This window comes from Molothrus ater, chromosome 3 (genome assembly GCF_012460135.2).
Source record: "Molothrus ater isolate BHLD 08-10-18 breed brown headed cowbird chromosome 3, BPBGC_Mater_1.1, whole genome shotgun sequence".
NCBI lineage: Eukaryota > Metazoa > Chordata > Aves > Passeriformes > Icteridae > Molothrus > Molothrus ater.
This window is the reverse complement of record NC_050480.2, coordinates 14,160,673-14,232,761: the sequence shown is the minus strand read 5'-3', so window position 1 is coordinate 14,232,761 and position 72,089 is coordinate 14,160,673. Positions and strand designations below refer to the sequence as shown.

The 72,089-nt window shown below is 39.7% G+C and overlaps 1 long non-coding RNA gene across 1 annotated transcript; it reads right to left on the bottom strand.

The window, feature by feature from the left end:
• Positions 1-62,417: 62,417 nt before the first annotated feature.
• Positions 62,418-69,790, bottom strand: LOC118684534 (uncharacterized). Its single transcript, XR_004979857.2, has 3 exons — positions 69,764-69,790; positions 64,139-64,195; positions 62,418-62,588 (listed from the first exon to the last, which is right to left on the bottom strand). It is a non-coding gene; the product is annotated as an uncharacterized LOC118684534 (long non-coding RNA).
• Positions 69,791-72,089: the final 2,299 nt, after the last annotated feature.

Here is a 72,089-nt window from a genome sequence, read left to right as displayed (position 1 = left end):
TACTGAGGGCACCTGGGCTGGCAGGGAGACACTCTCTGTGTGTGCCCCGAGGGTGCTGAGGGCACCTGGGCTGGCAGGGAGACACTCTCTGTGCCCCGAGGGTGCTGAGGGCACCTGGGCTGGTCGCCTTTGCAGCACAAGAGACACCAGAGACATTGGTAGAAGATAAAGGGCCGACTCTTAGCAGGGGTTAATCCAAGGTTTTATTCTAGGAGTCCCAAAGGAGCTCCTGCACCTCAGGGGGCCTCCTGCCGAGAGCCCTGGGAGATGTGCCAAGGTTACATTTAAAGGGAGGTGGAAACCAAAAGTAGATAACATTTTACCAACCAATAAGTGACTCTAAGGGATGGGTACTGGGGGATAGACATTTAGGACAGCGTATGGGGCAAGGCTTGGGGGGCTGACCCCTAGCCTCTGGCTAATCACTCGACGACTTGGACCGAAACTTCTGGATGGAGGGATGGGATGCTGAGTGATTGACAGAGAGCCAGGGTGGGGGTTTGGGGATGATCTCATCCCGGGAGAGGGATAACACAGGTAAAGGCAGGGGGATACAGTCTGGGATAAACCATTTGGGAAAAATATGGGAATACAAAACAAAACTACTTCAAAGTATTACAAAGTATAAAAACGCACTACAACAGAGCAAGATGGGGGAAAAGAGGGGTTAAAGAAAAATAAGTCCTATAAAGCATTTATTTTAGGCGACGCCAAATAGATATTTACTGTAAATTCAGAAGACCAGCTTCCCCATTTATTTCTTGCACTCCATCCCTACCAGAACTCCATCCCCACAGATAGCAGATATTGGACCCTACACACCGCCAGCAGCTGCAGCAGCCCATCACTGGCAGTCTCAGACTGCCCTCTACAGTCTACTCAGCCATCCAGCTACACAGCTGATCTTCAAGCTAAAGACCTGCCAAATCTGTCAGAACTTGTGACATATTAAAGATAGCAGAGTGTCACATATCAGGCAGATAAGCCAGTAATACTGAGCCATCCACTCAGGCAAAAGGAAGGCTCAGAGAGGGTCTCTCCACTAGGACTTCTCCAGCACAAGAGATGATCTTGCCATCATTATTCATTACCATTTCTTCCACTGGTAGATTCCTCCTTCATCCTTAGAAAAGCTGGGGAAAAGAGCATAGATCACAGTTGACCTTGGCAAAGAAAAATGCCCTGAGAAGAAATAAGTCACCTCCTCACAATTCACTCCCACACGTACACCCTCTGACATGTCTTTTCCCTATCTGCCTTGGACACAAGCACAGCTCATATTTTTCAAGCAAGTGTTTCTTCTATCCCTAATTACACACCCAGATACCTTCAGGATAAACTTGGTGTTTAAGAGATGGCAAATGTTTGCCTTGACCTTTAACACAGATGGCTTTGAAAAGATATTACCATGTCCCCTGATATTTGTTCCCCATGCTTGCTTTCTGCAGTATCAGGTTATTGCTAGGTAGCACAGAGGGATGGTGGCAGATAAGAGAGGAAAGATGCCTGACAATTTTTCATTTTTAAGAAGAAGGGGAAAAGACCACATATCTTCCAACACAAATTTTTGCAGGCAGCAAAATGTCCCCTAATTGACACTCATGGAAATTTAGTGAGGAGAAAATCCTGTAAAACCAAGCACAGATACCACAGGCCATAAGCAAAAGGAAAAAAAAAAAAAAAAAAAAACAAAAAAAGAAAACAAAAAAAAAAAACCAAAAAAAAAAAATAAACAAACCAAAAAAAGCCAACACGCATGTGTGTATTTATGTGTGTATAAATATACACACCCTGTCTTCATTAAACTCAGATAAAGTTTGTACACCTTCCCCATCGTGGTTGGCAAGGGCTCATGTCCCAGAAGAATGACTTTAATCTCATTTCAGACTCAATAATATAGTGCCAGATGTTCTTGGAAATCTATTTTGTCCCTGTACATTGTGCAATTAACCTTTCAGTTTCCCAGAGATCACATTAGAGCTGTGGAAATGCTTCCAAAGCCCTCTCTTAACGAGAGAAGCATGGGGTGTTTGAACCAACTACTGAGCCATTTTCCTAGTCCTCTGCTCCTTTGGACATGCCAGGAAGGAGGTCAGGTCAGCTAGAGATGCCATTGTTTCACTTGCAGGGGGAAAAATATAAATAGCCCAGGCAAAAAGTATTTTATCAAGTTTCTTAGGTCAGAGCTTGATAATAAGAAATGCAACTTAAAGGATTACATTTCAGTGACTACAGAAATTTCCTACAAATTATGGACATATTTTTCCAGAAATGGAAAACACAGCATTTCACCCAAAGATGCTAGTAAGCCCCTGGCCAAAAAATTGTCAACTGATCCAACAAGCAGATTTCTCTGTCTGCACAAATCTCTGCTGATACCATGCCACAGACACATGACAGTGTGGGACTGGTCCTAAGACCTGGGTGCCTAAGTTGAGACAAGTCATTTATCACATCTATGGGCCCATCCTGTGGGCAGAGATGCAGCTTCTTGCCTGTCCAGTTATCTCAGTATCTATTCAGAGTCTGAGTGGACTTTGGGCTAGCTGAATTTTTGATTCAGCTTTGATTGAAGCTTTGATTTCTGATTTACCCAAGCCTTTTTCAACTCTAGAGTCACTTAGGTGCTTTTGCATCCTTTCTGAGCATGAAATTACAAGGAAGATGCCAGAAATCATAAATGTAAATGGGTTCAAAATTAAGTAAAACAATTTTTCCTACAGTGCCCAGAAGCAACATTGAACCTGAAATAGGAGATATTTAAAAGACCCCTAACAAGTATTTCTTAGGCAACTCAACTCATTTAATCTCTCCATCATCTCCTTAATTCCATCCTCTTGCATTTGCAGCCAGACACAGGAAAAGCTAGAAAGCAAACAGAAAAGTAGCAGTGGCTCAAGAGCACATAAAAGGTTGTTAGGTCTCAGGGTTTTATTTACTCACAGGTACTGGCAGGATGTTATCCCTGTATCTTGAGACAAGGAAAAGTGTTTGTTTTAGCAAATAGCTGTTGGTACTGAAATAGTGACATAGCAGAACCTGTTTAAATTAAAAACTTTCACTGTAGGACACATCAGTAGAATATGATCTGTGCACTAAGCATAAAGAGAGAACTTTAAATTTAGCTCAAACACAAACTGAATTAGATAAAAGAGTTTGAGTAGGAGAAAACTTTAACTTTTCAATTACAAGATGACTTTCAGGCATGTGTGCTCCTGTTTATTTATAAAGCTGCTACTATTGTTTTAATGTAAACAGGATTCAAAGTCCACTGGCGGCTAGAAGGGACCAGTTTAAATTATTTGAAAGAAAGCTCCTTAGAAAAGTGCTGTTCTATTCATGGAAGCAGTTCCTGCAATATGACTGAAGTGCCATTGAAAAAATAAACAAATGTTTTTATTACGAGATGATAAAAGGGTTTGAATAGAAAAGCTGGCCAGATATGAAAACAAACTTTCACATATAAGGGCTTTTGATACACATGGTTTACTCTGATGACAACAGGCCACGCTGAAAAGTGCCAAAAGCTTATTAATATTATACAAAAGACTTTTGTTTATCCTTTGCTGGCCTGCATGGGAGTTGCAACAAGCAAGCAGCAACATTGCTGGTGTCCTGTCTTTATAGAGCTGCCTAGTGAGGCAAGATTTAGAAAATACTGCTGGACTGAACCATTGAAATAAATCTCTCTTTCAAAGTCAAAGGAATAATGCTGCTAATGATACAAACACAGCTCAGAGATTTGACGCTTTGAAGGTTCAGCTCATCAGCATCCAAGAGAGTCAATTTTCATTTCAACCCCAGAGAAAACATTGTATTTCCCAGTTCAGAGCCCAGCTGAATTGATTTACTGCCTAATACACCTTTTCTCCCCCTCATGTGCCTGTGGCAGAATTTAGTATCATTTGAGAACTCTGAGAGTTCAGTTTTAACGGAATGAGAATGGAGCCACTGCAGGGAAGACATAACACGAGCTTCTCGTGTCCAAACTGGAAACAGGATGTGTGTGCCTGCCCCACATATATCCCAACCTGATGATGTCATGGGCTAAAATCCCAAGTGGGCACAAGAAAGAATGGTGCTTTGGTGGATGCCCTCCTAGCTCTGGCTTCAGGCTTGTGTTCATCCATTTTCTAGAAATACAATTTGCAGGAAGAGATAACAGTTATGTTTTCATTTGGTCAAAAATAAACACCACAACAATAATTTCTAGAATCAAGTTTGCATTTTGATTACTGAAAAATACAATTAATCAATCATACTCTACAGTTTAGTTCCTATGGGAGAATGATACCAGCTTAGACAGTGCAGTGCTAACTGCAAAACTCAAAGCCGCTTGAAATTAATCTCCTTTTATATTTGATAAAGGACTCAATAGGAATAGAAAGCCTTCTGTCAGCAGAAGGCTGACATTCTAGAGCATTGGTGACAAAGTACAGCTTTATTTCCCTGCACCTTTCCCATATGGAGAGTATTTAAGAAAGCATTGGAAATCTTCAGACTGGTACCCACACTGCTTATGGTCAGATAAGTAGGAAGGATCTTTGCTGCCCCTCTTTTTTGTCTGTTAAAGAGGATCCCCAGTTTAGGGCTTTTAGAGCACTTTCATGAGCTGAAGGTCTCACAATGTTTAGTCACAGAGTATTAGTCACAGCAACAATTTAGTGACAAATTATTTCTTTTCCAGACAGATAAAGATGTGTGCAAGGCTTTAAAGGGAGGGGGAAAAATTCCAGCAAGTAAAAACGATCGTCAAAAAGTCACTGTTTTCACTGAAAGCTTTGTGTTCCATTTTTTTCAGCAAATCTTCAAAAAGTATGCCTAATACAAAACAATCAGTTCTCTTGGCCAGACTTCTGGCAGGTTTGTCACCTAATTCTACCACAGGCATCAGCAGGATCACCAGCTGAAGCCAGTCCATAAAACACCTCCCAGATAAAGCACTGGTACCCTGGGTAGGCACCTGTCTGAGGCCACACTATCAGCCAGTACCATCCAAGCCACCATTCAGGTGCTTGGATCCACATCTGAGGAGCAGCCAAGACATCTACAGTGTGAAAACTAAGCAGTTCTTGTTCAAATAAGAGCTGAGACATGGCAAAACACAAGCAGACTCTCACAAAGCGTTTCTGTTCACAGCCCATGAAATTATGCTGATATGTGACTAATGGGAGATTCTTTTGCTAAATGTGATAAATATGTCAACTTTTAAGAATATTACAACCATTTCAAAAGGAGAGAAAGGTAACAAGTTTTGAAAAATAAGGAAAATGGCCATATTCTGTGCAAGATTTTAAATAATGCTGTGTCTCTGGCCACTGCTACATCCTCTCATGCAAGAGGCCAAAGAGGCTCATGAAGGGGTCTCCTATCCAAAACTACCCTGTCAAGGAAGCCACGTGTCTGTGTGTCTTCCATCTGGCACAGACATCGTAATAAGGGGAGAAGGACATATTTAGACCCTGCCATGAAGGTGGTGGGGCTAATTAACTGAAGATACAGAGCTATGAATAACATGGGAATGATTATTCAGAAATGCCATGACACTAAGATTGGGTAGATTGCTCAGGAGAGCTGAGATACTTTCAATAAGGGTTGGACCCAAAATTTGCTGCTATTTAACAGGAAGATTCCTACTACTTCTGGTGAACACCAGGTCAGCTAAAGGAAAGTGTTCATTAGTAAATAAAATGGCAAGTTTAATTACAAGATTTCCCTATCTGCTTGAGAAAAACATATTTGTACAAGGATCCAAGACACCTGACTGACTCCTCCTACACTAGGATTGTCTCAGCATATTATGGTGGTTATCAAAGCTATTAAAAAAATTGAACAAATACTGTCAAGTTGATAGACTCCGTGAACTAAGAAATGAGTTCTTTTGAGAAATCCCAGCCTGAACAGGTCAGATCTAGCACAGGCAGTGTATACAATGGAGCTAATATTTGCAGATACATTCACAGTACAACAGGAGAGCCCCATGATCTTTCTCCTTACACAGGAAATTATTAAAATGTGAAACAAATTAGTTTTATGTAAATTATGTATAACCTTAAAGAATATTCTAGAAGGGAAAAAAAGGAGGAAAAAGAACACACATTTGCACATGCTTCTGTCCTGGGGTCACTGAAGTAACATTAAGTTTTATCCCTTTGAAAGCGATGGGGCCATTCAGTGCCACAGATAGTGTTGGTAGAAAAGGTTTAATGCACTGCTGCTAAATTTACAAAGATCAAACTTCTAGACCTATAATCTTAGAGCTGCTATCTGTCCTTAATTAACAATTAAGAATTGTAGTTAACAATTTCACTCCATGAATTATGCCTCCTTTTTATCTGTCCACAGATGGATTTCACATTGAGGCATCACTCAACATTGCAATTATTTATATCCTGGTTATTCAAACACCAGGAATACAATTATTTATATCCTGGTAATTCAAACAGTTTCCATCAAGATCTCTGACTGCAGCTGATTAGCAGTACATCTCTGTAAGTGTTTGACATTGGAAGTCTGACCACTTTTGACTGGATGCAAATACTGAGATTAAAGATCTGAAGTTTTCTCCCCTTTGAACAACTTTTGATATTCCTTTAGATTTATTCATTCTGGAACTATTTGGCCAAATTAATCTCCTGGTAGGAACAATCATCTGAATGATTATAAAAGGGACACAAACTAATGTAATTTGAAAATTCAGATAAGAATTTGTAGATTTTTTTTATCTGAGTTTATGATATTCCTAAGAATGTTAGTATTTGTCTTTGTTTGACTAGGGAGTTCTGACACCTCAGAGCAAACGGAAATAGGGAACAAAATAATATTTCCATCAACTACATTCAATAAACTAGCAGACTCAACTGGTATTTTATCAACTTTCTGATGACATTTTTGTCTTTGTTCTTTGCAATGTCATCTGAAAATAAATTGTAACTTCATAAACAATAAAGAAAAGTACAGTCCGCTCTTGGTTGTCTACAGATGAAGTCTCCAGGGAGGGGTCATGAGAGTAGAGATGCTGTAGGTTGTTCCTCAGGAGCTGAAATCAGTCTGGAAGTGCTTTTTGTGCTCACTTACAGCCAGGCTATGTAAATTTACCAGCTCAGGCCAATCATACAGGCCCCTCTGCATTTTGCCTTGATAACACTCAATGTAACTCACAGTTATATTGTTGCCTTAAGTAAGTGTTGATAGTCAAAGCCGCAGATGTATATTGCACTGGGCAGTTTTTCTCTATGTAGGTTATGTCAGCTCTTTCCTGCCCACTGCTCCCACTAACCAGGAGTTGAGCACACCTTGCTGAAAATTTCATACACTGCTTGAATTTACAAACAAAGAAACTAACTATAAATATTTAAGCCATGCTTAAATCATCCAAAAGCATCCTAGACCAGAGCCCTGAGGACAGACCCAAAAGAAGACCATGATGCTGTTCTTGTTAATCATGGTTGGAAAATCCTGCCTAGGCTCCAGTTGCACAAGCAAGCCCAGTCTCTTCACACATGACCTGAGTGCAGTTTAAGGCCCAGAAGAAAAACAGGCTCAAACAGGAGCACAGTTGAGGTCAGCTGAGTTTTGTCTGCCATAAAAGTCATGAATCTGACCTTTCAATATTATCTGTGCTCAAAATATAAGTCTCAAAGCCTATCCTTTTACAACTTTTACTCATTTCCAAAGAACATCTTGAATGTTTGTTACTCTTCCTTTGTATTTGTCCTGGGATGTCAGTTTACCAAATTCTCATCCATTTCCTGAATAAGAGCATTCACTTCTTAATTAAGAAAAATACAGTTTCTTATTCTCGGCAAAACATAAACAGCCACATTCAGGACAACACGGTATTTTTTTTTTTCTTTAAGCATAAACCAGATTTTTTCTGACCTGAAACAGCACTACTCTTCCCATTGTTTCTACTTCAGCTCAATATTCACAGAAAGAAACCAGAGCCCAGATACTCACTCAGTGTAAATTTGTATAATTGCCTCAATACTGCACAAGCATTGTCAATTGCAACAATACTGCATGAGCATTGTCAATTTATGGTGACAAGAGACAGCCCAGTATTTCCCAGCTACTTAACTGGAAGTAGAAGAGCAACACAGCCCTTTAGAGCTGGGAGGAGGAGTCAAAGCTTTGGATGATTCTTGATGCCTTCATCAAGGCAACACTACAGCACAGCTGACTAGCTTTCAGAAACTACTATGGTGCTTCATGGCACATCTCTCTCTGGCACAGTGAGCTGCACCAACAAGGCTCCTCTCGAACATCAGGCACTTCTGGGACTCAACAGAGAATTTGGCAAAGCTTTGCACATGCTTGGCCTATCCCCATGCCATCGACAAACACAGTACAAAGCCTCCACCTAAGCCCACTTAAAACTGGTGCCTGAAAAGTGGCCTTATGCCCAAAACATTTTGACAGTTCTGACTCAACAGAAAGTTTATGTAGAACTATGTATTCATCAAGAATTCTCAGCTCTATTAGAAAATACATAACACAAAGAGATTTGTGTTACTGCCAAATTAAAATAGTAACAGCCATTTAACAATTAAATCTTCTTTCACTGTAAGATTATATAAATCAAAAGCAATGCCCAGCCTTCCCATCAAGACCCAATGTTACTATCAGCTCATGCTTCAAGTAATGACTGCAGAACAGGAATCTCCTTTAACTTAAAAACACACAAAGTGTTGAGGACTGTTTGAAAGCTGAGGTATAGTCATTGCTGAAAACATAGGCCATTATATTTAACAAAATGTTAGGAAAGTTCCTTATCAAAAAGGACATAATCTTATCTGTGCCTTGACAGTGGTGTAACCTTTACTTGACATTTTAACCTGGCAGTAGCCAAGTGGAACACATGAGCTTTAAGAAGCTCCATTTTTCAGAGCTTGAACAACAGACTGGACTTCTTTTAAGACTTCAGCTGCAAAGCGTTAATGATACCATCTTTGCATATACCATTATTGGGACTGCAAAATACTCAATTAGTTCTTTTTTCCCCTTTTCTTTAATGGCATTACAGTATGATTAGTAATACAGACATCCCCACTGGCTGCATAGGTTCCACTTATGCCACACAAAAATCAGAACATTTGTAATAAAAAATCTGGAATTTTGCCAGATTTCTACAGGGCATTAGTAACAAACTGGTGAAGCTCATTTAAAAAAAAAAAGAAAGAAACCTATAACCATTAAAAGACCATTAAGCAGCATGTCATTTTGTAAAGCTAAATAGCCCACAGTAATCAAAAGCATATGAACCCCAGCTGGGTTACCCAGCAAATTGTTTCAATTTAAGGGAGAGAATTCATCAAGAAAGATTGTTCTAGCATTGGGTTGATTTTTCTCCTTCAGTTGTTGGCTCCCTGTCCCATTATAAATTACGGTGATTGATGCACCTTGCAGATAAAAGTGAAGAGTGACCAGAATAGCTAGAACATCTGCTCAATGCAAGTCAGTGCTTATAGAGAACCTCTGCAGAAAGTTGTCACTTATGGTTATCCCACTACTACAAGCTAGCTACACCACAAGCAACTTCTTTGCCATTTTCTTCATCACCTAAGTTGCACAAGGGCTATGAATTCGCTTTTTCCATCCCTGCTGGCTGAGCAAAATGAGAGAAGTCAATTTCATCCTAGTTTGTTATGAAGAAATCATTCACTAATGAGCTGTCAACCAAGGAAAACAAAACCACGCTAAACAAAACAGAGGATGAGTCTCTAGTGGTTTTAACTAGAGACTGCACCTCCTCTTCCAGTGCAGGGATAGAGCCATATTTTCCCTGAATATTTGAGCAATACCTGTAACTTTCTGCTTGGAGCAAGACAGCAGAGAAAGCAATGGAATACCATGACCTAGAATTCCATGTTTGTCTACTCTGTACCTGATTTGCTTTGGTGCCTATGTATGTTTCAAAATCTGGTCCCGGGGTCTCAATTCAGCAAGGCATAGAAGCAGGCACCTAGACACAAGCCTATTCCAGTGAGATTGCTTATGTTTTTAATGCAATATCATCTAATAGATTGCTGAAGTGGGAGGTCTTTCTGCTTCAAACTATATATCCTTGCAACATCTTTTAAATCTCAAACTGCCCAAACCAAATGAGAAGACAGACATCTATAAAATGACATAGTTCTGAGACATCTTCCATTTTCACAGGAGCAATGTGAAAAAAACCTCAAGTTTTTCTCAGCATTTTTAACACAGATGATTTTCCAAAGCCATCTCATTCTACATTGTTGTGGGATACAGGGTGATTAAAAGCTTAACTGAATTGAAAACTCCAGTTGACCTGGCTGAGTGCAAAAGAATCACACATGACATCTTTATATGCAAGGTCTTTCAGAGAAATGGGAATCAGACCTTTGATCTATCCCAGGAACTCACATTTCTAACTGTCCTGGAAGGGGCAGCACTTTGGAAATTGTTCCTTTATAGAAAGTCGTCTGTCTTGGGGCTGACTCATAATATTGTACGGCATATTCAGCAGTGCCCTAAAAATTGGTTTTGGATCTTTAAAGTCCTGTAGCCAGGGACCTTGGGGGGTGGGGTTGCTTTGCACAGGCATTTTAAAAAGCACCACACCCAGATTTTTTCACAGCTTTTTGCAGCACAGTATTTGTGTCAGTGGCTGCTTGGCCTTTTTTCTTTCCTTTTTGGCTTTCTTTTGTGGGTTTTTGGGTTTTTTTCCCTTGGCTCAGAAAAGCTGTGCCTTGCCATGGGGAAGCTCTTCATCTGCTGCTGGAACTGCTCCATGAGGCTCCTGCCTTCCCAGACAGATCTGACACCACCTTGTCACCTCATCAAGCCCAAAGCCATCCCTACAGGCCCCTATCAGAACGGGTATTTCAGGTGTGTCTTTTGTCTCAGTGGGGTGGTGAGGTCTAGTTCAATATCCAGCAGTTATTTATTTTTTCTTTTCCCCTGTCTGTGGGCATTCTTGTTCTTAATAAGCTGTTAGTTTTTTCACTTTCATCTATTAGCATTTGTTTCTTATTGGTGGAACCCTTAGAGGAGATGACTCATTCCAGAATGTCCTTTAAATTGTCCCAATCCAAGACATCCACAGAAAGCTTAAAGCCAAAACTCCAACCTCTCTATTTCAGAGAGTCATGGTGACCTTGCAAATGTTTACAAGAGATTTTTTAGGGCACTCAAAGGGCCTGCAGTCATCCAATTACTGAAATGCATCATCTCCATCTAAAGATGAAGCTGAGGATTTGCAAACCTGTTGCCTCTTGTTAAAGAAGCATATGCAGCCCTTTGTTTAAAGTGTGTTTAATTCCAGTAGACATCTCCATCAGACTGGACAAGTGGAAGCCTATTGCTGAAGAAGACCTTTAGATGGTACACAGCTTAACAGACAATACTAAAGCATAGCACTAAATCATCGAAGTGCTTAAAATTTTCCAGTGCACTTCCAATTGCAAGTAACAGAACACAAATGGAAAAATCAGATAACATCCTCAGATGTAGAGACTTGAAGAACATCTGTTTCAACTGCTGGATGTGAACGTTTTAAAGCATACAGAGATAATGTTCCTCAAACGTGCTCATATGCAGAAATCCGTGGCTCTCTGGGCTTTATATAAGTCTGATCCGGCTAGCTCGAACCCTTAGCCCACACGGACTGCATAGATGAAGTAGGAGACGAGAAGCGCTCTTTCCCACGTGGGGACGAGTGTCCAGTTTATTGGCTTGGGACAGGACACTGCTGACACAGCGACCACCCAGGCAGAAAAGAGAGTGTGGCACCCTTGCAGTGGAGTTTTATACCCAAGGGAAAGGAGGCAGGGAAAGAGGACCGTGGCCAATGGGATGAAATTGGGGAGGGGTGAGGGGAGGGGCCACCCATGGGACAGACCACCAGGGGATACAGAAACAGGGGAAAGACCATGTGAAAGGGAGGGGGAATAAACCATCCACGTGACCTGACATATCCAGTAAAATTTTCCCATCACCCAGTGCAAACAACAACTAAATAAACTATTTAGTGCAATACAACACTCATATTAACATTGGCTTGTGTTTTAGAATTGACCAGATATGTCACACAAGAGTTTATTCTTTGTGGTCTGATAAAGTATAAAGACCTTACAGAACTGAAGTTTTTACTATGGAAAAAAAAAAAAACCACCACAGTTTAGAGGTGGTCATTTTTGATTAGATGTTTCTAGCTGCCTATTAGAGTGGGTACATGAGTGCCTACATCTGCTTTGTAAAGATGGCACAACACTCTCTCACCAATGCCTTGAAACATCTGTTCAATGCTTGAACAAAAACCAGTTTTAGAAACAACCCTGGCTTTGATTTTTGTTTTGCAAAATCAACCTCTGACAAAACAAATGGCCCCTTCAGCATCACTGCTGCTTTGTCTCCTGTGGATGACAGCCCTGCACCCCAGGTCCCTCGCTGCCAAAATAGCCCCCATTTCAACTCCCCAGTAACATCTGTGGCTCCTTGGAGGCATGCTGCCTGCCAGGCAGGGAGAACACAGTGCATGCCATGTGGCTGCTGCTGCTTTTACCTTTGCCAAGAGGGTTTCCCCTCCCTCCATCCACTCAAGCTTTCACCAAAATCCTGAAAGCCTCAATCCCACTAAAGCTTTGCCCCTGTGTCAAGTTAGCGCAGTAACATGTTCAAAAGTTATTTGTGAGGGACTTGGATGCCGACAGGACTGCTCAATTGCAAATCCTATTTCTTAATAAAACAGAACAGAAGTATCCTCTATTTTGGCCTACAGAATGTGAAGCTTTACAGTCTGTTTTATTAGCTATTGAGAAAGACAGTAACTAAGATGTAAAATCTGCAGTGAATGACACTGAACTGCTTAAAAGATTGTTATAGGAAGCACACACATTATGCATGCATACTTGAATAACCCAGATTTTTTGCATCTGCCAAGCTGCAATGGAAATTTCATGACTATGGGTCCCCTTATAGTAATTTGACGTGATATACTGACAAGACAAAAAAAAAAAAAAGGAAATTTAATAGGACGGGCGTAAGTTAAGTAGGAATAACTACCTGCAAAAATAAAGAGTGGTGGCCAACTGTTGGATAGTACATCTTCAGAGAGGCACTACAGGACATGCTAATGCTCCCAGGAAAAAAAGGAATACTTTATATTGGCATTAAGTACACAGGAATATATATTTTAAGATACCTGAAACAATCTTTCCATATCCATAGAGATCTTATACCTATAGGTAGATCTTAGCTGCATACTGGGTGTAGTTTTGAACCCTGAATCTAAAGGAAGTTGTCATTCAGCTGGAGAGATGGGCACACATTTTGGGATTCTTTATTCTAAAGTGCATTAAACTCAATGGAGATGGGAAAACATTTTAAGTCCATGGCAGGTTACTGTAAAGAAGAAGGAATATTTTTTGATTGTATCTTTGGAGGCAGGAAACAACCTTATACTGCAGGAAGAAAATTCCAGGCTGGTATTGACAGTAATAATTATAGCAAAGTGCAAGGGCAGATGTAGAGAGCTTTTTGGATAATTGGCTAGCTGAGAAGGGCCACTTCGATGTGATACCGTTGGATAAGGATAGGGGAAACAAACTGGGGATTATGCAACCAGTGTCCAATCACTGACAAAGGTCATAGTGACCTTCACTGGAACGGGAAGATGGGGGAGAAAATCGCTTGCCAGAAAATGAAGATAGCCTAGGTAGAGAAGCTAGAAGAATGCAAACATAGAAACAAAATAATCATTAGAGCATAGAAGTAGGTGTGGTTGATCTAAGTGTGCTTTAGCCAATAATGAGCTCAGCTTTTGCAATATGTATAAGCTTCATTAACACCGATATAAATATGTGTGAGCTTTCAATAAACTTTGGGATTTGCAATTCACGCATATTGTGTGAGGCATTTCTTCTGCCGTTCACAACAGGCAGAAAACCCCAGAAGCTGCAGGGCAGCTGCTCCTGGAGATCTTTCAAGAAGAGGTCAGGTAGACATGCCAGATGTCACAGAGGTTTTGGCAACCCTGCTCTGAGGTAGAGACACAAAAAATTTCCTGAACTGCTGCCCACCACTCCTTAACAGTTTAGTCTGCAATCATTCACAGAAAATGAACACAGAAAATTCTTTTGAAATATTCTTTCCTCCTTCCCAACGATATATCACATGAAGTGGCTTTTAACTTTAATCTAAGTGTTGACCAGAATTTAATATTTTATTTGAACTGAACTAACTCTCATCCTTCTTCCACAGGATGAAGCCAAAATAGTTTGCATCATAAAACAAATGCTACAGCCAAATTAGGCCTTCAGCACATTCTAGATCTGCAAATGTGATGCAAGTCTATGCATAAATCATTCTGTTGGACTTGCAGAAAGGCATTGGTATCTTTGCAACACTGGGGACATGATTTCTGCTTCCTCTAACAGCACAGACATGGGTTCCCCAAGCTCATTTGAATTCTGCACATAATCAGGATGTAGCCCACAGTTCCATTGATTTGTTAGTTTTATGTACCATAGCTGAATTTGTCCCTAGGGGTTTGTCACCTAATTCATTGAACAAGCAGAGATTTTAAGATAAATCTGGGAAAAAATACAGAAGAAAATAAAACTGCTATCTTAATGAATAAGGAGAAAATTCTAGTAGTGGAAAATTGAACAATCAAAGATAACAGACCAAAAAGATATAATATTCTCAAAAAAAATATTAAAAGGAATAATCGGACAGAAATTTTATATGGGTATCTTAATACAAACAGGGCTGATGTTAAGGGATTATTTAAACAAGTCAAAAGAAGTTATCACCAGTTATCACCAGATGAGTTTGTTAGCTTACAGGCTGTTAACACTCAAACAAACTGGTCATTAAATGTGGTTACTATTTATTTTAATGGAAATTTACTAGAACCTTTATTTAAAGCTTCAAGAGGAGGGAGAGTCAAACCATGCACATGTGGAGTCCCACAAATCCAACCAGATTTGCCTGGATTTGAAACAAAAAAGAGAAATAAACATTTCACAGCATCAATGCCTACCTCTCCTCTAGCAATGGGATATTAGGCACAAGTGGATTCTCTGAAAGAACTTCATATCTAATAAGAACCACTTGAATCTTCATTACTTGGTAGTGTCATTATGGTAAGTGGTTCTGATCTGTGTCCTTTAGAAGCCCATTGCAAATCTCATTATTATTACACAGAAGTTTGATAAAGCTCTTAAAGTCATCTCTCATGCACCTTCATCCCCTTGGAGTTTAGTGGAATAAAAAAAAAAAAGAGGAAAAAATAAAAAGAGAAATAGCAATATATTAAAAGGGAAATAGAAGTAATAAAACTCCAGATTTTTTGCCTCATTATGATGATAGCTAAAATACAGCACGTTGCTCAGAGAAAAAAAAAATTGAATTGATCCCTACTGTAAGACTAGCCTCTAGTACACACTGTCAATAAGGTATGTAGTCATAAGAACAGAAAGCACAGTCCACTGTGGGGGGGGGGGGGGGGGGGAAGAAAAGCACCCTGTAGTAGATCTGGAGGGACAATTATGTTCCTAACTCTGAGTAACTGTGGTCAGTAACTGATTGACCACAAATTAATTCATCCTCTGCAGCATCCTCCCCTGTCATTTTGCCTATTTAATTAGTCTTTCCCTACATAGAGGCTAGTACTGATGTGCTGAAATTCTTCACACAGCTTCCTCTGTTCTCCCAGTTGCAGAGAAAACAGATCAGAGTAGAAGTAATCTCTCTGCAAACTGCAGAGAGACCAGAAAAAGATACAAAGAGGGTTTGGAAGCTGTAAAAATTATCCGAAAAATCTGTTCCACTAAATACCCCTAAAAGTCAACAAATCAGCCTTTGGAAGAACATCCCTCCCCACTAGTCAGCAGGACCCACAGATTTGCCTTCAATGAGAAGCCTGAAATCAAAAGAGGTTTCAACATCCGCTATATGCTTCCTCAGTGAGTAAAAACACAGGACCTTCAAAAGCTCAGAGAAGTTTCTAAGCAGATTATATGATGACTGTCCACCTCCTTAACACAGCTTTTTCAGCTATATAACTTACAATTTCTGCAGTATCTCTTAGGGTTAACAGGAAAGAAGATAGAAGGGGAGGAATCTTATAAGTGGGTCTGAAAGGCAAATATTTCCAATGTAGTCATACATTTATTGAGTTGGATCTGGCTTTCAGCAGAGCTGAGCATCCACAGCTCTAATTAAAGTCCCTATTAACTCTGGACACTCATGACTGACAAAAGCTGAGGCTCTCAGGGAGGCCAGGATCTGATTACTGCTCATGCTCAACCCCTGTGCAGCTCTTCAGAAATCTCGGGCTGGAGCTGAGAAGTGACCTGGTGTCAGAACTGAGAACTAGCCCCAGGAGCCTTCACCACTTAGCCTGAAAAAATTTATTTTTCTTAACTTCCCATTTCTATGATTTGCTCTTTGTCTTTCAAATATTTCTCACTTTCAACCTCCCGGGATCTGACAGCCTCCTGTCTAAACGCTCACATGTGCCAGACCCATTGTTAATATTATTTCACAAGATATTAGGATTTCAGATACATCTCCCTTGCCTTGTTTGCAAGAGCTTTTCAACAAAAGACTATGGACATGTCTAAACTCCTAATATTTGCTGTGATAATACCATTTAAAGGCAAGCAGGTTGGGAATGGCAGAGAATAACTGATATTTTCATTTAGCTGCTGGTGTGACTGGGATTTAGAGAACAATCTGATTGATGTCTCAGCTTTATTTAAAATAAAATAATTAGGCTACTAAAATCAGGAAAGTATATTTTCATTTTAACTGGTCTGTGTGCTTAGCCCAGGCTCCAAGAAAGGACATGGAACGTTACAGGAATGGAAATGAGGGATTGGAGTATGAGAAATTATATACTGTAAATTAGAGGCAGACGAGGAAAGAATATGAAAAAGGGTCTGGCAGAATTAAAATAATCAGAAACTAAGAGGAAAAACCAAGAGTTCAAAAAAAGATGTCAAGTATTCCATTAATCATCATTGTGGGAGGTAACAGAGGGTGGACAACAATACGAGAAGAGGACCGAAGAATCACAACTAAGAGACAGAAAGCTGTAGATATGAGTAAAACCAGCATAAAATTCTTTTTTTTTGTTCCTGTTTCTAATAGCTCTCTGGTCACTGCCTAGTAGGAGCAATGAAAGATTGAATGAGGGAAGAGAAGGCTCCCAAGCTGCATGAAAAAGTTGTAAGATCAGACCTATTGATATATGCATGACTTAAGCATCTTAAACCCCCAAATAAATGCACTTTTTAAGATATTTTGATCCTTTGCATCACTCTATCACAGGACAAAGGCAGTTTAAACACTGGACATAAAAAACAGCCCAAGGAATTTTGAATTTGATCTCTTAATTTTGTTAAAATTCAGGCATATATATCAGCTGTGTAAGAATTCGGAAATAGAATCACATACACCAGCTGGACAATCCTAATTATACAAATACAGAGACCCTGACAGCAAGAAGTGCAACACAATGCACTCTTTTGAGACAAAAAAAAAAAAAGCCTTTAGTTTATGTGAAGCCAAGACACAGTACTTTCCATCTGCACACACACAGACCACGAGAGCACAGCTAAAAAGTTAATCACAGAGATCAAGCCAGACATGGAGTGAGACTGTTATAATACCGACTCCAGTGGCCAACAGCATCGAAACATAATGTAAAGCTTCCAGAAGCAAGCAATCTCAGGCAATGAACTGAAAACAACTTGAAACAAAATCAAGCAATATCTCCACTGGATCTTTACAATCCCTCCCACAGTGTGAAAACCTCCTCTGACTATGACAAGAAAGGGACTAAACACTCCTTCTCCCCTGTAGTGATCACTCCATATAACTCAGATTCATGGTTATGTGGTCTTTCACACCTACATTCCTCTGGAAGCCAGTCACCCATAAAATATAGTATATGAGCTGCACTATATTAGATGGAGAAAAATGAAGCTCTCAAAATCTGAGAGAAAGCTGGAAGAAATTTAGTCTAAGTGAATATTGCATACCCAAGGGACAGAGGTACTTTGAAGAAAAACCTGTTAAAAACAGATTGTTTTCCCCCTCTTCAGCATCTTAACTTTTCTTTTCCTTTCTTTGGGTTTTCTTTTCCTTTCTTTTTTCCTCTAATTTAAAATAAGTTTGTCATCCCCCAGCCACCTCTTTCTCAGCACAGAGAGGTTATTTTTGGAACATATTGACTTGTATAACAGCTTTTCTTTTCTCACCATAAGTGAAAGATATATTTGGGGGTACCTGGGTCTGGGTGCTATTCTACAAGAAAGGTGAAGACCAACCAGGGAAAAAAAAAAACAAAACAAAAGAGTAGATTTAAAAAAAAAAAAAAAGCCAACCAGCAGAATTCAAAAGAATAATCCTAGATATAAACCCAGAAAACATATGCCAAAAATATAGGTAACAATTGTTGGCCTTGTAGTTCGATCTTGTCATAGCTACCTTCTTCTGGATGCTAGCAAAGCAAGCATTTCCAAAGGACAGGAAATCTGTGCACCTTATAGTCTGCTTTAGTTTGTTACCAACACATCTACCCTGTCCAACCTTAAAACTGCACTACACACAGAATAAGAATCTAAGTTTTTTTCACTAAGGTCTCCAAATTTCTTCACTAATTAACCTTTTTGTGGTCTCTGCCACTAATAAAACTAGATTCATTAGCTGAAAGAATTGTAAGTAAAACAGGGATTATGACAATGCTTCACCTTTTGTTCCTACCTGATGCCCAAACCATTAATCAATTATTGGTGTTCATGGATGTATCTCATACAACACAAATGAAAATCCACTTCCTCTCAGGCCTAATGTATTTTGACTTTTCACACTATTTACTGAAAACCAACTCTTGATAGTTAAGAAAATTGTACAGGAGGTACATAAGAAAAATTCACAATAAAAGTAAATACCCCCCTTTTCACATTAAAGACACAGACTTTTGCCCCTATTGGCTAACCATTAATGGTGCATAAAAAATATGTGATAAGGACCTTGCAAGCTGGCATGGCTCAAATACTGTATATTGATGAACCACGTTGGAATGGAAATCAGATGAAAAGTATTCTTGTAGTAGCACTTTAACCTAACTGTTGACAGATGGAGAAAGGAAGCAACATAAATGCTCTCTTTTTGTGTCAGCACTATAAAAATGTCTGACTAGCCCATGAAAGATGGAGATGAAAGCTTAGGCAGCCATTAGAAACTGTGCCTCACCTCAAGCAATAACTCATTCCCATGGTATTATGAAAATGGTTTTATTGCAGAGGGTTATTTCTCCCCCTTCTGCAAAAATTGCTGCTTATCAGCAGTGCAGAAATAAAGCCAGAAACTCCCAGTCTTTTAAATTCTCCTATGCAATCTCTTTCCCAATGGTCAGGAATTTCATAAAATATAACATTTGATTAAACCAGTTTGCATGCCTTTCTGAAACTGACACCATTATCTGAAATACAGCACTTTCAAGTGTCCTGCCATTAGTTCATGGCAGCTTAGTTGCCTGTTGCATTTATTTGAGTATTAATGCTCTTCCAAACTGCCTTGAAGGGAATCCAGATCTTTTGGCAGACCAGGACTGGAAATCAAATGCAGCTAATAAGGGCAGGAAGAAATTCAAAAGCAGTGTCCAGTAGAGGGGTTGAGATTGGGATTGGTTTTGTTGGATTTTGGGTGGTATTTTTTGGAGGTGTCTTTTTATGCACAATGCATGTTGGTTACAACTTGTTTCAAAGCAGTCGAGCTTCATTAGAGAGCAAAACAGAGCCAGGTGTATTTTAAAGTCAAACACTCACAAAATCCAAAGTATGCATGATGTCCATCATCAACACAACTGGAAGTTACATCAATACATACTAAAGGGACTGCAGGCTCCCCAAGGCACAGGAATTTAGCCTGGGAAGTGAATGTTTAGAGTCAGCGCAAGGCAGCAGAAGGTGTCCATATTGGACCCTGCAGTCTCCTCATCATACCAGTGCCCTGCAGAATGTGCAGCTGACACACCACAGCAGCTTTATCCAGATCTTTCTTGACACTCCAAAGCCAGTTTTTTGGCAGCCAGTTTCAGGAATCCCTCTATAAAGCTATCCTGATGGACTGGCCAAACCTCATGGGATGGCTGCAATGAAAGAATGCAGCCTCACTTGGTTAAGATACATTTTAGCTTTACTTTCTTCAATGTTTTAGGACTCTGCACAGCCAAAAAAAAAAAAAAAAAAAAAAAAAGAAAAAGAAAAATCTAGGCAAGTTTGACTTCAAATGGTGCCGACAGCATGTTGTCTAGGCCAGTAAGGCTATTCCCTACACTTTTTTCATCAGTCATATACATGTGTGCTCATAAAAAAGAAGGGGAAACAGAATTCTTAAGTGGCAGAAATAGGGTGGTACATCTCTGCCAACCAACACTAAATCACAAAATAAATAAAAAACAAACTTGGAACAGGCCTGACAGACAGAAAGCATATTTTCTCAGACTCAAAGGAAACCCTAAATGACAATTTTACAACTGTAGTAACTTTTCAAGTGACATGCTACAAATGAGTATTATGGGCTCCCACAAAGCATTTAATACAAAAGGAAGAGAATGGCTGGAATAGCTCCTCAGCCTCTGGTGGAACTCAGCCCTTTGCTGCTCAGACACTGATGTGAATATCTGCAAGAAAATGTTTACCCTGCACCTTAGGAGGATATTTCTGAAAAGCAAATTCACTTTTCCTTCAAGATATCTCTAGTATCACACTGAGATTTTCCAGAAAGAGGGTCTCATTCCCCAGATCAGTCATGTTAGACAAGCCATCTGTTCCAATGGCTATTGGGAGATACTTGCACAGCAGCTTATGTTATTTTTTTCTTAACCACTGATGTATTTACCCAGAAGAGTAGCAGTAGTTGCACTTAATGTTTGGGAGGCCTCATTCTCATCACATGCTCAGAGATAGGACCCATTCACCCTTTTTAACTTTGATTATACAGTTCTGAGCTAGATTTTCCTCAAGCTGTATTTTGGCCAGCCAGGTAGCGTTTGAGTGCTCTGCATAGAGAAAGGGTGTTCATAATCCTGTAGTATCTGTACTCAGGCCTATTTACAAAAGAGCTTAGACAACACCATGCTATTACTCCGTGTCTTAGTGAGGAAACTGAGCACCTGCCTTGGAGCACAGTCATTTGCTCCAAAACTATATAGCTAGCTGAGCTAATCACTCAGCTGTGTATTTACTCTGAGTATGTAGAACTACATACTCAGAGACCATTTACAGAAAAATGTCATTTGCCACCATTAGAAATGCTCAAATCTCCCAGCATTTCCTTGTTAAACCACACACTATCCGCCTTTTCATCCAAGCCTTACCAATCTCAACATCCAAAGGCTGTTCTAAGGGACAAAGTTCTTCAGAAAGAGGAGAAAATATATTTTCATTTTCTATTCATCCTAGGGCAGCAGTTGGTTTGAGTTCAGCAAGGTAACATTAGTAAAGTCATATATACTGAAACATTTGTTTAAATCAGGAGGGACTTATACATTCAGTATTTGCTGAGTCTGGTCTTTATTAGAGAGCTTTGCAGAAATATTAGTCATGCATACAGATTGTGCATTTTAAATTTAAAATGACAGACTGTGTCTGATGTTGAAAACTTTGCTACCTTGCTTGTACAGTAGTGTTTGTACAAAAGTTTTTTTTAAATGCACTTGATTTGCATAACACCATTATGAGTTACACTGCTGCAGACTCCTTTAATAACAATGGGTTGCTATGGATTGACATGATCACTTATTATAGCTTCAAATAATATGTAAATAACATTTAAATGGCTTCTCCCAGGGTCATTACTGTCAGTCAAATTAATACCTATATTTTGGCTTCTCATTTTAATGTCCGTAACTAACATTAAGAAATAAAAAAAGCAACTTACATACAAAACCTGTAACAACCAGCTCTTTTGCTAACAACCTGGTTTAAACTGCCAGGAAAACAACAGAACTCAGTTGCAATGCCACAGCTATAATTTTGGTTGCCCTGTTGCCCTCAATGCCATAAACGTTAGGATAAATTTTGTGTCAGGACAACCACTATTTATGGACATCAGCCTAAAAGGGATGATATAGAGAATTTTATCATCAAGAGAGGAATCCCACAGTATTCTCAATAATGCCTATCCCGCAAATTTTATGCACATTTTCATCACCAGATCTCAAGGTGATTTATAAAACTGAATGATGGACCACCAGAAGGGGCAACAACACTAGGATACAGACACCAAAGGGTTCTCAACACTCTTTCATTAGCATCTCATGAAGGGCTCTGCACAATATTGTGGCAGAGGGAAATGCTCTCCCTGCATACTCCATGCCCACCTGCAATGCCTTTCATAGCCAAAATTACCTGGACACTGATCACCCCCATGCTGAAGGTGGGGTAAGTCATGTGCACAAAGCAGAGGGACTCCAAAGAGGTACAAGAGTCCCAAACACAGCCAAGTCTCCTGCAGGTACACCTACTGTGTGCACGGAATCTGTACTTGTGTGAAATACAGCAATGCAAAGTCTCGGTTGTCTGTCTCAGCCCCTGTCACAGCATACATCACAGTTGAGATGGCCACAATACAGAGTATCACCATACAACTTCAGAAAGCTTTAAGCATTTGCCCACACAGAGTAACCACATCAGAAGGCTTCTACTATCTGCCCATACACAGAAACATCATACTACTTCAGAAGCCTTCAAGCAGCTGCCCTTCTCGCTCTTTAGCCCAGCCTTTTATTCCCCTCATGTTGATGCATTGCACCTGTGTGCCCCCTGTTCCCTTTGGTGGTTGGTCAGTGCCCCTCAGCACTCCATGTCTCATTGCTTTCAATGCTGGTCTCCTGCTTTTCTCCTCTCACAGCTGCAGCCCATTAGGAACGAGGCTCAGCCACAGCCCTACTCCCAATTACCACAAACCGTGTACCTACAAGTCCCAGTCCTGTTTCATGTAAAATTGTCTTTTTGCAGCTGTGTCCCTTTCCCTGTGCCCATGCACAGATATATATGCAGAAGGGGACCCAGCAGCACTCAGCACATTGTGCTGCTTTCTTCCTTCTGGCAGAAAACTGTCCTTTGCAGTACAGTTATGAAGCTACAAATAGCCAATAAAGTACCAGCACCACATAGCAGAGCCTGGGCTTCACCCAGCTTGCAGGAAAACTGTTCAGTGTAGGCAGATATGTCCAGTCGTGGATGTCTCCAAGAGGGAGAGATTATTTTTGAGGGCTAGATTTTAAATTAACACCACAATAAAAATATTCTTACGTCAATCATCTTTACTCTGCAATATATTCATAAGCAACATTCAACCTAAAACCTGTAGCTAATACCACTACAAAAAAAACAACCAAACAAAAAAAAGACTTCACCTCTTACTGAAGAGGAAAAAAATAATAAAAAGTAAAAAGTCCATGTCTCAGTCAGATATTTGCCATAGAGAGCCTGTTTTTTGGTTTCTCTATTTTGGGAGGAGGCACTACTTTTTCTGCTTGTGAAGTTCAATCACAGCTACAGTTTCTCAGATAGAAATTTGTCTTCTACCCTCAGAAAAGATAGTTTTACTGACAAGCCTGTTGGCATATTTCCAGTCAGGAGGGAAAAGTGGGAGTGATGGGCTCTTAACTGGCACCTGAGAGCTGCTCAATGCCTTCTCTGCCTTAGGGTTTTTATTACTAACCCCAAGCAAACCACTTGACACTTTGTGTAGTTCAATTCTCCACCAGCAGGGTTGTCTCCTCCATGCAGTAAAAAGGCTGTGAGGTTGCAACACTGACCTTGAGGTGCTCAACTACCATTTCATGAGTGGCCTTATCAGTAACCAAGCTAAATAGCAACAATTAATGATGGCTAAAGCTGTCATTTGTCCTTTGCTATCCATCCCCAAAATGCTTACTGAGGCAATGCCAACTAGGCTGACTTGTCCTTTTCAGCAGAATTAGACCTATGTACAGGGATGAGCAGGACTAGAATGAAACAATTAGAAAATGCAGCACACCTCACATATGTCCTTATGTAGGATAGCTAGAAATATTAGCATAATCACAGTGTGCTTTTTTAGCATTAGGAGAGAGGAGGCAGAGGGAGCCCGTTGTTAGTGCAGACAATTCAGCCAGACAACAGTTGGCCTTAGTAATTAGCAAAACAGTGCCACTTTAAGAGCTCTCTTTGGGTAATCCTCAGGGAATTTCAGAAATCAAGGCAGCTAATATGCTTTCCAGAAAAGCTGGCAAGAGCTAAAACCTGCACAGCCAAATACCTATGTGCAAGGAATCACTATCATGAGCAAGTTCCATGCTGAGAAAAGCCTGGATTCATTCACTCATTCATTCATAAAAAATACTGCCAGCCTGCAAGTTCCACTGCAGGTCTCCTAAGAGTTGTGTTTTGTTTTGTTCTGCACTCTCCTTTCAAGCTCTTGAAAGCGGATGATTATCAGAAAATAACATTTTTAGTGTGCATTTTTTGCCCTGTTAAGGAAGAAAACTCAGAAGTGAACTTCTTAAGCCCAAACATGAGAATAGAATTAAATAAACCTTTATTCCTCTTGAGGATCTTCAGAGAATTTTGGAAAGAAAGAATGTGAGATATTTTAAAAGCCTGGAACTGGGCTTAAAAATTTATCTTGCTGGCTATCAAAACTGCATCATTTAAGTAAATCTAACCCCTTGTTTCCATGCTTATTCAAAGGATGTCTCTGTTCTCCCACGCAGCAGCCTGGAGCCAGCCCCCACCGCAGCATGGGGTAGCTGTGTACTGTTCATGGCAAGTTAGCATGCAAGCCAGGCTTCCAGTAGGTCCCCAGCTCTACGTACTAAGCTGGAGATAAAAGAAACAATTCTTCTGGGAAAAGCTGTGTACTTCATACTGCATTACGCTTACTTCAGCCCATATTAGGGTATTTAAGGCACTGCTGATTATTTAGCATAATGATTCAACTAAGGGCATTCATTATAAGGCTGTCTTAGAAGACATAAAGATCAGTTCTCCTGTACAGGGTATTTTGGCTCTATAAAGCATATGATGGCTGCAGAGAAAGATATGCCCAAAGTATAGCATACAAAAATAATAACCCTAACTGTTGAAAGCATATTAATATTTCATATGGGGAACCAGAGAAGCTGGAAAACACTAGGGGCCCTATCACATGATAATTATTTGATAGGACACTACATCCAGCCACAGGGATAATTCTCAGGGTTTACAACTACTCTATTTTCATTGGCAGGCCTGGCAGGCAGCACTGGACACACTAACAGCAGGAATTTGGTTGTGGGAGCAACTCCTGAATAATTAATCTGGGTCAGGGCAGGATCTGGTTTCAGAGAAGTCAGGCTCTGTACTGGCTCTACTCTCTAAGCTTTGTATCCAGCCCAGTTGTCCCATTTCTTCTGTTCATGTAAGTCAAAGGATTGCTGCCTGCTACAGAACATAGTGGATTGAAGTAATTTTTTCTGAATTCGGCTGCCACAACATTTTGGTTTTGTCCAGCCCACTCACAGATGAATTGTCAAATGCTAAAAATGTCCTGAGATGTAGGATAGGTGTTTGGATTTAAACACCCAAACTGACCAGTCTAACAAGCCACCAGGTCACTCAGAGGGCTGAGTTCAAGCTTCAAGCATGAGGCTTGTACAGCAGCTTAGTGGAAAAAAAGGTAAAATCCAGTGGTTTGAATCACAGACAATAAATCCTCAAAAGATCCTGGACTATGATTCATGCACACATCAACCCATCTCCCAGTAACAGTACTAAAAGGTTCCCAAAAAGCCTCAGAAGGTGATGCTAGAAGACATAAAATAGCAGGAAAGATACCACAAAAGCCTAATGTTGGGAAAAAAACCTGATGTTTCAGTCCTCTAACCCACAGTTAAGGAGACAGATTATAACATTAGAAGTGAGAAAATTCAGAAACTGAAAAATTCAAACCTGAAAAAGAGCAAATTGTTCTGAGGAACCTAGAATTGTACTAAAATCTTATTGTCATGGGACTTTTAAAAGGCCAAGACCATGACAAGAATGAAAGCAGGGTAAGGAATTTACATGGTAAAAGAGAACCTCTGCTATTGCTGTAAATGCTACTGCTAACTTACCTTTTGAAAGGGAGAGACTATACAGAGTGCTTTGGCATTTCACCCAAACTTAAATATTTAACACATTATCTTCATCTCCATTCCAGGTGCTTACACCATGCATGTTGTGTGATATTTAAGTGTCTCAATAACAGTATTTTCCTTAGTTTCTGGAGGTCCCTAGGTGAGGCTAGGCTTGACCCAAAACTGAAGTTAAGACAGGCTGATCTTATTTCACTACTCATCTTCTACAGTCCTGAGCATGGCATTGAACCTGTCCTTTCCACTTCTGAGCAGAGTAGCACATGTAAGCTTTGATACTATTTTAATGGGTTTTAATTTCTGGAGCAGAAATGACCACTCACAATGTTCTTCCTCTTAGTATTTCCATACTTATTCAACTTTTAAATGAATTAAACTGTTTAACTAGCAGCCTGGAGGTTTTTCATTGTTTCTCTCAGGTATTTGTTGCATATCTCTGTTGTATTTGTTGGAACACACATAAAAGCACAGAAGTATATGCACCATATTTTATTACATCAAAACATTGCCTTTCCTAAGAAACTCAGACTCAGCAGTTTTTTTTTTTAATATATATATATGTACATGCAAATAAAGATAAAACTGCCTGTGAACAGCTTTCAGGCATCAAAATAACTGTGGTCAAGTGTCATCAAACTTGCATCACCACAAAAGAGCCTTTTTCTCCTCTCTTCCCCACACTACCAAAATACATTCTTTAAAATTGTGTTTCCTTCTCCAGTGTGAGCTCATGCCCTCATGCCACATTCTGACCTTCAGAAAATAGGCTGCTTCTCTGCCCCAACAGCATGCTACATAAAGCCCAGATCTCCATAAAACTGTTTTCTAATTGCTCATCTGTCGCAGACAACTTTTATGAAAAATCCTTTCCTTAGGATTTTTCCTCCTGAGAAGCTGAGAGGCCTCAGGAACAAAATGTAAACAATGGTTATCTGCTGCTGTGGAATGCAACAGGTGGATCTGTGATTGGTCCATGCTGGATGTTTGTAATTAATGGCCAATCACAGCCCAGCTGGCTCAGACAGAGAGCTGAGCCACAAGCCTTTGTTATCATTCCTTGCTATTCTATTCTTAGCTAGCCTTCTGATGAAATCCTTTCTTCTATTCTTTTAGTATGGTTTTAATGTAATATATATAGTAAAATAATAAATCAAGCCTTCTGAAACATGGAGTCAGAGCCTCGTCTCTTACCTCATCCAAGACCCCCTGTGAACACCATCACACTCATCAATGACCACATTTATCTCTCAGGCAGGCCAGGCTGCAGTGGTTAATAAAATAAATGGTGTCTAGCAGAACAAGGATGGAGGCTCTGTTTATTTCATAGATATCGGGATGGAAGTCTACATAAGCCTCAGTAACCTGAAGACATTTTCACACCAGTTTTTAAGCCTGTTAACAAAATTCATTAGAACTTTGAGGCTTTGGAATAACAACCCATTGAAACAAAGCAATAAAGAGGATAGTCATTGCTGTCAAAGGAACTTTACATATGGTTAAAGCAATTACATAATTCTAATTATGATCTTAGAAGGTCAGCCTTCCTGCATTTTGGCATTTAGAAAACTGTTAAAATAAATTGTCTACGTGCACTGGAAACATAATACAAAGAATGATCTAAAAAGGCAGGAGCAGGAGGCCAATATGAGCAAAAGCTCTTATGTAATGTCTGACAAAGCCCAGTGCAAGTGCAGAACTAGAGCTCACATTTTCCTGGGGACCATTCTTTTTTCAAATGAAACATGAACCTAAGTCCGTAAATAGACTTTTCATGTTGGAAGAGTGAATGGAGGACTTGAAACAGATGGATTAAGTGAAGATCATGAAAGAAATTTATCAATGTCATGGGTAATTAATTATAACTCCCCATCTACAGATGGAGGTGGCTGTGTTTATCAGCCAGGATTCCCAGAATGCCAGGTGGCTGACAAAGAGCCAAGCAACTTCTCTGCCTGTTCACCTACCTATTTGCGACTTATCTATGTTACAAACATGTGGCTTTAACTTATTCCCTCTGGGTTAAAGAAAGTAATTGCTGTGTTTATTATTACAGAACTTGTGATATCTGCTGTTATTTTGTAAACTCCAGTCTTGGAGGTTTTGTGATTACACCTAAAATTAAGGAAGGTCAAATGACTTCTAATCTTAAATATTTCAGAGAATAAAGTGAAAATGATTAACCAAAACATAGATGTAATATTTGTAAATATCAAATTAAAGCTTTTTGTATTTTGGGGTGTCATGGTTGGAAGGACAGGTGTCTGCTAAGAAATGCAGGAGCCTCCCTTGGAATGGAAAATATAACCCCCTTCCCTCCAAATTACTATAACTTTGAAATTAAGAAAACTTCTTTTGTCTCTCCTAAGTACCTGGCCACTATTGTCTCTCAGCAACAAAAAATTGGAGAAAATTCTCTAGGAGAAAGAAACCAAAGGAGAACTCCTAAACCCCAACATGGAGATATGGGGAATAAGTGTGCAAAATTTTCATATGAATCTTACCAAATGTACAACACTCTGTTTGCAGACCACCTGTAGCTTTGAATGTACAAATTTAGAAAAAATTCTAATCTTTTAGTATCTTTGTTATCATGCACAACATGAAATATTGAATGACATGCACAGATATACTCCCTAAAAATATTATCTAAGAAAAATTATTCACTTTTAAGGTGTATTAAAAAAAATCCCTCGCAACAGGAGAGGGCATTTTTCATTATGTGAATATCTGGTTCTCTTAGCATGTAAAACATTGGTGTCTGCTGCTGGGAACCACGACATTGGCATTTTACCTTATGTGATACAGAGTTTCTCTCACTCCTCTAAGTGCTACCTGTGTGCAAAAAAAAATAAAAAAAACCAATAAGTAAAATGTTTGCTGAACTCCATGTGGGCACCTACTTGAACTAAGCAAAGGGATACACATTGGTAAGATCAAGGTTCTACTAAACTGATTGCCATTAGGAAACTAGAATAACTTGAAATATAATCCATCAAGTGGAAGCATAATGATAACTGGAGTACTACCCTGGTCATTCAAGTCTCAATTTAATTAGTAGATAAGGTCATTCACTGACAGTACTTTATATCTGAAGTGGATTAAAGGAAAGGAAAAAGAAAACTCTGCTCAAGAGCTTCATGTTAGAAGAGTCCTCTCTTTCTAAGAGAGGATATAACAATACACTTTAATTTCAGGTGCCAATAACTTCCAAAAATGTTTAGGTCCTTCAACTAATCTGTTAAAAATGTAATCAGCATAAGACAGGTGCCTTAGAGCAAAAGGAACTCAACCAAGTGTAGTGCCTCAATGATAAGAATTCACGTGGAAAGATTTCAGAAACAAGATTTTGCAACTCTATTGAAAACCTAGCAGCATCTTTCCACTCAGACTCTCCTGTTTGTTACATCTTTGGTGTATCTCAGCTGGTCAGTTCTGATCTGAGAAGTGGTCTGACATCCAAAGAGCTCTGATCATCTTACAGCTAATGTCCAGTGCTTACTGATAAGCATTTTGAAATTCTACCCCAATTTCAAGCTCACCTGCCCATGCTGCTGATAAATTGTGGTCCCTTGGCAGACTAGAGGAATGGGATGATGGGGGCACCCGAGGAGCTTCAACAAATTTGCAGATCTAAGCCCAGGCCACCTGGGTAGTTGGCTCAGCAGAACTGTTCCAGAAGCACGAAAGTCAGCCCAGGCTCTCATCTATCGGGTTTACTGGTGGAAGAACACCAAACCTGCCCTACTTAAGGAATGAAGAATGTGCCTGGGATGGTTTGAGTCTGACCCCGAGGCCAGGCTCAAAGGCACTTCTTCATGGCAGTATAAAGCTAACTGCTAACACTATAAAGCTAACTGCGAACACCAAAATTAAGCATACAGTATGGAATAAGATACTAAGGAGACCAACACAGGCTGTGTAGGACCATTCTAATTTTTCAGGCAAGGTAAAAAGTATCAAAACTTGTTGCTGCAACCTGCTGAACCTCACATTGCACAAGTCTGAGTCCCAGATGAGTGGCAGGGAAGCGTAAATCTGGCATGGATTGCCCTGTTAAAGAGATGCAGAATGGTTGAGGCTGATCCATTCTGTCCACCAAAAAAAAAATGAAAAAGCATAGAAGGCTTTGTCTGTGCCTGATAACTCACTGAATGAATAGCACCTTGACAGCTGAATCCCTCCAAAATGACTTTCAAGTCTCAAGGGTGGCCCTGGCACCCTATGGGGGCCCCTGTCCATCCTCCAACTTCCCAAAACCAGCAGGTTCCCAAACACTTTCCCATCATAACAGATAAGAGAGACCAGACTTTAACGTGAACGGACATTGAAGGAACAAATATGACAGCAAAAAAACATTTGCCTACTCACCAGGGTTTTTTAAAATAAATAAGTTAGAGGGTACTTGGGAGTGACAGCAGAGTCAATTCTTGTGTCAAAAAAAGCTGTGGGTGTTACAGATTCTGTCCTGCTTCCTCCTCCAAATCCTTCCTACCTCAAGACCTGATCTGCACCAGTGGAAATAACTACAAGTGCTGTAAGTGTACAAGTGCAGCCCTGCCTTTAACTAACAAGGCAGTTCTAGAGAACTCTATGTCCCTCAGCTTCAGACAGTAATTTGTATATTACTGTGTAAAGGGGTCAACTTTAGGCAAGTATTAGATTATTTATAACTTCAAATAAGTTACTTTGCAAGCTCATTTGCCAGACTTCCATATGAGGCAGCATTTGATAGAAATAGGGAATATGGCCTGAACTTTAAATGACAAACAGATGAGAAGGTCTAATAAAAATCAAACACTTTTGAAGGCCATGTGTTTTCACAGGAAATATAAATGGGATATTTAATTGATACTGACTTCAGCTCATGGTAATATTTTGGGTGATCTCAATTAGTGGGGTTACGAAAAACAGTAAAGAAAGGAATTTGATTATGGCTAGCCCTGGAAAAAGGGATCTGGCATTCCCTACTTTTTTAAAATCAGGGAGTAATCTCTTTTGTAATATAACTATCCAGTTGACATATTTTTGCAGTCACTGGGCATAGTAGGACCTTCTTAATGCCAAAGATGCTAAGTACTGTCCTATTATCTTTTAATCAGTTTAGGGTTTTGATCTCTAGTGATTTGGACAGGTTTGAGTGCAGAGGTAGCTCAGGGCTCTGAAGAAACAGGTTTAGCTGGCATTTCCCATAGAGACTTGTTACTCAACTGTGTATTACTTGGCTTTTCTGAAATGTAATCCTCAACTGCACAAGTGGGGATTTATCCTTTCAGAGGGGTGAGGTGAGGATAAATATAGTGAAGGACGGAAGGTACTCATGTAGTATGTTAGGCACTAAGACTACCTAGAAGTTATTAATTTCCCAGCTGGCATCTGCCCACGTAGGAGTAACCAAAGTTCACTGCTTCTCATTCAGAGCTTCACTCAGATCATCAAATTGTTTTAAACTGCGAGTTTAAAGCATTTCCACCAACAAAAATTACATATGATTTTCTGGCTCAAGATGGATGGGCATGATTTTTTTATTGCAGTTACAAAATCCTTTGGGCAGAAACAGTTTCTAAATAAAAAACATCTTATTCAAACAGCTTACACACAAATGCAATACCAAAATATTTTTTTACCTGTGTCAGGAAAGCCTTTTGTATCAGATTTAACATATTTACCAGATCTGCATTAAGAAGCACTTTTTCTTGGTTCACAATTAACAAGAAAATTTTATATTATTGGTCAATTTTAATACCATCATTTTCTAAGAAAGCTGTAGTACCTGCACAGAGAATCTGATAGGTTTACAGAAAAAAAGTCAAGTCTGAGCTTCTTCTGTCTACTATTCATGAATGTGTGAATATTTATCATGTCTGAAATAGTATTTTTCATATCAAGGCACTGAAACCCAACAGAATCTACGACAGACTAAAACTGGTTTAGTTGGCTAAAAAAGCTAACAAAACAACAACAAAAATCACCCAAAAATAGCAAAAAGAAACACTGGCCTCTTTTGAGGGAAGGAAAGTTCTTACAGTCAGCTTGAACATGAATGGACTAATTTTTCCTCATCATTGTTCAACTGTCCTCTTCCCAAGAGAGGCATCATTTAGTGCTTGTCTTGGGCATAAGGATTAAAAACCAATGAGGAACAGTGAGATAAAGCACCTCCACTCTGAACAGGAGCAAGGCTTTCACGCTTTTTAACTTGCCAAAGCAACCTCCTGCTGATGCCACAGAAAGACCCAGCTTAATATATCATTCTAGTCCTACACTCTGTCTTCCCAAGCAACTGACAGAACAGGTTTATCCTTGATGCTGTAATGTTGGTGGTGGTGTCCTTGCATTTGCTCCTGTGGCTGTACCTTTACACTTGAGGCTCCTCCCCAGTCTCACGTAAGAAGGCTGTTGCTCATTTGCAGCCATCAGATGGTAGCCACCTACCATTTGGGAACTCAACTGGCACAAGTTCAAATGTAGAAAGGCACAGAGATACGCTGCCATCTTCATTTCCAGATAGGTTGGAGATTTAGGGAAGGGTGGAAATAGCAATTTTCCAAGTCACACACAGATTGTCTCCCTTTTCTACCCTTAAGTCACTCCTTACATCATAGCTATGGCAAGGTTCAAAAGAATATGGGGTATATTCACTGTTGTGCAAATCCAGCACTTATTCACAACTCAAAAAAAAAAATGTTCCTTTCTCCTAATTCTTCCACAGACATAGCAGTCAAAAAGAATTGGAGAACCTTAAAAAATAACTCCAAAAAGGCCCCGAAACAACATTCTTTCTCCTCTCGCAAACAGAGTGGAGTATTTACCACCTACAGAAAGTGTACAAAGAACTGATGAGAAATCCAGAAGCAATAGAAGTGCCCTTGTTAAATACAGTGTCTATTGGGAATACAGGAGTTAGACTTGCTATTCATGCAGCTAATGCTTCATCACAGCAGATCCTTTTCTTTTTTTGTTTGAATTTGAAAGCTTGGAGGTAGAATATCAGAACACCATGCGTTGGTGTTTTGAACTTATTTTTCTCATTAGGTTGTATGCTCTAGGATATAGTTAGATCCCCTAGAGATTTATCGTCTTTTGTACAGCAATCAAAGGCCTTGAAAGGTGTATAAGTATTAGTTTTGAAAACACATATGGGTTAGAACAGAGAGAAACAAGCTGATCAAACAGCAGGGGCAATGTACAAGAGTTAATAATACAAAATAATTCTGAGCAGCAGCCAGTTTTCACAAAGCAAACATCTCAATGTGAATGCCATATTGTCAATCAGATTCAGTCATTTTCAGATGTAATGGGAAGTGGAATACAATATCTACATCTGATACATGAACACAACTGTGAAGAATCAATACCAGCTGGCTGCAAAGCATTTGGTCATTTAGCTAGCAAAACCAGGACATTCAGACAATAAAAAACAGTCCAGACAATATGGGAACCTCAGATTTTTCAACATATCATTTGTAGGGCAATTTTTAAAAGAGGAGACAATGTTTCAGCAATGCTTTATCAATAAATCTGAATGTAGGCAATAACCTCAATAAGGACCAGGGGTCGAGGTGGAATCTGTGTTCCTTCAGGAAAGGTTTATGCCTTCATATGTGTTACATTAGAGTCCAAATTCAGAGCTGCATATGAGCTGTCTAGTACCAGGTCTGGGTTTGGCCCTGCATTTTCTCATTATGCTTGTCACAAGATATCAGAAATAATCACGCCACACAGCACTATGAATGCTAATAAAATAAACCAGTAATTGATGAAGAACTTTATCCTGAAGCATTAGCTGTCTTTACTTCTGTTTCATAGATACAGCAGCATTAATTGTTTCCATACTTAAATCTGTTTTGCCAAAAATTAGCATCACTGCTATCTACTGAAGTTTTATTTCCATGCCAAAGCTTGTTTCCATACTTAACTCTGTTTTGCCAGAAACTAGTATCACTGCTATTTACTGAAATTTTATTTCCATGCCAAAGCTTTCTTTTCCCTTCTTTTTCTTCTTTCTCCTGAAGTCCTGGTCACATTATTTACCTTCACTCGTGTGTTGGTTTAATACAAAATTTTTTTTTTAGTGGGGGGGGCCACAGGGGTAGCTTCTGTGAGAAGCTGCTGGAAGCACACCATGTCCAACAGAGCCAATCCCTGATGGCTCTGAAGATGGACATGCAGCTGACCCAATTATAGAGGTTGATAATGCCTCTGTGATGACATATTTAAGCAGGAAATCAAAACAGTGTGCATGCAGTATTTTTCCCAGGAGTGTCAAAGCACTACTGCTGCCAGGGGCCATCCCCGGCATGACGTGCCACAATGCACAGCCACAGCCACCACCATCTCAGTGCGGCCCACAGCGAGCCTTGCCTGCCTGGCCACCCCTAGCCAACTGCACTGTGGGTGAAAAGGGCAGGAGTGGTGGATTCCCCTTCCCAGCACCCCGCATGAGGAGAGGCATTAAATAGCACCAGCACCATGGCGGCCGCCACTGCCCTTGCGGTGGTGGTGGAGCCGCCTGACTGGCAGGGGAAGCATGACAAGCAATCCCCGACAAGGAACCTAGATGAGATCAACTTCTCGGCGGTGCAGGATCTTGCAAGAATCTTTGAAATAGTGGAACTTGTTGAAGATGGCTTGTACAAGCAGCAGGTTTTTCTGGTCAGAGAAGAGGAGGAAGTGAGGACATGTGAGGGAAAACAACATGGCTGCATCGAGGTTGGTGGAACAGAAAGAGAGGGAGGAGGTGCTTCAAGCGTTGGAGCCAAGATTCCTCTGCAAGCCGTGGTGAGGACTATGCTGAAACAAACCGAACCCTTGTGTATGCAAGTCCACGGCAGATGCAAAAATCCATTCACACCCATGGAAAAAGTGTTCTCGCCAGAGCAGGTGGATGTTAGAGAAAGCTGTGATCTAGTGGGAGACCTGAATGGAAGGAGAGGACTCCTGCTTCCAGAGATAGACAGGGCCCTTCTTCCCAACTAGAGCAGCCTATCTTTAGAGGACTGCACCCTGTAGACAAGTGACCCATATGACCCATACCACAACAGTTTTGGGTAGACTGTTTGCCCATGGGAGGGACCCCATGGCATAGCAAAGACTCCTCTCCCTGAGCAAACAGAAAAAGATCTCCAGTGGCAAACTGACCAAGACCCCCATGCCCTGTCTCCATGCACTTTCAGTGGGAAAGAGGGAGGGGCTGAGGGGAAAAAAGGTGTTTTAAAGGCTTATTTTACTTCTCATTATCCTCCTCTGACTCTGTTAATAATAAATTTACTTTATACCTTTAAATTTAAACAAGTTTTGCCCTTAGAGTGTTTTCTCCCAGTCCTTGTTTCAACTCATGAGCCCTTCATTAATTTTCTTTCCCTCTCCTTTGCCCAACTGTAGCAGGAGAGGCTAAGTGAATGACATTTGTGGATACCTGGCATTTGGCTAGTATCAAACCATGACAACCTGAAAAGCTAGATAAAAGAAATTTCGTGTCATACTGCCTTCCCCAAGCCTTCCCACTTGCAAATTAGGCAGCACTCTTGGTGGTTTGAGAGCTAACAAGCTCTTGAAAACCTGGGAGTAGGTTTGGGTTTCTAATGAAGTGTAAATCTAGGGGATGAAGGAATTGTGTCATCAAGTAGGAGAATTTTCTACAATGAGAAAGGAGCAGCCAGCACTACATTTTTCCTGCTTGGAATTTAAGCTGCCCTTAAGATCTGACATGCAACTGACACCCAAGAATACACCTGGACCTTGGCTCTCAAAAAAGTCTTTAGAGACAAAGGGCAAAAATAACCACAATGGGCAGAATGCCAACTGGCTGAATTTAGGAAGGAATGTCTGAGTAACACAGGACACGCTAATACCAAGCCAAGTACTGACTTACAGTGAACTGGTTTAGCTCTAGGAAAACTCGTTCAGAAGGCCAATTATACAAGCTGAGGATCTGACCAGCATAATTTTCTAGGCATTTTTGTTGGTTTTGTTGAGAAAATAATGCAGAAGTTTACTCATTATGTCACATTCTACTCACACGAGGTCTTAAAGGGACCTCAGGTTCCCAGAAAAATACCAAATTTAGTATTTATTTATATAATAAATATGTTTGTGGTCCAACAGCATCAAGAAAGATTGCACAGCCAGCTCTGTAGGGTGACCTCTCAAAGAGTGGAATTCTGCAAAGTGTTCTGAACTGACTGTTCCACTGACTGTTCCACAGTCAGTATCCTCTGTGAGGATGCTCACAATGTAATAAGAAAGAAGAAAACCTCAGACATGCAGCAATACCTTTGAGATAAAGGATGAACTCAAGCCTTCCAACCTTATAATGGCTCATATTTTTTATTTTGTTTGTTTGCAATTACAAGAGAAGAGATTAATGGCCATGTCTACTCTCATGGTTGCTACTGTTTTGCCTGCACTTATTACTTTGTCAGCATCACAAAATATTGAAGATTAGCCCTTCTAAGCAAAGCTTACACACCTTTATACCTCCTCATGTAAACCAGTACACACTCCAAGAAGTTTGCAGCATCTCAACTTTTCTTCAACTTTTTCTTATCATATACACTATCATATACAGACAAACTGAGAGCAAGCAGCAGTCAGACCACCTGTGTTCCCAAAAATCCTAGGGGGAAAAATTGAGTCAACTCGACTGCCTACCCCTACTTCAAACAGCCTGAATACAAGTTAAATACAGTCCCTTTTACTTGATTTTCATCATATACATGCTCAGCTGTGCCAGCTTTCCCAGTGCACTGGAGCCAATGGACAGACAAATCCTGGGCTGTATCCCACCCCATTGACTCCAATGGGCCTCCACACAATCTGTCCCCTGAAACACATCTGACTACAATTTTTATTTTTAGTCACGCCTGACAAATCCTGAACTGCTGATATCAGAATTTAAAGAAATACATGAAAAACAGTCTTTTTCCATTTAAAACACTGTTCTCCAGGGTCTCCTAGAGATAATAATTACTGCTCTGCTCAGCCAGTGCTGTCATTATATCGCTCAATAAAATGGATCATTTTAAACTCTTAAGAGCATGGGAAGTGCCGCTGCTTCCTTGTGTGAAAGTATGAATGTGTCAGTTTTGTTTAGCAAATATAATATTTCATGTCTTTGCTCTTGGCATTCGGGACTAGTACTGCACCAACAGGAAGGAGGCAAAGTAGACCCTACACATTCAGACTTCTTTTAAAATAAATTAAGCATGTAAAAAATCCCCCAGGTAAAAAGCAAACCTAAAAGAAAAGATTTCCCCAGGAACATGCAAAATACAAAAGTCATAGCCAAAACTACTTTAAACATTCTGATTCTCTGTTACACTGTCAGAAATTGTACCTCACCACTGAATTAGTGGTTCACATAATTTCCACTGCAGTTGCCAGAAGATATGGCTTTATCTGACTCTTTTTAACTTGTTAGGGTAATAGCCCACACCCCACAGGAAAGTGGGGGCAGTAAAACAGCCTCAACACCCCCTACTTCCAGCAGTACTCATTATTTACTCCCCAGTTTTAGTGGCTATACAGTATTACATGTAAAAAAGCCTTCTTAATGGCCCAGACTTAATACTTTGGTTGCTGTTTTAAACTATATAATTTGTAGTTCATGTCCTGGCAGGAAAATCTGAGTAGCTAAAAAAAAAATTCTGAACATGAAGGGAAAAAACCAATTTGAAATAATGAAATGTGGAAGCAGCCTCTATCATTCCCCTGCAAATCTTCAACTTCCTGTTCAGAGAAGAAATGTTTCCATCCTTCTGAAAAAGTCTTGGGCTCATAACTCTTCGGATTCCCTGGATCTTCATTAATATTCAGTAAGCATATGCAGAAACCTTGCTCCCCTACACTATTCCTTCTCATGCTCTCCTTTAAGTTCCCACTGAGAGCCTAGTATAACTCCACTCCTCAAGACTCAGCTGACACCCAGGCCAAGTATTTGGTTTGCCCAGAAGAGATTCAACAGAGACTCATAAGGATTCTTATGAGCCTTATGACCACAGTTCCACTTGCCCACTTGTGTGCCTTATGACCACAGTCCCACTCTTCTGAGGCTACAGAAAGAATCCTTAGGAAAATAAGGAATAAAAGTATTGAAAGAAGAGAAAACCCCCTCACTTCCTTGAGGACTCCTCTTCATCTGGTCAGACTTCAGGCATACAATTCAGTCTCAACAAAATGAAACATGGTGGGGGGGGGGGGGGGGAAACAAGAAGCAGAAAACAGAGGAGAACAATGGATACCAGATACTTTACAGATCTTTCCCTCTATTCACTCATTTTTATTCAAAACTGGTGTGCAACACCTGAATGTAATTCTTCAGCCTGAGGATGATATAAGCAGCACATTTTTATGCCTGATCCTACCCAGCTGGGCTGGCTCCCTGACAACAAGCATTTCATCTTAGTGTATAACCCTACTACATCTGCAAAGACAAAGGAGCTGCATAAAGGGGTTCCCAACCATAACAGGAGGGGAGCCGGGGGTTGAAGAAGAGAGGCAAAACAATAAAAGCAGATATGCTGTACTCATGCTTGATATGAACACATATGCACACACACAAAAAAAAAATCCATCAAGACAATGATGTGCTTCTCAGATAGGGAGTCTTGCTGCTAACATTACACAGCCTGAAGTGGTACCTGCTTAAAAGGGAGCCTAGCAACAGAGCTCAGAGGGACTGAATTTGGACTGCCTGCAAAAGCATGGATCTGGCAAGCAAGCTTGGGCTCTATGTCATGAGTCGCATTTTCAAGATTAGTGGGACCAAAAATAGGCTTGGAATCACACTACACTTCATGGAAGAGTCCTACTCATCTGCAGAGCAAAAAGGTCATACAAGTAGGCAATAGACTTTAAGTCCTAAAATGGGAAAGAGTGGGAAAAAAGGGTTCTGATACTTTTTGTTTATTCTTTTTGTTGTCAGGAAAAGTTTTTCACTCTGATGTTTGTTTTGCAACATTGAAATAAAGTGTATCCCATTTACAATGCCTGGGCAATTACCACAAAATCTGAGGCTTTGTTTTGGTAGTTTGTAAACTTCTGTCTTATTTTCAAATTATTTTCAATTTAGCACATGGCAAATAATAATTAGTGATAAGTCTCATTAATTTAATCATTAATCACAGATTTTTTTCTTTATTTAAACAAAATAAAAATTAAAAATTGCTATTGTCCCATCTTGCTTAATTTAGGCTGAGAATCCAAGTCCCAGAGGTCATCTAGTGAGCTCCTAGGAACCTGCTGGGGTACAAATGAGCAACCTGAGATATTAGAAAAGGTAAATAGGCCAATGTTTAGAAATTAACAGATGTTCTTGGACATCCAAGGCCCCCACTGACTTTGGAAGGAAAAAAGACAGTAGATGAAAGGTTGCATTAGCAGCAACTTTCCAAATCTTCATGTGTCAGGGTCTCTGGGGTTCACTGAAGTTAATGAGAGCACTGGGTACACAGAAAAAAGCAAGACACATCCCTCTGCAGCTGTGGGAGACTGTGGCCCATTCACTAGAGTTTCCTGTGTTCATTTGTTTATAGAATAGAGCTTAGGTTAGTTCAAGAGAGAGTTCCTTGTTTCCTCTTCCTCCTGCCCCTCTCCCTAAGCAGATGTGACAGTGTTATAACATTATTATCCTGTCAGCACTGCAGGGAGAAATATAAGTAAAATTCAGGGTGAAATGATAGTCAAAACCAGATCCAATGCAGTACTTCTGAGGTTCAATAGCCCATCTCAGGAAAACAGAAATCTTGACATCCGGACTGTGGTTTCATTTAAAATGGTCATGGGCAAATGATTACCAACAACTTTTTGAGGTCCTGTTGTATGCTATGGGTAATTCCTACTAGAAGCCATCGGAGGTACCTGCAGCCAAAAGATGGGGTGTAACCTTTGGGGCTGACAAATCCCATCCCAGACTGGAAGGACCAGGCTGGGTAGGTTTCACTGTGCCAGTGTCCTTCATTTTTTCAATGCCCCTGAGAAAGGCATACCCAGACTGGAGTTGCACTGTTGAAATCACTGGCTTATAGATTTTTCCTGGCAAGTTTCCCAGAAAAGACAAGCCACCTGAGCTTTCATACAGATAGGGAAACCAAGGAAGGATGCACAAAAGAGAATGAGCAAAAGAATCAGAGGAAGAGACTGCTTATATGAAACACCATTAAACATTGACAATATATAGAAGATTCCTTTTTACTGAAAGGCTCTTGCCTCAGTTTAGCATACTGGACAAGTCAGAGGTATAGCATTTATAGAGCAAAATTCAAAAGCAGGACACCTCTCCCTTTCCTGCAGCCTACTGAAGAGTTATAGCTGCAAAATAAACTACGACTCTCTCTGCTCACTACATGCTACAACCCAAAGCATGACACAGACATTATAGATCTCCTCCAATGCTACAAAGGCAATCTACAGCTTTTCCTTCAATGGGTAAACTGAAAAATACACAGTCATTGCAGGAAAGGCTATTATGTATCTGTTGACCATTTTCTTTGATTTTTTTTCTCCTCCATCCAAAGACAGGTAAATAGGAAAAGTAAAGATTTTATAATATCCATCCTGCTTTACCCTTTGCCTTTTCACCCTGGAAATTCCCCAGAGGCTGCTTCTGGCCTACTGAAGAGAAGTTTCTTCTGTCAGTCCATGGGGGACCAGGATCTGCACTCAAGTCTCTAGTAAGTATGAGAAGAGCTTTCAAAAATACTGTGTGACATACTGATGAAAAGTACAGGTTTGTTATGTGGTAAACAGCAATCTTTGAAGAGTTCCAGCCAAACATGCAGGATTTGGAGGACAGCTATCCTGCTTATGGGGTCGCCATGAGAGCAGCATTATGTTCTTGCTCATCAATGGTTTCTCCTGGCATGTAGATGGATCTGTGCTGGGGCTGGCGTGGAAGTAATTGAATTCTGAGTTCATATTCATTCAGCTCTTTGGGACTGAGCTACAGGAATAGTTTTAAGCCTGAAGGTGGTTCACATAGCACCGCGGTCCTTTCATGTGTCAGCCCTTCTAAGCCGTTGATTATCTTGACAGACCCATTAATCCTCAGCAAGTCTCACACAGGAAATCATCCTGTTTCCTCTCTATAAAATAAAATGGTCCCATTTTAAGGGAAAGAGTGTTGTTGTGCACCTCTGCGGTTAAACATGATGACATCAGCAGAAGAGCTGTGTGGACTGACTGACAGAGTGTGGTTGGAAACAAGAGAGGGATCCAGGATGGCTAGCTGGGCTACTGGTCAGCAGGAGTGAGATGATAGGGTCAGCTGACCTTCTGAAAAGGAGAAATTTGGTTGGACAATGTGAAAAAGCTGAACCCAAGAGGTCTTTGAAGCAGTTCCTATTTGAGCTAAGAACCACACTGGCATCAGTGTTCTACTCATTATAACTGGGACCAAGTTTAAGAAGTGCAAAGTTTAAAATTGGCAAGACCTAAACCAAAAATGCAGTATCTATACTGGTGATAAAATAATTGGAGAACATAAGTCATGTACATGCAGAAGGCTCAACTTTTTCATTGTAGACAACTGCATTATAGCTGCTTTGAACACAAGCCCCCCAAAATTAGCAGGAAGCTTTCAATTGATCTCAACAAGCAAGAGGACTGATTCTAGGAAAAGAGATAGCACTTAGATATTCTCTGCCCAAAAGCATATTTCTGCCAGCTGCAACATTTCTTCTCTCTTTTGTCTCAAGGAATAGGCAGTGCAGATGTCCCTCATCCTTTGTCTGGAACACAGGCAAGTTGTTGCACTTTACAGTAATGCCAAGCTGCAATTTGATCTTGTCTTCAGCAATCCCTTTTGGCTTATCTGCTTTTCAGAATTGTCCTACAATCCATGAAGCAAGCCTATTGATAAGGAGGCAGACAGAGGCATAGCTACCAACAATGGTCACTATTTTTGTGAGCAGCTGTCACAACCCAGTGATCTTGTGCAACGTAAAGTTTACGTTAGCAACAGGGGAGGAAGAAAAGTAATTTTCTCTAGTAGAAACCAGAAAAAAATAATAGAAATTAGTTTATTCCCAGAAAGAAAGTGCATTGACTTTGCAAGGTGTCTATCAACCCTGTTGGAAAAGAGTTGGTCTCTGGAACATACCCTACACAGACTTCCCTGTTGCAATCAACACAATTATTTCTCTGGTGTTAATACAGTGACATTCTGCTGTGCTGAAATGTCCCTGGCTGCCTTTCAAGCTCTTGAAAAGACAGCAAAGATTTTGTTTTGATTTAAAACTATTTTTCAGCACCTCCATGTTGGAGTGCCCTTATAAAAGTACCCACAGAGTCTTTTGACAGGGCTGTGTGACAGAGGCACTTAAAGGAAGGAACTAATATTAAAAGCTGACACTCAAGTAGAGACTTCTAGCCTTTAAAAAAGTTACTTCTTTTTAGCCCGCTGAATTTTCCTGACACTTCCAACTTACTACTTTTTATTGTATGAAAAGGCTGTCTTAACCTCAAATTTGAATTAATAGGTCACGAAGGAATCTAATACTATGGTAAAGCAATGCGAATATCATTACACAATGTAGAACTAAAAGAAGTTAAATGAATTCTTGATAGTATGTGTTCATAAAATGGTCAAGCTTGCAAGATTCCCTTAAATCAGTACAATATCACTTTTTTTAAACAAAAAAGCAAGCTGTTCTTCAGGGCCCATCATTTCAAGATTAAACAAATCCCTTCCTCCCATCTCCCTTCTATTTTAGAAGTTCTATTGAAATCAGGTATTGAAAATTTGCAGTTACACACTAAAGATATGAAATTGATGTCCCATATGGCTGACAAAAATGTAACCATGAACAGTCCATCACTCCAAAAATTTACTTCTTTTGTTTTACCAACAAATGTCAGACACCTGCATAGGATGATCCTATTCCTGCCAAATCCCACAAGGTTTCCACATAACATTATCATTGAGATTCTAGCAAACTGTTCACAATAAATAACTCAAAGTTGATGTGATCACACAGAAACTATGGCAGGTGATTGAAGTAAGCCAGATCTTTTGATGCAACAATGAATCAAATCCACTGCAAAACAATGTTGGTAAAGGCAAAGACTTTACACAGCAAAGGACACAGTAGAGCTTGCAATGCTTAATGTATTGGGAAAGGCAGGAATTGATAAAAATGAAAGTTGAAAAACTTGTGAGAAGGAACCACAGGGTGGCAGTTCAAAAGTCTAACCATCCTCCTGTACTTAAAACAAGGAAATGACTGGAGGTAACAGTTGTCTTTGCTAATGGTGTTCACAGAGGGTTTTCTGAAATTTGCTTTGCAGAAGAAACTAGTCAGAGGGACTAAGTAAAGGGCCCAAAGCCACAGGAAAACTTCACTGCCAGGACCAAGTTTATCAAAAGTCCCCGGCAGACACCTGACTTTCAGTCAGACCTTGAGGCCTCTGTAGTCTGTTAGATCTAAAATGATTTCACCTGCTACTATAAAGCAAGGAGGATTAGAGCTGTCTATTTTTTCAAAGTATGTGTTTGTTTTGAAGTATTCACATTCTTGCAGTAAGAAGGTCTGTGAAACCATCACAGAGAAGTGTTTTTTCATGCAGTCTAATGTAATTTCTCCATTTTGAAATCAGATATCTTTAAATATGCATGTATGTCTGTCGCAGACATCTTTTCATATAAAATCCTTCCCTTAGGATTTTTTCCTTCTAAGAAGCTGAGAGACCTCAGAAACAAAATGTAAAGAATGGTTATCTGCTGCTGTGGAATGCAACAAGTGGATCCATGATTGGTCTCATGTGGATGTTTGGAATTAATGGCCAATCACGGCACAGCTGGCTCTCTCTCTGTCCGAGCCACAGACCTTTGTTTTCATTCCTTTCTATTCTTAGCTCAGCTAGCCTTCTGAGATTAAACCTTTTCTTCTATTCTTTTAGTGTAGTTTTAATGTAATATATATCTTAAAATAATAAATCAAGCCTTCTGAAATATGGAGTCAGATCCACATGTCTTCCCTCATCCTAAGACCCCTGTGACCACCGTCACTTATGTCGTCTTTCAGCATCCAAGTACCTGAAAAATGGGACAGAATCAAAGTTTTGGCAGAAGAATCATGTTTTACCTTGCAGCTTAAAAATAGCTTAGAACTGCTGGTACCCTGCAAGGAGATCAAAATCTTAGACAAGCATTACACCACAGACAACAGGTTCAAGAGGTGTCACCTTACCTATCTTCTGGCTTCTCTCCAGGACCTAGCCCTTTTCTTCACCACTCCTCCACCAAAATTCTTCTCCAGACTCGTGACACAAGAAGCAAATCAAATACCAGCTTCCTTTCCAAAATAGCTGTAATGCAGCCCTTGAAGACCTGTTACGGCTCAGCTGTAACAGAGGAAAGACAACTTATGGGCTCCAAATGCTTAGGTAAAATGTAGGCCAAATTCATAGATTTCTGTTTACATAGACTCTGAAATCTAGTCACTTTCTCCACTTAGCTGAGTGGCTTTTTTATGAGGAGGGGATAAAACTTGTTATCAAAATACTGAGGACCAATGCAGTTCACTGTATTTCAATGGTTAATTTCTGTTCCATGAAGAATGGGTTTGTCTGGGTTTATAATTTATCATTTTAACACTTCCTGCTAAGAGTATCTGATTTTCTTGAGTTCTCCAGATGCAATGTGGCCTTCCAAATGCAATATGCCATTTTTTCCCAAATGGAGAACAAAGGCATTAACAGCATCAGTCTCAGGATATTAATAATAAGGTTTTGTGGTGATACAATAAAATGACACAAGTTCTTATAGAGGATTCCAGTAGACATCCTCCAAAATCAAGGTTGAAGTTTTCAACACACTGTGCCATCATATACAAGTAAGGCAGTCAAGTATCCAGTTATCTATATTGAATCATGTAAAATAACCAGTCAAAAGAAAGATTACCCAGATAGACACATTAATTTCCACCATGCAGAGCTCAATCCAGCACATTTTCTATTTATCTAAGTACAAGTATTGCATTTCCTTGACTCTAGCATAATTTTTTGCCTAACCTGGATCAAATAGACTGTGTAGTAGCTCTTTCCCTTTGTTACAATAATCTAAACTGAAATCTGGGCAGACCTGCTTAACCAATAGTCTTCTGCACATGCGATAAATCCAAAGTCTCAATGGCTGCTCTAGCTCTTCTTAACTCCTTGTTTTCTGCTCATAATGATCATTTTCTTTGCTGTAAGAGTAGTTTATATGTTCATTCCTCAGCACAAGAATGACCACACCAAGTCAGAGCAAATAACCATCTCCCACCACCTCCAGCAGTGACCAACAGAGAAATCCTACTGGAGGATATGAATGTGAGACCAGCGCATAACTAGTTCCCTACCTAATTTTCCCAGCTTCAAGAATTTTGGTTCATGGAGGACCCAGATCTTTCCTGATGCCCAGAGTTTACCAGAGTGGTAGTGATTAATGCTGTGTAATCTTCTCCCCTGCACCGCAACTGAACGTGACAGAGGAACCTGAACAGATTTTCAGCGCCAGCCTAGCTGATAGCAGCACAGCTATATTGGTCTTCCCCATGACAACTCTCTTCTCATTCCTCCTGCTACCTCTCAGCTACATCAAGGAATGTCTCTTGGATAGACTGAGGTTAGGGAAACCTGCGTTCAAACCTCTCTTCTGTCGTTGGTTTCCTGTGCAAACTTCAGCGAGGCAATTTGAGATCCTTTTTTTGGCAACATAAAGATAGAGACTCCTGCACAATTTGAACAAGAGCAGTTTGGCTCCCTGAAGAGTATGTTTTCTTCTCTGAATTACAGCTGAAATCCCCTTTGAGTCCTCAGCCTGCAAAACAGCATAAGGCACTGTGCTGACTCCCCAAAGCTGCTGAGAAGGAAAGATATTAAAAGCCTTCCAAAGTTCAGTTATGGTGGTGCAGGGGTGTAGGTACCCATTGTTGCCCTTCCAAAGGCAGATGTGTAGACTGCAAAGTTAAGCAGTGGATGGCATTTTGTCCTGTGAAAAAGCCAGGTCATTTTCATGCTGCTCCTTTGCCACATGGTGAGCAAATGGGCTCTTCCCTTGTTACTCTCAAGCCTACAAACAGGCCACTGAGCTACACCTGTACCTGACTCTGGGTGGGCTGACTCCTGCTGACTCCACACAACACAAAGCCCTGATTTTGTCACACTTCCACCTGTGCCTTTCCTCTTTCCTAGCTAGATACAATATCACAGCAGATAAGCCATTTGCCATGCTGGGCTGGGAGTAGAACAGGAGGGTGCCAAGGGAACAGGGGAGAGGGACTTGCTTTAAGCTCATTTCTCCTTGTCCCTAGCCCTGATGGAATTGTATTCTGCACACACACTGAAACATTAGCATCGGCTGATTTGGAAAGAATATTGGAAATGAAGTGATGGCAGAGTAAATGTCAATGCATTCAGTGTGACACAGTGAGCACCAGATCTTAAACAGCTTCATCATTGTGGCATTTACTGTATCCTGAAATAATATTAATCCCACTGTTGTCCTTCTTGATGGAATCATCCATGAATATGGTTTATGGGACTGGCCAAAGTGCTAATAGGTTAAAAGAACAACCTATCCAGTGTTCCACTAAATTAAGGTCGCTTCATGGGATTTAATGAAACAAGTACTGTGTGGGATTTCAAAGGACGTTCCTGTAATTCATGTCTATTTAGGGCTCCTGCTAACCAGAAACCTAATTTCTTTGAGTAAAATAAGTTTTTGTGAAGCCTGGCCATGTGAAAAAAGCTTTAAAGGGCAATAATCAGAAGACCTCATCTGTAACACTTTGTTATTTCAGATGAGTGTTTTGAAAGTTTGGGGGATGGAGTTAATAAAAAAAAAAAAGGGACAATGAAGGAAAAAAAAAGCCAGTCTGCAAATTAATGAGAGCAAATGTATTACTGCTATTTGTCTCTCAAAGATGCATGAATGGTTAAAGTGAGACCCAGACACCATTAAATTACAAATGGTGTAGACACTTAATAAGCCAGATACCATCTCACAAAATAAATAAGTAAATCGACTCCCATATGCCCAATGAGGAATTGAAGCTCAAAAATTGTGGGCAAATGGCATCACCTAAGGCCACTCCCTCAGAAACAGACCTGTATTTCCTCCCCTTTCCTGTATGTAAATGATGAATGAAATTAAGAATAGATATGCCACTAGAGACAGCAAAGGGAGTAAAGACAGGTAAGCTTTGTTTACTGAAACTAGAATTTGGTCAAAACATCAGAGGTGTTACCTTCTCCTGTAAAGTTGGGCCTCTAATGACCACCACAGACCAAAATTTTGATCACAGACAAAAATTCACAATTGTCTCAAGGAAACATGAAGTGTTTTCATTCTTTGGAATGCTACAATCAGCTCAGTATTCCCCAGAAGTCCAAAACAAGCTAAGAAATCAATAGCCACACTAAATTCCTGACTCTTAGATTCAGATCTTGTGTCATGTTTTCAAGATTCTGGAAACAGACTGACAATATCTGTACTCAAGCCATGAACATGTACTGTCAGGAAAAGAGGAGGAGGCACACTGCTTGCATTTTGTGCCTTGGTGACTCATCCCAAGGTCTTGAAAACATCTGCCGCTAGTGCAGGTTCTTTGAAGAAGCAAAATCAGCAACTTCAACTACATCAGACTTCTGCAAGCTGCAAAATAGCTATAGCTCTGCAGCCCATAAACTCAGGCCCAGCTGGACTCTGCTACAGAAGATGCTGCAGGGATAGCAGTTACTTATCAAAGAATCATGGAATGTTTTAGACTGGAAGGAACCTTAAAGGTCTTCTTGTTTCAACCCTCCCACCATGGGCAGGGATACCTTTCACTAGATCAATTTGCTATAGGGTCCATCCAACCTGACCTTGAACACTCAGGGATGGGGAATGACACTCCTCTTTCCAACCTCCCACATGCAGCAGGGAGGAGAAGGCTTCTCTTTGACTTTCCAAATATTTTATTTCCTGTTTCATGCCATCCCAACAGAAATCCTTCAGTCTTGATAAAGCAAAATTCTCACACTGCCAAGAAATTCCACCTCTGACCTGCCCGTAGAATGTAAGAGAACACTTTCAGCAACTTCCTGAAATTTAACATACATAGCTTTTAAATCGAGCAGTTCAGTGTTACCAAAAGCAAAAGGCACCTCTAATACTTCGGTAGCAGAAATCAGTGACCATATCTGGAAAAAGTCTCTAGATCAGCTACAGATACAGCATGGTCTGCCTGCCAGCCACCACTGCCTGTCCACCCACCTGCTTTGGAGATAATCTCAGTCCAAACTGGTCAGGTCTACCCAGCATGGCACATGGAGATTTCAGGCAGCTGACTGCTTCTTGCTAAAAGGAAGTTTTTAAGTTCTTCCACCTGTGCCAAAGGGACTGCCTGCATGCATATGCATTATTTGGATTTCTCACCATTGGAAGGAATAGGGTTCCCCCAGTCTGCTGCCTTCACATGGACTCAACTGTAACAACAGTCAGGCTTGAGCGTTAAGGGTTACAGAAATTAAATTCAGAGACAGGACAAATGGCAATAAAGGTTGTAACTTGAAAGAAGGTTACCAAAAAAATTTTATTCCAAATTTTACTTTGCCATAGATTATCTTCTTAGAATCTCTAGTATCTGCTAGACAGAATCCTCAAGGCACACTTTAACCTTTAGAGGCATGACCTAGACTTTGGGTTCATATCCTGTGAGGCAGAAACGGAGTGGAAATGAGACCACCATATATCATGTCTGCCTGACAGAATGAAACATACAGCCATCACAAGAAGAATAAAACCCGCTCTTGAATGTGTCTGTGCTGGAAAAGAGAGAGGGAAAAGCTTGGTTTATTTAAACGGTACTTAACTAACAATAAACACTATGAAACAAAAACAAACTAATGCTTAGCCATTAAAGCATCCACTCAATAGCCCATATGTCATATTGTTAAGACCTTTAGAAGTTGTTTAACAAAATGTTACATCAGATGACATTCAGCAGCACAAAATGCTTGACTGGCTAATCCAACAAAAAGGGGTTGGCCTGCTGGTGTTTGACATACTGCTCCGTGCTACAGGCTGAAAGCACTGGAGCACATGAGGGGGCTCCCAGGCTGTCAGTTTTTATCTCAGTGAGCAGTACCAGAAAAGCCCAGAATCACCACAAGCCAGTCTCAGCAGCATCATGCTGGACGAAGAAAATCCCAATGCAGATAGGGAAAAGAAAGAAAATAAAAAATACTATATAAGAAGAACATAGGAAGCAGAAGGAACAAATTGGCTAATGCCAGGAAAAGGGTAGAAATCCCCAAATGATCATACACTTGGTGACCCATGCATGTTCCAAATCTAGTCACTTGTGGGTTTTCTCTCAACCACCTCATAACTTCTACATTCAGAAGTAAGGCTTGATGGATGTGGTATGAAAATACTCCAGATTGGCCATGATAAACTATTTAGTAAATATCTAACAACTGTAAAGGTGGGTGTAGTCCATTCAAAGACACATGTAAGTTTGTTTGTTACTTACATGGGAACAATTTTTTCTCTTTTGAAAATAGTGACTCTCATACAATATGACTTTTTAAGAACTAATTGCATTGATGTCAGAGGCTTGTACAGCTCCAAATCTATCATCAGGCTTAAGACAATAAAACTAGGCAAGGGAGGCAGTTAGTTGGCTTCCTGCTGTCGTTGAAGAATAGATATTATTTTGCCCTGATAAAAAAGCCTCTCTCCTAAGGAAAAAAATCCTTTTTTTCAGGTGTGCAGAAGGAAGAAAAGGGATAAAATATTCAAGTTTGGACAGTTTTCACAAGGCACTACTGGACATCTCTACTGTCACAGATGATGCTCCCCAGCTCCAAATGTCACTAACAAAACCAGGAATATGTGAAAAGCAAATAGCAACATGAGAATGACTGATAAAAATAAGAGTGACATTTTCTTTTACAATTTAAATCCTTCCTCTGGGATTACAAGTATGAAGCTTTTAGGCTAGTATCAACACAAAGATACCCCTGCTAGTCACATCAGTACAGGAGCACCTTGTGAAACTCTAGAGTAGAATATCATAGCCTGGAGAGCTTACAGATGTTTTCACTGACCCTCAGTGTTAGCCCAAGACACATCAGGACGAACTATGATTAAAAGTAACCAATGTTCCCAGGTAGCTTATTGATTTAGAAAGTAGTCCCCCTGAAAATATACTTTTAATCAACTGTTATTTCATACATCAGAACTGAAAAACAGTAGAAACCAGGAATTCAGTACATGTTAGCAAGTCTAGATAAACACTGACTGACAAATGCAGAGAGTGTACCATGGCTGCTAACAGATATTAAAATCACAGCCCTGCTCCTGCTGTGATTGATAAACAGACTTCTTAGCTGCTACAAATACACAACTAAGAATAAATGTTAAAAAACCCAAAAACCACTGTTTTCCCAGCCTTAAGTATATTCTTAGAAAGAGAGGAGTAAAAAAGGAAGAAAAAACCCAACATGCTACGCAATGCTGGCTCTTGAACCAAATCATGTGCCATAAAAGTGCTACTCTCACATGAAGGCACATTAACTATGAACCAGATGCAAACAAAACTTCAGCTTAACAGCAAGATTGACAAGGGAACCACAAAACCCTTTTTCCTCTTGAATGTCCTCCCACAGCCTGTTGCTTCAGTAAGACCCATTCCAGAAGAATAAGGAAAAATGAGCAAGACCGCAACAATGTTCTGTTGATGACATGAGTAAATAACAGGGTGTATGTATATGTACATATACATGTATATATATGTATCTGTATGTGTGTATATACATATATATATATACAATTTTTTTTTACTCCTTTCTCACTGAAATTATCTTGGCTGTCAGTAAAGAATACTGATAGTAACACCCCAGAATCATTTTCCAAACTAAGAGCTCTAAAGGTCAGGCTTCAGCTATACCAAATTCAACACAACTGTGACTGTGTCACCACTTGGGAAAGGGCGAGGGGTTTTTCAGTAAAACACATGGCAACAGCAGTTTATTTTATCACATTGCTGTATTGTTTTGAAGTGAGAGAAGGCTTGTGGAGAGAGACAGTATCTTTTATTAGACCATCTATTATCATTTCTTCCCTGCCCTTTTAAAAGTAGTTTATTTTATGGGTTAAGGGTGACTACAGCAGAGCAAAGAGCTTTGCTATAGTACTCACAGACAAGAGCAGAGAAACTGAGATAAAAAGGGAAAATAAAGAAGAAATAAAGACAGCCTGATCTATTCAAAAGCTGGCATGTGAGGGTTTTATTACAAACATACTGGCAGAGTGAGAGGAAAGAAAACGAGGAGGAAAAGACTCATCCTATACAATGAGTATCTGACTGTACAGACTGACTCTAAGAGCTAATCCAAAACCCCAGCCAGGTCAACAGAAGATGCCAGTCCAGCCTCTCCTGTATGCAGTTTTCAGTTATATGAATATGTCTGTGAATGATCAAGTGAGAAAGAGGATTTTAAAGCCTATTTTAGACTTTTTAAAGTCTATTTTAGACTTTATAACCCTTCTAGTGCAAATAATGTAGAGGAATGCCAGGCAGTTGCCTGGAAAATATGCCAACTTTTGACACAAAGGAGAAAAGAGTGCTGTGTTTGCCTTTTTGGTTTTTCCTCCATTTGGGGAAATATCTTTGCACTGCCCTGACCTCCAAGATATACACAGCAACCAAAGCTTTCTAACTCCAAGCTCACTTGAGTAACACCACATAAGGTAACAGGAGAATGCCAGCATGTGGAAGCTGTTCTGCTACAGCATCAGGGAGATCCTGTCTCCTACTGCAGATTCCCTCCTTGTGTGATCATTATTTAACTTCAAAGAAGGAGCTGACAACCTTCCACAGTGGCTGAAGAAAGCTGAAAAGATCAATTACAGAAATTATTAGTATGCAAACTATACCCAGGTTCTGCAGCCAGCTATTCCTTGGAAAGGGTATCAGGAACCAAATAAAAGGATGAATAAATAATCCTAGGCACTGTTTCCAGCAGAAACAGTGCTTTCTGTTTTCAGCAGAAACAGTGCTTTCTGTTTTCAGCAGAAACAGCAGGCAAAAAGAAACCTTTAGGGATACTAATTCTATTGGAAACACACTCCTTCAAAACACATTGCACTGAAACTTAAAGGAATCTTTAAAACTTGAAAATAAGAAAACCCATCCCATAAATGGACAAAATTGCTTCCTTGGCAAATTAGTCATCCGGCTAACCTATTTCTTTGTCTTTAAAGCACTTCTGCACTCATCCAAAGTCATCATTAACTGTACCTGTGATTTCTGTTCCAGGGACAAAGTAATACATTTTGACAGTGTGTGTACCTGCACAGCATTAATATTACAGTTTTGAAGATGTTGAACAAGGTGGTATCAGCAACTTTAGTGTAAATACTATTTTCAGGGCCCTACAACATGGATGTTAAAAAAGAAAATGCAAACTTTTCTATAATGGCCAATTTCCTGAACCCCTCTCTACATGCTCAGTAGTTTATCAACAGGATTGAGCCCTTTGTAGCAATTGCTGGATCTTCACATTTAGAGACTGTCTTAGGTTACAATGTAAGATGTAACCAAAAGTATGTATTGCTGTCTAGGAAAGCTGTTAAGTGGGGCAGTGCTCTTTATCTTCTCCGTGAGGCAGCTCTGATAACTCCCTCCATAGGGCTATCTTAGCTAAGGGGCCACCAAGGTCTCCCCAGGTGACTTGCAGAACTACATCATTCTATTGTGAGATGTTCTGCCCAGGGGGAAGAACCAAACATTCCTACATGGATATAATCTGAGGCTCAGAAGAGCACAGGCAGCACCTACCACTGGATTCCCAGAGTACAAGAGCTCTCGATAACCACCACTGGACCTCCAGAGAAAGACATTTCTACAGGATCTCCGCTTTGATAGAACCACATCCATCACTCCAATGGGATTGCAGCCACATTTTAATCAGACTTCTACCATCACCCTGACCAGCCAACAGGGTGTCAGGTCATATTCTGACTCTTTCAGTTCAAGCCAGTGTTTCTGTACTATTGCCTTTATTGCAATTTTCCTATTAAATAGTAGTTCTGACTTGGAATCAAGTCAGTCAATATGACTTTGCTTAGCTCTTCTCTAAATACAAGGAGGAAATCTGGTTTATAAATGCATCAGGCAACTATATTCCTTACTAATATCAACTATTGCAGCTGCACTAATAACCATGGAGCTGCACCTTTTAATTACAGCAGAGGATCTAGGCTAAAATACCAGTAGGTATTTTAGGGGCCAGTAGGTCTCATCGGTCCTCCCTTAAGGGGAAAAAAAGAGAAAAAAAAAAAAGAAAAAAAAAGAAGAGAGATTGAAATGTTAAAAAAAAAAAAACAACCCAACTGCTATGACTGTATCATTTGGTTCATCATTCATCTCTCAGGAGACACCTATAAACCACAGGGCATTCATCTGTGAAACTATTTGATTCACAGCCATTTCAGATTTGGCAGGACACAGGCTGGCTTGGTACATAGTTTCACCCTTAAGACTTTAAACCAGATGTGCAGCAACTGATCAAGAGTGCTTTTCCCCAAGCATGTTCTTTCTTCCTGTTGAACTACTCGTTTTAGAGATAGGTCTGCTGAAAGGCTACTGAACTACACAGTTAAGGAAAATGCACAGAGAGTGGACCTGCATCTTTGTCAGAAGCAGAATCCCTGTCAGCCACAGAGAAGCTGTACTGCTGTTAAACATCTGATTAGTCTATTCTGCCAAACATCTGAGAGCATCATTAGTCACACAAATGGTTTGAATTATGATCAAATGAGCTGAGTAACCTGCTGCCATGAAACTCCATGAGTCCTGTTTTCTCAGGTCTCAACATGTGTTACTCAGTGCGAAGCTGTGTCTCCTGGCTCTATTTGATGGCTTGTGCAGGCCAGGGTTTAGAAGTGCCCTTTTCATCCTAAGGACAACCCTTCCTACTGAATTGTTTCACTTGAAGATTGCCCCAGTATATATTTCCACTAGACAAGAAGAATTAATGCAACATTTTCAGACATCTTTTGTCACTGCACTATCACGCACTCTTTTTGTTGGCAGATATAGAGATGTGTTGCTGTCTATTTTTTGAAAACAAAATTGAAACCAAATGACATTTCCCTGATGATTTGAAGCTCAGTGGTGATGAAAAGGAATTAATGAAACCAATTTGTCATTTTGCTAAGACAGGACCAGGCTATCTCTACCACAAAAGAGAGTACCAGCACACCAGCCATGAGATTTACCTCTGTCCTTTACATTTTTCTGTAACTGAACCATTTATAGCAAAGAGCCTCTGACATAGGTCAAAATACATCAGCTCAACCTAATTCCAACAGAAAAAATATTAAATGCCAGTTTTTCAGTCCTCCAGTCCTCTCTCACTTTTGAAAGCTGACACCTGCTGTGATAATTCCCAAGGGTGAGTAAATCCCTGTAGTCCAGCAGATGAGAGATTCTTGTATAAGCAAAAACATAATTTTCAACTTATATTTCCACCACTGCATGTCTAAGCTCTTTCCTCAGAAACTAAAGTACCCAGATAGATTCACACAGAAATGTTGGAATCCCCCATATGTATTTCCTTTTGTGCTGTGAAATAGTTTACTAAACAGGAGTTATTCTGTACAGAATCAACACAGTGGAAAAAATTCCTGCTGTTGTCAATTCAGTGACACTGAAATATTTTATCCTGAGATACAGAAGAATGTTTCTCTGCACAGTCTTCCCAAAATTATTGAGTAGAAATGTATCAAGAAATATACAAGCATACTGATGAAAGATTTGTAAGAATATCCACAAATCAGTGCATTCTTTCTTAGATTTACAATTTCTGAAATTAGGAGTTTTGTTCTACCCTCTGGAAATAAATTGGTTTATAAAATCTGAAGGAGAGAAATTACACAAATGCACTGCTGGGGCCAGGAAAAATTACACACATTTAGCCATGACTCAACCATCAAGAAGCTCCACACTCAACTGCCCTGTCAGCACTGCCAGACAAGAAATAAGCATCCAAGTTCATTCGAGTTAGTGACCTGTGATTTTTTCTTCATTCCTATTTTTAAACACTTCCTGCAGAGAGCACCTGAACTTGAGTATAGCTGAGCTAGATCTACAGCAAGCACCTGCTGAAATGCTACAGATGTTATTTTGTGTCATGTGATAAAATCACAACAAACACCACTAGTTTCAATAACAGTGAGGGCAAGATTAATTCATAATTGCACTCATGGGCTGGAATTTTCTAAGTGAGAAAGGTCTTCAATTGAAACAAGTAGTTTCACGAAAACCTTTTCCATTAAAAAAATTTTCATTTCCTCCTTTTAGGAGAATAAAACCAAAACTATCCATTTCCAAGGGACATATACTTATTTAAGTTCATGAACTTCTGCAGTACCTCATGAAATTCCAGTTTTCCACTGACAGATCACAAGTGTAACAGGTAGTGGCTTGGAAAATATATCAATTATTATCCTGATAACAATTAACATAATACAAAAATACCACTTTTCTTCTGCCAGGAATCCTTTTGTTCAAAAATATGTTTACAGATCATGTTTAATTATTACAGCCTGACATAATGTATTGGGGGAGGAAGTATATCACAAATAAATAGTGTATTTATAAGTTCCAACAGCTCTTACTGTGTGAATACAAGACAGAACATCAGTGGGACTAACACCTGTAGGCTCCCAGCCCACAGCAGTAAACCTGCACCCGTCAGTGAAATCAGTTGACTCATCCTCTGCCATAACATCTTTTCCTATTGTTGATGAGGAGACACTTCACAAAAAATAAAACCACTGATCTTCATATTCCAGATTACCACAGAAAAATAATGGTTTTCCCCACTGAGAGACAGGTGGAGTTACTCAGTAGCTCTCCTTCACACAAACTCACTCTCTTGGATTTCTAACACTTTCATTACCCAGCTCATACAGTTCACTGCAATTGAGATATGATTGTTTTCATTAATTAGAAAAGATTAGCAAATGCTAAAGTCCTCTCCTGACAGAAATAAAGGCACAATCAACAAAATTATGCCCGCTTAAATACAGAATTAAAGAGCAACAAATGCCTTACAAATTTGGCACTAATACGTTTTCTGCTTTTGCTGATTGTTATTATATTTATGGATTTACTATGGCTTCCAAGATGATAACTGCAACTCATGTTTTTATGAAAGGACATCTGGATCAGGCACATATCCAGAATTAGTATTCTTCTTGCAGAAGAACTCCAGCATCTGTTCCATATGCTATCATATCTTATATATTGACTAACTTCCAATAGAACTGGATTTTGCAGTTTACTACAGCGCTATGAGAGGGCTTATCAATATATTTCTCCACTTAGAATTCAAAATCCTACTCAGCATTAAGAAATACAAGCTTACAGCTTTTTACTCCCAGGAAACATCTCACTATGCAGTTCTGTACACTGTCACAGTCTTTCCATTGCTTGTGGTTACAGACAGCAGATATCAGTTTTTGTCTGAAATGGTCTTAAAGAAGGCTATGTTCCAAAGTTTCCAAATGGAGTCCTAAAATATGGGGGCATTTTACCATCAATAATCTGTAACTCCTTAAGGGCATAGTTTCCCTGCATAGCATTCTTCCCTGTTCTCTTTTTGATGCATCTGAATGATCTGGAGCAAATGGCCAGTTCTAAGCAGTCTGATGAATTAGCAGGGTCTAGATAGAGAATACAATACTGAGGAGACGTTGCCAACAGAACCTCAAAGTAAATCATTTTTATAACTTCCCTTAAGTTTTTTTCTGACCTTATACCATTGTCTCATTACATTTCCCAAACTTCATAAGTTATTTTACAAGTATATCTTTTTAATCCGGCACATAACCAGAGCATTCCTTTCTTTTTCTCTTCCATTTTCTTCAGCCTTTCTGGTTTGCCAGCATAATTTCTTTCACTTAAAAAGTTTCAAAGAGAGGAGTTGAAAGTTTTAAATCAAGAACACCTTTCAACGTGCAGTAGTTCTACAAATTAAGATTCCCTGCAGACAGCTAAAGGTACCCATGCTCTCCTTTGTACCATCTTTTCCTTCACATATTTCCTGTCTAGTAAAGTTACTCCTCAGTTTTGTTTTCTGCCTGGTATGTAAAAAAATTGATTTTGGCTTTTGGGGACTTAGGGATGTTCTAAGACTTAATGCTGTTTTCCACGCAACATCCATTATTCCACCACTTATCTACACTAATCTGACACTCACGGGTCTGTCCTAAATGTGGTCTGAAACACTTTGCTCCATGAACTGTTCATCAACAGTTCATCAAACGTCTTATCTTGATCTCGCCCTCTGTTACACAAAACTTACAAGTAAGTACTTGTGGATGTATTGAGGAATTCAAATGGATCACTGTCACACCTACATCTTGTCTCTCCTGCTTGAAGACAAATGGAAGAAAAATGTTTCATTTACTCTTTTTTTCCTTTTTTCCCCCTAGAAAGGCTTGACACTGAAGGGAATTTTTAAAGGTGTTTTCAGCTCCACCAGGGATTTTGCTGAGCAGTGAATCATAAGACAGACATCTTCTCACCCACATAGTGCAGTCAAAGTGCAGCTTGTCTTTTGATCACCAATTTCAAACTGCTCCCAAAAGATTTCTGAACTAGCTTGTTCACTGCTGCGTCACTGTCAACCAGAGCTCCCCCCCACACCTAGAACCCCGCTGTGTTGCAACTGCACACAAGGAAAATGTACCTCATTTGGGCTTTCCATCCCTTTCTCCCACATGCCACTTTTATGTATTTTTCTTCTTACCAGACCTTTGTCAAATTTATTTCCATTTGCCTCCCCCAAGTGTTTCATGCAGCCTTCTTACTGCATGCTTTAAGACTTCCTCCCCTTTTCACTGTACACTTTTCTGCCCCCTTGACAGACAGTCTGTGAGTGGAGCTTGTATCAAAACACAACCACTAATCTTTTGCTACTTTCTTTTGTCCTCAGTAAAAGACATGCACTATACATCCCATACATTGATTCCTCTTACATCAAAACCTCCTGGCAAGTGTGGGAGTATCATTACAACTCCACTTTGGGCTCTACACATAGTTAGTCTATCAGCAGCCAAAACCCCAAAATCTGTTGAAAATGTGCATTCATACACATACACTATCATAATATCTATGGAGACCAGCCAAAATTTTCAAACTAGCAAATAACTTCAGATGTCTCTATTAAGATTGCTGACATGTTGCCCTCCAGAAGCCGAAGGAAGGATGCCACTCATCTTCAAGTTTTCTCAGCCCCATCACCTCACCCAGTGAAGGGTGGGGGTACATGACAGCAATTCCCACCAGCAGTGATTGTGTTTCACTCTTACATTGTCAGAGAAAGCTGAGAGTGCATGGTGTGTTTCATCAGCTTCCCAATCACCTTCTGAATGCTGGTTTTGCTAAGGTTTGGGGCTCCATTTTTTTAAATGTCTTTTCAAACAACTTGGTCTTTTACTTGCCTGTCACCGTCATATTTTCTGAAAAAATCCCTGCACCCAGGATTCTTCTCCTGGGAAGCTAAGAAGCCTCAGAGAAAAAGGAAAACAATATTATCTCATTGCTCCTCCTGTGTTGTGCTCACATGTGGAATGTGTTTGGAGATTGTTTATCCAACAGGTGGTTGTTTCATTGGTTTCATGTGAATTGTTTTGACTTCATGACCAATCACGGGCAAGCTGTGTCAGGACTCTGGAAGGAGTAACACGTTTTCATTATTATCTTTCTAGCTTTCTGTAAGTATCCTTTCTATATTCTTTAGTACAGTTTAGTATAGTATTCTTTAATCTAATATAGTATCATAAAATAATAAATTAGCCTTCTAAGAAGATGGAGTCAGATTCATCATTCCTTCCTGCCTCGGGGCACCCTGCAAATACAAGACTTGTCATTCTAATTATTACTACAAGAGGAGTAACCTGGTTAATTGAAACCTAGATTTCTTCCACTGCCTTCCAATGCACATTCAAAAACCCAATGTTTAAATATTGCTTGTCAAGGCAAGGGATGGCTTTGTGGAGTTCACCATGTCTTTTTGACCTTTTTTTCTTTTTTTTTTTTTTTTGTTTTGCTCTGCACCTGCTGAGGTAAAAAGGCCTGCAGTGGAAGTTTTCACCTCAACAGGGTGGGTGGAAGGATTATGTAAACAATTATCTGGAAAGAGGGTCTTTGGCAGGTCCCATGCTGCCAAACAACAATTGTGACTTCTTGCATTTAGACAGTCACACTCAGATGGTTTCATCTAAAACCCTGTAGGTAATAGTAGCCTTTTGAGGTTATGATATCTCTGGATAGAATTCAATAAAAGAAATTCACTTTCAATTGAAGCCCTGGAACACTGGCAGAAAGCCCCAACAATGAGATGCCTCTCCAAAGAAAATTGGACTGATCACCCCCCCATTTTTTCTCCTCCCCTTTCCATTTCTCTCTTCATCTTTATTTGTGCTTTTAACCTTGTTTGTGAGTTCCTTTTTTTGATCTATTTCCTCTCCCGATAAGTTTGGGATCCTGAAGCTTTAAAAATAAAAAAACAAAACACTTGGAACTGAAAGAGTAGAAGCCAGTAATAGAGAGACACAGACTCCCACAGTGGAAATAGCTGAGCTTTGCCACATATGTGAAAGGAAACAGAATAGATCCTCTGCACTGGGTGAAGGGGGGATATTATTACAACCACCATCTTCCTTGTTAAGAAGGCTTGTTAAAATACTTATTTATTTGTTTTGTTTAAGGAAGGGGAAAAGCTCATAAAACCTGCCTCATTTCCAGAGGCACAAGGGTTGGCTTTTTATTTGGGTTGCCATTCATGGTGACTTGGGATTTTAGTGGGGTTTTTTTTGGTTTTTGGTTTGTTTTTTTTTTTCTTTGTTTGGGTTTGGGTTTTTTTTGTGGGTTTTTTTTTTTTTTTTGTTGGTTTTGGGTTTTTTTTTTTTTTGTTTTGGTTTTTTTTTGGGAACTGGGGGGGGTTTGCATTCTACCCCTTTTTTCCCCTGGATTTAGCAGGTGTTGCAATTGTCTGTCTTCTTTTGGTTTTAATCGTCTAAGTAGATTGAAGAGTGTGCATAGTTGGGAGGCAGAATGGGAATGGAGAAAATGCATAAATCTTGTGAAAGTAATAATTTTCTCCTATATTTTCTTCATCAATGATTTACTTCTTGAGCTGTTACTACTACATGCGATTTTCATTTGATTTCCTGTCAAGTCAAATGGGCATAGGAAATGTATTAAAGGAAATAAATCCCCCATCCCATGCCTTGGAAACGGATCTCTTTGCCAGGGTTTGTGCTGAAGTTCCTTGTGGTTTGCACTTGATTCACATTGGGCTGTAAATCCCTTCTTTTGCCTCAGTTCTACAATGATTTATTTTTCTTACATTAGGTTAAGATTTCAAAACCAGTGAAGTAACAGCAATGTTTGAGTTCAAAAAATCTGATTTGCTTCCTCTCCCTACAGCATTATTTGTCCTTTTATCTCTCCAAAGCTCACAGTCTCCATAGGTTCAGGTCTGGTCACATGTCAGCTGAGACAACAGGCATGGGGTGGCTGGGGAAAGAGGGTCATTTGTTCTGCACGTGGTGTTTTCTTCTCATCAGCCGTTTCAAAAGAATCGCAAGAGATGCTTAGACACTGTCTTTTACAAGAGAGTCCAAACCAAATTCCTGGCTTGCAGGGATCCTTGGGATCCTCTTGCACTTTCAAGAGAGGTGCCTGACTGTTGGCATCAAAGCTAAATCTAGAGCACAAATTTCTGAGCAAACGAGTTTAAATCCTGCTCTCATTTCAGATTGCTACATTTTTAACTGTTCTCCCTAAACTGTTCTGTACATACTATTAAATAGAAGTAATAGGACTCATTTATTTCATAAGAGCAGTTCAAGCTAAAATTCCTTGCTAAGACTTGCACAAATTCAGTGTGTCAGCATTAAACACACCCAAACCCAGTTTACTGCATACAATTCTTTAGATGCTGCACATACAAGGAGATCACAGCTTTGGGTAAATTTGCATCCATAAATATTAGGTAGGGATTACACATCTCTAACATACAAGATTTTCAACTAAGTTTCTCACAAGCACAAGGAAATTAAACAATTGCTCCAAGTTCACCAAAAAGCTCAGTGACAGAGTGAGGAACAGAAAGAAGGTCTTCTCACCTCCCCTCTCACATCCAGTCCTGAAAATACATTACCTCCTTAGAGTGCAGGCTTGGTGTAAGAGACAGTTCCAGGGACTAAGGTATCAAGTAAGGTACCAGGTACTGAAATATTAGGTGCATTTCATGATGGTAGATTTAAAAAAAAAAAATCCTCCTAGCTAGTAGTCTATATGCTCTCCTTTTCTCACTATGTAAATAAAACACATGTATATTCATCTGAGTGCAGTGGTGGTTCATGAAAGTATGTGCTGCTACACGTGTATTTGTCCTCTGCCTTTATTCTCCTGTAGTGCTAGGCTTGGCTATAGAACCTATTTGGACTACATTTTCTTCTTGTCATTGTATTTAGGTTGGAGAAGAACACCAGTTCTCTTCTGAAAAGATTTACAAAACCCACTCACTTGTTTATCTTTTATGGACCAAATGTTGCTCTCCAGACTTTTTTCCTCTTGTGGGGCATACTATTTATTCACACATGAATATATATTCTTCTATAATGCAGAGGAGTTTTCAAGGTACAATATTAGAAAATTACTTTTAAAAAAATACAAGTCTAAAATCACTGCAGAATTACTTTCTTAGCCTTTTTGGTAGTTGAAAGATTTTCATATTGTTATGAAGTAACAAAGTAAATTCAAAGCTTTCCAGACAGAGCAGTTCATGAATATCCCATCAGCATTCTTCCTATTATTTATCAGCCTTCATCTGAAATTTTTTTCCAAGAAAGAACAAAACCCAAACAGTTGTAACAGACATATAAGGCAACAAAGGAATTTGTGCTTTTGAAGCAATTCAGACATCTGTAGTCTAATAATCTACTTTTTCCTGTAGCAATAATAGAAAAATATTCTTTGAAGAGTACAACAGAAGGTCTAATCTGCAAAAATTACATTCTTCATTGTATTCTTAAAAAAGCATTTTTGCTACAAAAACAACCAGAATTTTCCATTGTTTCCATAGATAAACAGACCAGCTTCACAGCTAGTAAAATTTAGATAGTGCTGATGCCTGTATATAGTTCGGAAGGAGATAGAGGATAAATCCTGAAGTTTGGCATTACACAATTAATAGGTGCATTCCTACTTACCAAGATGAGCATACTCTCTTCAATTGCCAGCATCGACTTAATTTGATTCCTTAATTATAGTTTGATATTAATGGCTCTAACATGGATACTGCTATGTGAGGATCATGGTGTCTTACTCCTCTATAATTTATTTTTTAATTTCAGCATATCTTCTTCTAGCTGACAATCCAGGGTGCACTATAAATCAAAATAAACATTTAGTTACATGAAATAGTATCTATATTACTAACAATAAAAATCACAATAGCCTGTGAAGTTATAAACAAAGACCTCGAAGCCAAAGCAAGAATCTAATTCTTACGTCCTTCCTTCTGTAATTCAGGTTCTTATCAAACAAGTTCTTTTCACAGCTGGGAAAAATATAAAGCCTTCTTGGAATGTATAACCTTTACTTTACTATCATGAACTAAGACAAATACATTAAGAAAGTAGAGCTGTGAGTTCTAAGCTATTCAGAAGCAGAGGAGTCCAGAACAAAATAATTGTCCTCTAGCGAAGAGACTCCGTATTGACCCAGAATCCTGGATAGCAGTGAAATTTAGTTGTAGCATACAATAATAATCCTAAAATTTAAAAATCCCAAAAATTTGCAGTCAACAGAACTTAATGGGATCCTAAACTAGGATTTTAGCTGTTGTCATAAGTCATTTCATTACAAGAATTCCAATACATCCCCAAAATGTCATGATTTTTTTAGGGGATTTTGTTCTAATAGACTGGATTGTCACTTTGTGTTCTACTAAGTTCTCTCTTTTTTTTTAAGATGGTCACTGCAGCATAGCACTAAGAGAGTAATTGATTATTTTAAGGTAGTGCAGAGAGTGCCCCAGATGACCTTGCAAAGTCTTTGGTAAGATTAACCAGGATAGGCAGAATCGTATGACATTCATGATAAAGAATAGTGTAAATTAAAGGCTAGATGAGAAAAGAAAGATGCGTGCCCCTCAAAAAAAACCCTCAAAACATCTAAAAACTCAAGCAAACCCAGGTACCATAAATATGTAAGACTTCTGTGAGGGAATGCTTATTTTTCCTTCAGATTTTGAGAAGAGTATGGTATACCTCTATTTTCTACTTCCTTTAAGTCAGCCTCCCTTTCAGCACATAAAAACATGCTGCCCCAGAAATACTGAATTCAAGAACAATGTGCATTTCTATTGTCATTCCCACACTACAAAGCTTACCATCTACTGGGAAGATATCACAAGATAGCAAAGAAACATCCAGTAAGTAAAACAAAAAGCAATCAAAAAAATCACGATTTACAGACAGAAAATACTCAAACCCCAGGAAATTTTCATTTTGTTCTAAAAACACAATCTGAAAAGAAATACTGCAAAAGAAAATCTATCCTACTTTATGAACTAATCCTACCCTGAAGAGTTTTCTGTCCTGTACTGGTGAGTTTCCCCACTCTTTTAAATTAATTGCTCCTGCCCTATCAGGTCTCCAGTGCTGTAGGGCAGAGGAGATTTCAGTTACACCTGCCCACATTCCCCCACTGTTCTCTTCAGCCACAGACAAACATTTGTTTATATCCAGCTGTTCTACAGGAGCCTGTCTCTAGACCCTCATTTTCCCCCTGTGCTTCCACTACCAAGCCCTTTTCAGAGAACAGAGTGGCCACCCAACAGCAGTTCCAGGAATGTAAATTATTGTCTCCAAGGCAAAAAACTACTCAGCTAACAGCTCCCATGAATCACTCAAGAACTGATGAAAGTACTCACTGCTTCTACCACCATCTTCTGCTTCTGGAAACAGATCGCATCACAGCCTGGAGTGCTCTGGGGCCAGAAGATTGAAATTACAAGTTAAAACTTCTCATAATAAGATAAAAGTAGAGCAACTTGCATTGGAAATTGTGCTTGAAAATCCCATGGCATTTTGTAATCTCTCTCCCATACGATGATTCATCTCACCACCTATACAAAATTCCATCTTCATTTTTAAAATTTATTAACCAATCTTCCCACTTAAAGATAGGAGAAAGTTTCCCATACAAAAAGTCTTTTATATAATAATATTCTTTGCACAAAAAAGTTTTCATTTTGTTGAAAAAGACAAGTATACAGGAAAAAGCCAACAAGTACAACCCACCAGGATTAAATCCCAGCAAATCAGAAAACAAAACCAGCAAGCCAACAAGTAACAGTGGTTTCACATCCTATAGCCACTTAGGATGCTCAGTCTACAAGTGACCTTCAAAATGTAAGCCTGAAAACTAAAATTTCCCAACACAGTGGTCGCTAATGATTTAAAATGTGATTCAGATCTGCTTTAGTATATGTATATATTATTACCAATTTATTTTTTGCTAATTATTACATTTGAGCTCATTCTCTGCTCAGCACCAGACATACCAGTTTTGCAGCCTGCCACATATCAGTTTTACAGCATATAACACATGAGTGGGTCCAGCCTTCTTGCAAGCAAGAGAGAAGATGAAGGACTTAGAGATGCTAAAGACTTAGAAGATATTGCTAAAATTCCTATTGTGCCTCATACAGCCAACCTGCCTAGCAACCTATCAGCCTCTAATGACCTCAACCATTCTTCCTACTTCACATCTCTGTGACTACATCAACCATCTGTCTCTGATTCACTAAATCATTAAAAAAAAAAAAAGAGGTAAACAGATATTGCCTCAGAGCTGTGCAAGCAGCTACAATGAACTATATATTGATCCCATTCCTGGGATGGTCATAAAGTCTGCTCTCTATCTGCTAGGTAAAGAGTTACAAACTAGAGGAGAAGAGGGTTGTCACTAGCACCACTGAAAAAATTTACCTTAAGCAACAGCCCTTCATGGTCTCTGTTCTAGGTGTCTTTGGCTTAAATACCTCTGCCAGAAATAGGTCTGCTGGTCACCTGGCTAACAGTGCAACTTTCACATCCCCTCTTCCATGCACAAGGGCAGGTAGTTCAATAAGATGAATTAATATCTGTTTCCAAGAACATTTGTTATTTCATTATTTGCCCTCAGCAATTATCATGGAGCTCCCAACATACTTTGAATGCAAAGGACACCATTCCCTTGTCTTGTTTATTGAGGGTGTGCTAGGCAATCCCAAAGAAAGTAAGCAGGAAAACTGCTTTCCAAAACTAGTGGGTTTTGGTTTGTTTTCCTCTTTCTTCCACCACCACAAAATCTGAACCACAGGCACAGTGCATCTGGAAGGGCAACTGTGGTCTGTAGTTTATATGGATGACTTCAAACCAGGGCTCAAAAAGATGTGTGGGGTTAAGGAGAAGGGAAGGAGGAGGGAAATTTGAGGAGAGAAAATTAAAAAAAAAAAATTCCATGGATTAGAAATGTAAGTTTAAGATGAAAGTTTATCCTTCCCTATTTATTGAATCCTTCTCTATTTATTTATTTTATTGTGTTCCTTCAAGGGACCCTGGTTTCAACTCTGGGTTCTGGCTGGAAAACTCTCAAAGCTTAATTTTAGTGAACTTATAAAACAGGACCCTAGGGATGATGATGATACTGTATTCTGTGCAACCTATAAATACTATGAATGATGAACAAAAAATGACAAATAGGAGGAAATTCCATCTGTCTACTTGTGAACAAATATTCTAGTTTAGAGATTAATATCTCAAGTGACCTGAACTCTGGGCAAACATTGTGACAAAGGCATTGCTGTCTTTCTTATTTTACTTGTGTTGGAATGTTGGGGGACACAAGACAGATGATGGACTTTGGACCTGGTTAACATAAGAGATTTGATAACAGGATGCCTTGTCAAAAGCAAACGGAACTTTGAAAATTAGACTTCTATTGCAAGAAGATTAAATCAAATGGGTTTACCATTAAAAGAAAATCCCATTAAACTCTGCAAGCAAGAGATGTTGCTATATGCATAAGTTTGTGTATGTGATTTTAACCTAATCATTGTAGTATACATTACTAGTCTCCCTGAAATAATATATAAGCGCTTGTATCCTACAATAAAATTGGATTCTGATCACCGAGTCAGTCTCCCCATCTCTCTCCATTGCCAACATACTTGGGAATTTTTGTCTTATTCCTTTAAAAAAGAAGATAGGTCAAGAAAGGGACCTGTATTTAATTTGACTGAGGTAGCACAGTTATATGAATATGAATTGGTCTCAATTCAGATACAAATTGAAAAGTATCACTTGCACTCAAACTCATCATTTGCTTTACAATCAACCAAGTTTGAAAAAGAAACTGTCCAAGATACTCTTGTAATATGTCTACTTCGGGGGGGAAAAAAGTCCCCAAAATAACCTTTAAAGGCATAGCTCTTTTTACAAGGAAACCCAACCATAAATACCACATTTGAACCAAGAACCAAAAGCAGAAATCTCTTAAGTCTTGCCATGAATCAGAACAGAGAAGAATGCAGACAGAATCTGCCACATATCTCTGGGATATGCTGGGGCTGCTGTGAGAGAAACTGGGTTCAGAGACTCCTAGGATTAGTGTTCTGATTTCCCAGCTTAAAACACAAGAAGCCAGCAAAAGATTGTCTTCCTATCCTCTCCTCCATGCCATGTTAAAACCCATACCAAATTACTCCTGACCACAGACTTGGTATTGCCTGCACGTGTCTGTTTTTTCCTCCTTTTACAATAGGCCAATGGAAAAGAGAAAAAACATGAAGTAGTAGCCCACATAGTTGAGAATTCATCAAGAGTTCTATGATGCTGGAGATGGACAGGTACAGATGTTCTCCTAAATTCTGGGGTGTCCTGGTTTAGGACAAATTTTGGAGGAAATTCCATTTCAAGGAATGGCAAGGAAGGCTGGGTATAGTTTTGCTATATCCACTGCTACATGATGTACTCTGTGGAAAGTCATGGAGCCTGCTCCCTGCCAGACCCACAGGGAATGTGGGCGTGTCAGTGCTCTCTATCCAAGGGCCTGTAGCACAGACAGCAGTTTCCTGCTTTTCCTTGTGGATTCTTCCAGGATGACAGCCAGCAGATACCTTCTGTGCTACAGCATTATGCAGGGCATCTGTGTTAGACATAACTTTGTGATTCTGAGGAAGCTGAAGAAGTGAGAGTCACTTTGCCACTTTGTCATCCAAGCCAGTGGGAAGGATTTAACCTTCTTTGACCTGCCATTTATAGAGAGCAGATAAAAGGATCCAGCTACCCCTTCAACAGGAAAGGAAGGGCAGTATTTTCTGGAGGATGGCTCCTATTTAGGTACCTCAGAAAAGGGGAAAAACCCCCACAACTTTCAGCACCCAAGCATTCTAGTTGGTACTGGCTTTTGGAGCAACGGAATCCTTGGCTTTTTTCTGCTTGAAAAATACTGCTACAAATGACACACAGCAAACATACAGAGTCAAACATTCATTGGAAGCTGCTGCCTCTGGAATACTGAAGAAAATCCAGCTGCCTGGCTCCTGTATGGTACTGCCACCTATTTTTCCAATCCTGATCAAGGAGTTCTCATTTCGCCAGAGAATGGGAATTGTGTGAAGATTGCCCTTTCTTCCGAGATTTTCTGTGTGTGCTTGGCGAAAGCATAAGCAGGCATATTTTAAAAGAGCAAATGGAAGTCATGCATCATCTGCAGCTCACACAGGCTAACAGCCAAATTACTCTGTTTACTGCAACTTCTATGCCCAGAGAGGTTTCTTTTGGTCTTAAAATAGCATCAGGCACTGCAGAGTGGAGATGCAAGGAAATGGTAGATTATATATAGACACATACATTTTGTCACAAGTCCTGGTGCTTGTACCTATTATTCACTTTAAACATAGTTTTAATTGATTTCCATATTACAGTACTACAGCTTCTGTAGACCAATAAATATATCAGATTGGATGTTAAATAAGAATATTAAAAGGCTCCTCTAATGCATAATTTACTTCATGGCAAACAATCACTTCCTCTCAGATCATCACTATTGCAAATTTAGAAAGTTACCTGAAAGGCTTGTCCCTAATGTGTTTCCTAGTAACTAAAAAATTAATAAAATATTATTTACATTTTGATGTTTTAATTCAAGTTGAGTAGCAGTGTGGGAATGTGCTATTTTCTTAATTGAATGAGAATTAAAACTTGGAGGGGAACATAGCAAGCTCTGAGTTCAAATGTACTTATTTTAATTTTGCTATTTATATCTCAGTAACCACCTCAAATTCCCAGCCCAGGTCAAGAACTAACAGACCAGAAACTCCTCAAAGCTATCATAAGGAAAATGTCCTTGGCATAAAACAGCTTCCTTGCAAAAAACCACAAGATGGAAAACAGGAAGGCATAACCCTGAGTGTCATTATCCACACCTTGAAAAGCAGGGATGAAGATGCAGGCTGCTGGAAGTCACAGTGACTTAAGCCAGGGAGTCTGAACTAGGGTAAGAAAATGGAACTCAACTCTATTAAATGTATCAGAGGATATGATCCATGCTTACAAGGGGAATATTTCTGGTACTAAAAGTCTCATTAATCTAGTGGAAAAGGAATGACAAGACCTCATGGTCAGGAGCCAAAGCCAGGCAAGTTCTGAGACATGAAGGGTGGCCATCTATAAAAAGGCAAAGTAGGCCATTAGAGTTCCAACATTGGTACATAGAGACACAGTGACTTCTCCAGCTCCTGAAGGCACTGAAATAGAGCTAAATGTCTGCCGAAAAAGGCAGAGATTCTGTACACCAAAGTTACAGAATTGCAAAATCACTACTCATATTTCACATTCTGGTCATACTAAATATCAAACTCTTCTGATTTCAACTGAGTCAAGAGCAAACTCTCAAATTCCAACCTTTTATCTCAGCTACTTTATCTCAGAGATCACATAATTACTGAGAACACATCACAAGCTAGACAACAGAAAGGTACCACCAACAGCTGCTGCTGTGAAACCACACAGTGGAAGAGGAAGCAGGAAACAGTGGAGAATACAGGGGTCTATTTGTCAAAAATACCATGCCAACAGAACTTTACATTTCTAATATTGACAGCAGCTGACAAAAAAACCCAAAAACATATGTACCTCACAACCACTTCCTATCAGCTGGGGAGAAAGGATGTCCCTTTATCATTCTCTGAATTTTCACACAGAAGAAGGAGATGGTCAACAATACCATCACCTTTAAGAAGCAGCCCAGCACAGGTCTGGGAATGCATCACTGAAGTACAAACCAGGAATTAGCAGATGCAACCCACATATGCCCACGTTATGGAAGGAATGGAAAAGCACTCAATGGGTCCCAAAACCAAGATCTCTTGCTCAGGCAATTTAATAAGCAAAACAATCTCTGGGTCTAGAGGAAAAATCCTGGCTTTAAGAAATTAAAGAAATTCAATAGGAGAGCTGCCATAGCAGCAGTTTCCTCTCCAAATTCTACTGCTAGCTGAACTACCAACCTGTTCTGGGATCTTGAACAGTCCTTCACTTCCCCAGGACTCTCCATCAGCCTTTGCATGCCTCAGGGAGCCTTGCATGACTCTTGCTTTACATATGTGTCATACCTGGCATAGCAGAGCAAAAGTGACCTTGTCACTTCCATGGTACAAATGCTATTACTGGCACCATTCACAGACCAGTCCTGCTCCAGTAGTCATGGTCTAGCTGGCTGTCACTACACTGGGCTGCACAAGTCCTGCTTTGGGAAACAAAAGTCATAGCAGTGCCACACCAGGAAGGATTGCTCACATGCTGGGGACAGGTGTTAAGCTCTTCTTTGTACCAAACCTGGAAAAACATTGCACCCTCTTCACTTTTCCATAATGCTGCTGAAATCACAAGCACTGCCTTGGCAGAGCTTGGCCTCAAAACTCACCAAAAGTCTCCTGTCCTATATGTGGCCTTTTTTTGAAGCTGCATGGACACCAAGGGAAGGAATTAAAAACATAATACTGTGATACACAAGAAATCAATGCTGGATATCAATCTGAGATACAGGTGCACATTTTATTAAGGGACAAGACAGATATTATATATTGCCATTGCAATAATGTGACTAGCTCAAAGAAATTTTAAAAGGGCAAGTTTTGGAGTCTGGTGGTATTTTTTAGGTGGTTTGGTTTGGGGGTTGTTTGTTTCTTTGGGGCTTTTTTTGTTCAATTGTTTTGGGTTTTTTCCAGATGTCTGACCTTTCAAGCAGAAGAAAATTTCCCTAAAATGGCTTCATGATCTGCTATTCATGCAGCCCACAAGAAAAAGAGCATGTGGTTTCTTTCAAGACAAGGTTTTGGACAGAGCTACTCTTAAAATATTGTTAACTTTCTGCTCCAGTGCCTTGCAGCTCAGTTCTAAATAATGGCCACTGAAAGAAAACAGGCAGAGAAGAAACAAGTTTTAATAGCTGTACAGTGAGTGTCTTTGTCCCACAGACAGATTTGATTATATCACTGATAACCTTCACAGAGTTTGTTATCATATTACACTGTACCATTCTTCAGAGCTGAAGATATTTTCCACACACCTCAAACAGCCTTAGCAGCAGTGAAAAAATAAAGTCAAAAGTCCCTTTCAGATGTTTTGGTGGGATTCTTCTGTTTCACTGAGTTCCCTCAACTGGAATGAAGCCAGGAGAGCTCAGTGGTGGTGCTGCAAGTAGTGAGTGACACCAACCCAGATCTCTGCCAACGCAGCGTCTACAGGGTTAGTTTGTAAACCTGTTTATGCAGTTGTGTGTGGTACATGAAGTCTTATACCGTAATTCCTGAGAATACCATCTGGTAGGTATAGACCAATGTATTCTGCATAAACTCAGACAAGAACTATCATCACTGATACTACCTGACATGTTGCGACCTTCAGACATCACCCACTATAATTTTACGTGTCCTAAGCTGTCATAGAATTGGGCAAGACATGGGGAAAAACCCCCTCCAAATAAAGTAAGTTGTTTTGGCCATGACTTCAGCCCTTCCACTGAATTGTGCACTTGTGAGAAGTACACCTAGTACTTGTTAGTGGCTTGCATATGGCAGCAGATAAGGAGAAAATCAGAATCTGTTCTACAATAATATTGGGAACAAAAAGGGTTTGGATCCAGCAGAAATCTTGTTATATGAAGGAAGTGGTCTTGCAAATAAGCATAAACAACCTGGATCATTCATTTCCAGTTACTGCACCAGCCAAGTGCTGTACTTAGATAAGTAGCTCTAATTTAGTAGGGCTCAGACAGCAGTCATTACCACAGGATTCCTTCTCCCCTTCCAATTTGGGAAACACAAAACTGCTCCACAAACTGTAAGACACAACAGATCAGATCCTCACAGCCCACACACAGCTTATACTGCAGGCATAACTTCACTTAGGGGATGAGCTCTAGTTCACAGCAGGACAGCTGAGGGCAAAATCAAGCATTGCCACCTCATCCTTTCACTGCTGCTGGGATAGATGGCATCTTCACTGTGCTTGCAAGGAGGCTGAATCCAGTCACGTGCTATCTGCTGTAAAACTGATAGGTATGTCTGGTGATGAGCAGAGAATGAGCTCAAATGTAATAATTAGCAACAACTAAATTCGTTAATAATATAGACATGTCCTAAAGCAGATCTGAGTCACATTTTGTTTATACTCACAGCTTCATCACTCCATTGGCATTGTGACATCCCTGGGAGAAGAAGAAAATAATAGCCAGTAAAATCCCTGGACAAAGCACAAATTTCCTGCACTGTCAGGTACATATTCCTTTGTGGGACTCAGGGAAAAATATTTTCTGTTCTGTTCGCTGTATGT